This window comes from Panthera leo, chromosome B3, assembly GCF_018350215.1.
Source record: "Panthera leo isolate Ple1 chromosome B3, P.leo_Ple1_pat1.1, whole genome shotgun sequence".
Lineage (NCBI taxonomy): Eukaryota > Metazoa > Chordata > Mammalia > Carnivora > Felidae > Panthera > Panthera leo.
In genome coordinates this window covers 9,473,148-9,543,997 of record NC_056684.1, presented here as the reverse complement: position 1 = coordinate 9,543,997, position 70,850 = coordinate 9,473,148, and the positions used below count along the sequence as shown (strand labels likewise).

Below are 70,850 nucleotides of genomic sequence, written 5' to 3'. Positions count from 1 at the left end.
AAAATATAAGTACCCTACGATCCTGTAATAGCACTATTGGGTATTTATCAAATAAACAAACAAATAAGTAAAACACTAATTCAAAGGGATACCCGCAACCCTATGTTTATTGCAGCATTATTTACAACAGCCAAACTAAGGAAGCAGCCCAAGTGTCCATTGAGAGATGAATGGATAAGGAAAATGTGGTACAGGGGCTCCTGGCTGGCTCAGTCAGTAGAGCATGTGACTCATGATCTCAGGGTTATGAGTTTGAGCCCCACATTGGGGGGAGAGTTCACTTAAAAAAATTAAAGAGGTGGGGGCAAACCAAGAAACAGACTCTCACTATACAGAACACACTGCTAGTTACCAGAGGGGTGGTGGGTCGGGAAATGGGCCTAATGGAATGGAGATTAAGGAGGGCACTTATTGTGATGAAAAAAATGTATAAAACTGCACAATTTATGTACTTTTGTAAACCAAGGAAATTCAAGGTGTTTTTTTTTTTTTTTTTTAGTTTATTTATTTATTTTAGAGAGGCAGAGGGCAAGAGCAGGAGGGGAAGAAAGAGGGAGGGAGAGAGAGAGGATCCCAAGCAGGCTCCACACTATCAGCACAGAGCCCAATGAGGGGCTTGAACTCACGAACAATGAGATAATGACCTGAGCCAAAACCAAGAGTCAGATGCTTAACTGACTGGGCCACACAGGTGCCCCTAAAACTGTACAATTAAAAAAAATTTTTTTTTAACGTTTTTTTTTTAAAATTTTTTTTTAACGTTTATTTATTTTTGAGACAGGGAGAGACAGAGCATGAACAGGGGAGGGTCAGAGAGAGGGAGACACAGAATCCGAAGTGAGCTCCAGGCTCCGAGCTGTCAGCACAGAGCCTGACGCGGGGCTTGAACTCACGGACCGTGAGATCATGACCTGAGCCGAAGTCAGACGCTTAACCGACTCAGCCACCCAGGCGCCCCTAACGTTTATTTATTTTTGAGAGACAGAGACAGAGCACAGATGGGCAGAGAGAGACACAGAATCTGAAGCAGGCTCTAGGCTCCGAGCTGTCAGCTCAGAGACCGACACGAGGCTTGAACCCACAAACTGTGAGATCACGACCTGAGCTAAAGTCAGACACTTAACCGACTGAGCCAACCAGGCGCCCCTAAAACTGTACAATTTAAATATGTGCAATTTGTTATACATCGATCACACCTCCATAAAGCTGTTTCTAAAAATCACCTATAGCGAGCATCTAGAAATAAATCCCATTCACAACATGGTATGTCCCTCCAATCTCTCCTTTATGAACACACACGGTTTACTTTACGAATCAGGATGATCCTTCCTTTTTTCCACATGGTGATATAGCATGAGCAACTTTCCAAGTCATTAAATTACTCTGTTTAATGGCCACATAACAGTTTACGTTCAGGAATGTAGTTAATGTGTTCCTGTGGGCTTCAGGGCTCCCCTTTCTAACCTGAGCTGGGACAGACTTCCATGCTACCCCACCCCCAACCCCCGGCCTGGCCTCCTCTGGAAGGAGCCTGCAGCACTCAGCAGGCCAGTCTTCCGCCTGGCAGGGAGCCCGTGGGAACCAGCCCCGGCCAGCTGCTTGTTGCTGGCCTTCCTGCCTCCTCTTACCGCCCCGGGGTGGCACCCAGTACCGAGTAGGTCTTGTGTCGTGGTGGGCCTGTATACACCCCCTTCCCCGCCCCCCCCCCCCCCCCCCCCCCCCCAGTGTGGTGTGGGCCTCACACAGGCCCCGAGGGACAGAAGAAATCGCCTGAGTCCCAGCCTAGCGCTGGCCAGGGCCTGGTAGTGATCATCAGACTTCTTAGTCACATGTCCCACTAAAATAATTTTACATGCTCAGCATGTTTTTGTTTTTAAGTAAGCTCTATGCCCCCAAGATCAAGAGTCACATGCTCCACAGACTGAGCCAGCCAGGTGTCCCCCCCACTCAAAATAATCTAGAGCACTCCTCTACCTCTTGCATTAAAACAATTTTTTTTAATGTTTTATTTATTTTTGAGAGAGAGCAAGTGGCGAGGGGCAGAGAGAGAGGGAGGGAGACACAGAATCGGAAGCAGGCTCCAGGCTCTGAGCTGTCAGCACAGACTCCGACACGGGGCTCAAACTCATAAACCATGAGATCATGACCTGACCTGAAGTCAGACGCTTAACCGACTGAGCCACCCAGGCGCCTCTACGTCTTGCATTTTTAAGCTGATCCCAGGGCACCTGGGGTGGTTCAGCTGGTTGGGCATCTGACTCTTGGTTTCGGTCAGGATCTCATGGTGTGTGAGTTTGAGGCCTGCATCAGGCTCTGTGCTGAGGGTGTGGAGTCTGGTCGGGATTCTCCCTCTCCCTCTCTCTCTGCCCCTCCTCTTGCTCACTCTTTCTCAAAACAAATTAATGAACTAAAAAAAAAAAAAAAAAAAAAAAAGCTGATCTCTAAAGTAGTATCGCAAGCTTAACAGATACAAAGTGTATGATTTGGGACAAACTGTTTACCTGCCTTAAACAGATTTAAGGATGAAGCTCTAACTTGTTCAATGTACACAAAATGCCTACTGTGTAACCTAATTAGCCAAGCCAGCCCTTGTTGGCAAATTGGCCAATTCAGAATTCATCTCCACCAGAAAATATACATATCTTTTTTGTTTTTTAAGTTTAAATCCAATTGTCAGCACAGGGACAACTGTTGGTTTTGAATTGTGATTCAAGCTGAGAACTGGACAGATTGGTAGGTAGGGAGGTAAGCGGGACGGATGGATGGATGGATGTCTGCACAGGAGGACACACAGATGTGGAGCCCTGCTCTGCATCGGTCAGTGCAATACTCTTGGGTCACCCTATACTTTGCTGTCAACCTCCCCCACGGTGCTGCCTGTTCTCAGCACATGCCTTCGTTGGCCCTGAGGTTTCTGCACTGTGGGTGCCACGGCAGAATGGTCCCAGGAGCGGACAGGTGTTTCTCTCTTGTGCAGTGAACGGACAGCCCATCGGGGAGGGTGGTAAAGGAGGTCCAGCAAGGCTGAGTCTTGGGGAGAGAGTGTGTGCACAGGGGTCCTGCCACTGTCCCAGCTTGTGTCCACTGTGATGCCTCCCCCAGCGTTGGGGACCTTGCAGCAGGCACTGCTCCCAAGGGGGATGGGAGACTTCTGCCCTTTCTCCCTCACCTGGAGAGGGAAAAACGCCTCCTCGGTTGCCTGCCGGGGCTCCTGCTCTGACAGGCCTGGGGGAGCTGTGCTCGCACCCAGAGATGGCCTAGGTCTCCTGGGGGAAGATCCCCCCCGAGTGAGCTGCTGGCCCCTCGATGCTTGGCGGACTCTGGGCAAAGCTGTGTCGGACCAGAGCCCTCTTCTACTAGCCACCAGACACAGGCCTGGACCTGGAGGGGGGCCGTCCCTGCGGACAGCACAGGGAATCACTCTTTCCGGATGCAGCCAGCTTCCCAGGGAGGAAGGTCTCAAGATGAAGAAGCCCCAGCAAGTTTCTTATGACTCCGTGCACTTTGCATTCAGAAGCTGAGGTCCTGTGGTTGCACTGACCATTTCCACAGGGGGCTCATGAAATGAATATCTGGGCAGAAGGAAGAGGATGCGCCCAGAGTGCCCGGAGGAGGGAAATCCTAGCCTCTGTGCTGACACGTGCAGTCAGCCCTGGGTTTCCTGGCAGCCAGGGCTAAAAGGGAAATGGGTATTGCTAATGGAGTTTCCTGTGACTCTTCAGGGAATCCGGAATACTTTCTCTTTCTAGTTAATTTCTCTTCTAACATGCACAAATTACTCAGTTTCAACCTTATATGAGCAAAGGAAAGGGACGTTGTTGAAGGAAGCCTAGTAACTTCTTTATCTACCAGATTCAGCTTAATCCTTTAGACAATCAATATTCTGCCCCTCCCCCACTTTCATAGCCAATGAGGAACTGAGCTAGAGGAGCAAAGCGACGTTCCCGAGGACGGTCACTGGGTACAAGGAGGGCTGGATCCCAGCTGGCCTGACTCCCAGTGTGTCCCCACCACCCTGCCCTGTGCAACCTGGGGGCTCAGCTCCTGGGGACAAGGCATGCTGACCTGAGCACAGCTCAGACCTCTGGGAAGGCACAGATGCGGCAAGAACGGTGCTGGCCTACAGGGAGCAACAGTGTGAGTTAGAAAACAGCAGCCAATGGCGTGCCACCCACCAGCGTGGAGGGCAGAATGAAGCCGACAGCCCGAGCGGGTCCCTCCGCCAGGGCACAGCCTCACAGCCCAACCTCAGCAGCTGCGTTTCTTGGTAACATTTCACCTGTCAGGTTCACATGTCGCTTCTTTCCCTGAGAAGCGGGGAGGTGGACAGCAAGAGAGACCACAGTGTCCTGCCCCCAGTCTGTGACAAGGCCATAGGAGGAGCCCAGAGATGTGACACAGAGCACCAGCATCCACTCTCCAAAGCAGACAGAGGGCAGAGTTACCTTCTCAAGTTCTTATGGAGTTGGGGGCACCTGGGAGAGTCAGTCGGTTAAGCATCTGACTCCTGACTTTGGCTCAGGTCATGATCTGACAGTTCATGAGTTCGAGCCCCCCATTGGTGCTGTCAGCACGGACCCTGCCTTGGATCCTCTGTCCCTCTCTTTCTCTGCCCCTCCCTTGCTTGTGCTTAATCTCTCTCTGTCAAAAATAAACATAAGCAAACAAACAAACAAATTTAAAAAACCCATAAAGTTCTTACGGAGTTGAAATGAGCTGTCGTACTGTGCGAAATCTCAGAGCATGCTTTGTCTTCAGAGCCAGTGTCTGGATGAGGGTCTGTTGTCCCAGCAGAGCTCATCCCAGCGGACAGGGTGGGGGAGTGAGGGGGGAGCCTGTCTCTTGCTCCCACCTTCCCTGTTCCCCTGCCCAGGCTGCACTGCTTGGGAGGCAGCCCTGGGTGCTCATGGGGCTGAGGGGTGGGGGGGGTTGGGTACAGCGATGAGTCTGTCTGCAGACCACCCTGACTGGGGCAGCAGAGATGGGGTGAGAGCTTGTGGGGCCTTGTCACCCACCGGGAGGGCTGGGTTGCTGGACCCTGGGGGGACGGCAGCCACCAGCATGGAGCCCTGTGCCTGGCACAAAGCTGCTGGGCCATAAATTAGATGAAGTAATTGGCCGGGAAGGCAGTCCAATCCTCCCCAATTCAACTCAATGAAGCAGGGACTGAGTGCCCTTCTGCAGGGGCCTGTCACCCTGGGAGCTTTTGCAAATACCAGCCTGTGTCATTAACCCCGTGAGGGCATGGCCGGCCCTCTTTATAGGTGTGAGATCTGAAAGGTTCTGGGGTTTGCCCATGACATGCTGCCGGTATGTACTGGGGGGGGGGGGGCATGGGAGGTGAGGCCTAGTCATGCTCCCCTGAATCGCTGCCAGCCTCCAGCCGCGACGTCCAGGCCAGCTCCAGAGCCAGGCCCCCTCAGCCCAGGGGGCCAGCAGAGGGGACACAGGTGGGGTGAGCCCCTGTCCTGGTCTGTATGTCACTTTCCCACATCCTGGGAGCCCCTCAGCCCCAGGCAAACCAGGGTACAAACTCGCCAGGCTCTCCATCAAACCCCAGATTCTCCCGGTGGACGTCTGCACCCGGCCCTCCGTGCAGAGGCCTCCACTCTGTCCCACTCAGCTTCCATCTGCAGGCAATGACCTCTGCGGGCCTACACGGGAAAACACGTCCTGGAGAGCTTGGGGACCAGGGACAAGCGCGCTCCCCCATGGCTGCATCCCACGTCCCCCTCGGAGCCCGAGGCGGAGACCGTTCTGGAGGGGGAGCGGCTGGCTCACTCCTTCCTCCTCACTCGCAGATCTCTCCCATAAGGCAAGAAAGAAATCCCCGTGTTTCTGTTTAAGCCCCCCAACTGTGCTTCCAGGTGGGTGGCTCAGGTGAGCCAAGTCCGAGAATACCTTGCACAAGGCAGGTTGTAATCGGGATCTGCTTGGCTCTGAAACCAGAGTGTCAGCTGGCGAAGACCCTGCCCTTTGACCTTAAGCCTGTGTCTTTTCCATTAAAACTACACTGCACCCTGACCTTAAAAGTCATTTGGGGGGCGCCCAGGTGGCTCAGTCGGTTGAGCATCTGACTTTGGCTCTGGTCACGGTCTTGTGGTTCGTGGGTTCGAGCCCCATGTCGGGCTCTGTTGCTGACGGCTCAGAGCCTGGAGCCTGCTTCAGATTCTCTGTCTCCCGCTCTCTCTGCCCCTTCCCTGCTCGCACTCTGTCTCCGTCTCTCAAAAATGAATAAACATTAACACAAAAATAATGAAAGAAAAACATTTGGGGGGTGGGGGGCGCCTGGGTGGCTCAGGTGGCTAAGCGTCTGACTCTTGATTTTGGCTCAGGTCATGATCTCATGGTGTGTGAGTTCGAGTCCTGAGTCGGGCTCTGGGCTGACAGCTTGGCTCCCTCCCGGATCTGGACACCAGGAAGGCATGAGGTTACTGTGCTAAGCGTGGGTCCTGGGCTGAGGGCACCCCGCAGGACTGCAGTCCTTGCTGGGGTACCTCCAGTGAGCAGAGAGGCATGGCAGCCTGTCTGGACAGGACCCAGCACCCCTCGGCTCACCCTAGGTCAGGGCTTCCAACCCTAACCTTGTCGGTGCTCCAGCCCCGCGTCAGCGGGTGAAGCCTGTGGACTCCTCAGAGGAATGGTGGTAAGTAGGTAAGTGGTAACATGCAAGCTAAGGGGGAAACCTATTGCATTAGTTTGCAAGGACTGCTTGAGCCACAGAAATGTGCGGCCTTGAAGTTCTGGAGGCAAGTCCAGGATCAAGGTGTCGGCAGGCCCGTGCTGTTGTCACACTAGGGAAGAGTCCGTCCTGGGCCCCTCTCCTATGTTTTTTCGTTTTTTTGATTTTGTTGTTGTTGTTGATTTATTTTTGAGGGAGAGAGACAGAGACAGAGCATGAGCGGGGGAAGGCAGAGAGAGAGGGAGACACAGAATCCGAAGCAGGCTCCAGGCTCCGAGCTGTCAGGACAGAGTCCGACGCGGGGCTTGAACCCACGAACTGCGAGATCATGACCTGAGCAGAAGTTGGAGGCTTAACCGACTGAGTTGCCCGGGTGCCCCTCTGCTGTCTTCTGATAGTGCCCTGGCCTGTGGGGTATAGCTTCAACATTCCCCATGTGTGGGTCTGTGTCCACATCTGCCCTCTAAGGACACCAGTCAGATTGGGGTAGGGGCCCACCCTACTCTGCTATGACCTCACCTTAACTGATCACATCTGCAAAGACCCTCTTTCCAAAATGGCTACTATCTAAGGCACTGGGGGTTGGTGAGGACTTCAACATAGGAGCTGGGGACACGGTTCTGCCTGGAACACCTATGAAATATTTTAGAAACCAAATTTATAATCTGTACTTTTACGTCCATGCTTCTCTACTCACACATTAGTAACGTGATCTGGTGGCCAAAGAATTACTATAATTTGGACACACAGTCATGAGTGTGTGTAACTTCAAGGTATTTATGACTGTAATGCCATGAAAACATCCAGAGAGAGTCATGGAGGCTGCTGATACCAGTGGGGTGTTTCCCTACGTTCCCAGTTGAAGAAAGTGTTGTCATTAAGAGATTCTTAAAGTTAAGGGTGTTAATTTTTTCCCCATTCAAGCGTGCAGACCCAAATTCGATCCTGAATCCCAGGTTGACAGCTTCTGTCCAAACCCAAGCCCACAGCCCAAGGTGGCAACCAAGCACATGAAAAGCCAGAGCAGCTTGCTGTCCCCGCTGGAAATCGGCCCCGGGCACACCTGCCTCTGGGGCAGGGCACAAGGCCAGCAGGTGCTGTGTGGCCAGAGGCTGGAAGGTCAGGTGGGGCACCACGCTGGGGAAGCCGGCCACCTCCAAGGCCACCTGTGTTGTTGCAGAAGACTGTTCCCCCTCCTGTGGGGCAGGGGCTGGGACGATGGACTTTGTTTCTTACTGCACAAAATACCCACCTACTGACAACCCAGAAGAGCTCTTTCTGAGCTGCCTCATTAAAGATAATTGCTGCTTGCAAGGCTCCTTCTTTCCCCAGCAGGATTTACATACAGCCTTGGGTGTTGAACAGGGATGGTCTCCACATGGCGTTGGGGTTGGTGGTCTGGGCTTGCCCCTCATCGGCTCCCGCTCTGGGAGGAGGGATAATTGGCCACCATTCCTGGCCCCGGGGAGGCTGACAGTGCTTCCCGTGGCCTTCCTGTCCACTTTTCCACATCAGGAACTACAACATAAATGCTCTGACAGTCACCTTGAGACGAGGTTCCCAAGGACTTCTTACTCCATCACTGATGGGCTCCCCTCCCCAAAGCTCCCTCCCAGACACGGTCTGGCCCCTGGGTGTCCAAGGAACCAATGCAATTGGGTGTGCTGGCCAGAGACTGGGTGCAAATCCCACATCCACCACTGGGAGGATGGCAGCCATTCTCACTGCAGCCAGGCTCTCCGGGTGCCCAGTGTGGTATTTAGTGCTTTACAGAACCTGACCTCAATTCCATTAGCCCTGCCATCACTGAATTGGGGACACACACACACACAGACCCACAGCCAGCTGGTTCTGCCCCCTGCCGCTACCGGTGTGAGCCCGTGGGGAGGAGCTTCAACCTCTTGCCTGGTTCCTCACCAGCAGGAAGCGGACAAGAATGCCCATCTCTGGGGTCACTGTGCGAATTAAAGGAGGCAATTATGCAAAGCGCTGGTCAGCGGCAACACAGAGGCTGGCACGCACATGGGGCCAGGCTCTGGAAAAGGCCCGCATGTCCCACGTCCGCAGCTCCAGAGAACGGGAGGCAGGTCGGCTTAGGCAGGCTCCTTCCTTCCTTGGCCTTCAGTATCCACCGCTCCTTGATTTAGACACCCGCTGGAGTTGTAGCTGGCGTGTCCCGCCTCCCTTGGGAATGCGCAAAGGTTATGTGTGCAAGTTTTGGGGCGTGCCCTTAAAGAGGCTTGCTGGTCCAACGTCCTCTTCTTCCCTTCCTACCAGCTGGAATGCAGAGGAGATGGCAGGAACCGGGTAGCCATGTTGGGCCAGGAGATGGAAGCCTTGCACGCAAGCTGCCAGAGCAACAGGATAGGAGACGGCTGGGGACCAACCCTGTGGAGCTACCCTGGCCTGGGCTCGCTTACACTCACACGGAGGCTGCATAAATGCGAAATACACCTTTACTTACCATCTGTGCGGGCTGTCCTGCGGCCCATTAGGAGGCCGTCCCACCCCCTTCTGATGGCCACTGTCTGGGTCTCATGCCTGCAAGGTGGCTGGCTGTCATTGCACCACCGGGGCAGGAGTGGGCAGTATGAGGGCTGGGTGGCCCTCCCAGGGCTGTGCCTGGGGGCCGTGGAGGCAGCAGGGAGGGCGTCTCTGCTCAGCTGTTCTAAGTGTGCCATCTTTTTGAGATCGACTCACTAGTTCAAGTGATGCTCGTTGAACCTGGTGAGAAATGAGTTGTGACACTCCTGGGGCATCTGAATCAGCTCTTCATGCCATTAAAGGTCAGTTTGGGTTCTGGGGGCCTGCACACCGCCGAGGTTCCGAGCACCCACTGCCCTGTCCCTTCGTTCACATGTGCCGTGAAGGCTCATAAAGGGACATCAGGGGACGGGAGCGTCAGAGAAGCCACCTTGGGCTAAGTAATGCTGGTCCCTGGGGCGATGACACCACCCTACCCCTCGACCGGGGCTCACAGAGATGAGTGCATTTAGAGTTCCCCTCACAGGGGCTTTTCAGGAAAGCAATCTGGATTCTGCTGCTGAAATAATCCGAGGAAAGGAACCTCTCATCTGGGTGCCGGAGGGTCCCTGGGGAGGGGGTCTCCGCACCCCCCAACTCACCAGAGGGGGAGACGCCAGTGAGTGGGGGGTAACTTCGAGCCCCGGCTAGTGGGGCAAAATCCAAGTCTGCCCGCGCCTTGGGTCCGAAGACTGGTCCCAGCACCCAGGGGAAGAAGCAAGATTTCAAGATTTTTCTCAGCTCTTTTATTAAGTTAGAAACAGAAGGAACACAACTCGGGGGACACACCACTGCAAGGCCCGCTGTGCTGTGCGCGAAGTGTGGTCACTCCACCTTGGCCGTCCTGCAGCCCGGGGCCTCCGGCGGGCGGCTTCCCCGCCACCCGCCTTCCCGGCCTCCCTGGTGGAGCTGCCTCCCGGAGCAAAGGAGGCCAGCCTCTGCTGTGGAAGGGTCTGCGGCCTCCAAGGGACCCGGGAACACACTCCGCTTCCAGCTTTTCCCCAGGTGGCAGCCGATCGATGATGCCCAGTGCCCGGTGCTCCGGGGTGGGGGGCAACCTAGCCCCCGAGGTCCCTCCCCGAGAGATGCCCACAGGCCCAGCGGCAGCACAGAGGTCCTGTGAGGGGGCAGGGCGAGACCACACACAGCAAGTGCTTTGTGATGTGGCCCCACCACCAGTTCAGCCCGCTCCGGGGCCCCAGTCCTGAACCGGCCAAGTAGCACCGAGTGAACAGCAGGCAGCTGGCAGGCGGCCGGGGAAGCCACAGGTTGGTGCAGGCCCCTTCCCCCTCCGGTGGTGCCCCGGGGACCGGCAAGGGATGAGCCAGAAGCCCGAACACCAGGTGCAAGCTGACCCCTCCAGAACCCCAGATACTGGGGATGTGCCGGTGAGGGACCCAGTGGCTGGGGAGGTGGAGAAATGAGCGAAGGACTGGCAGTTCTCTCGGGGACCACACTTGCCTTTTGCAGCTCAGGGAGCAAACCGGCCAGCTGGACGCTGAGGGTCACGGGCCTTGCTGCTGTCCTCCATGCTGGTGGGCTCCACAGTGGGTGCCCTAAGGTGACCCTGGGGTCCCCAGCTCACACCTGCTCCTGGTCTAAGGGCCCGCACAGTCGTGCTGGGAGATGATGGGGTCATTGCCACCTCTTGGGACCGGGAGGCTCTGAGGGGGGCAGCCCCTGAGGGCACCCTCGTCCAACAGAACACGGGGCCCAGAGTCCCACTGCGATGGGGCACGAGTGTCCCTCTGCACCTGGCACAGCTGCCCTGACTGGGAGGAAGGTGGGGAGGTCACAGAGAGCACAGCCCCACCCTGGGGAGGGGCGCACAAGGGTTTCTGCTTTAACGCTGGGGGGGGGTCTCGGGGCCATTTGCTAACGAAGTCCTGCAGGTGCCATGAGGTCACCCTATGGGTTTCTGCCCCCTACACAGTGTGTCTTCATTTCTCCCAGGTAGCTCTGCTCTCAGTCCTGGTGGACCCGGCTTCCATGAGGCCCGACACACCCCGTGCTGGGTGACATTACGGTCACAGCAGGGCGACGAGGCAAAGGCTGTTTGGTCGGTGCTGTGTGACCGCCTGGTGCCACCCACCCCAGCCCACCCAGGGCTCCCCTCAGCCCCCCGAGCGGGGTTTGCGGCCACAGGACACGACTCTGCGGATGTGTCTCTGCCCCAAGGCCGAGGGAGTCCTGGGGTCGGTCCACGCCCCTCTGGAAGGTCCTCTCCTCTGCAAACCACCTCACAGAGGCCAAGGCCTCGGGCAGACACACAGGGCTCTCGAGACAGCTTCTCTTCCCTTGTCTAAAGCTCACAACAGCCCCGAGAATGCTGCTCCCAGAGCCGGTGGGGCCAGCTTCCGGCCACTTCAAGTGCTGGTGTGGGGCCGGGCCGGGCTTCCTGCAGTGGCAGACAGGGTCAGGGCCACTCTGGCGGTGAGGGCTGCGGCCGCGGGGTGGGGACAGACACACGGAGTCTGCAGAGGAAGAGAGGGAGGGAGGGAGACAGAGTATGAATCATGCCCACATGGTTCTGTCCTACCCTGGAACAGAGTGATAATCAAGAGGCCACTGTGAGGGGCTAGAGCCTGGGGCCCGACAACAGAAGGCCTGGGTGTGAGAAGGCAGCTCTCTCGTTTACCAGCACTGCGGCCCCGAGCCCTGGTCTCCCCCCCTGGAACAGGGGAACTACCCACCTGTCCATTCAGCCACTCCAACCACATGCCCGGCACACCCACGAGCCAGCAGGTGCCACACTAGGCCCTGGGGGACAGGAGGGCAAAGAAATACAGCTGCCGTCTCCTGGATCATCCCCCAGGTGGGAGACACTGCACGCTTGTACCAATAAGTGCATACAGTAATCACAAGTTGACGGAAGTGCTATGCATGAAAAACAAAAAATTATGGATAAGAACCAGGACTTTATTTTGGTGGAGGGTATGGGAAGGTGGCAATAATCTAACCTGAGACGTGAAGGATGGACAGGAGTTTGCCAGAGGGGGAAACAGCAGTCCAGGCAGGAGGGACGGCATGTGCAAAGGTCCTGAGGTAGGAATCTGGCACATTTGAAAATCGAAATAAAGTAGGCCAGTGAGGTGGAAACAGCGAGGGGGTAGACCTGGTCAGAGAGTAGGGGGCAGGCAGGGGTGGACCGGCCATGTGGTTAGAAGAACGGGCCAGCTGTGGGCGGCAGCCAGCACATTCATTCACGCCCTCGACAGACATTCACTGTGCAGCCCATCGACCTGGGCCGTGATACAGGCTGTGGTGGCTGACGGTGGTGAATGAGGGGTGACCCTGCGCCCACCGAGCTCACACTCCAGCGCCAGCTTCCCAATCAATGCAGCGCCTGCTCTCTCTGAGCTTCAGCTTTTCCTGGGGAATACGAGGGGATGGATCTCAGCCTCCTGGAGAGGATGATGTGGTCTAATGCACGTGGAAGGCTTTGTGCAGAACCTCCTTGGAGCAGGTAAGATAACCCAGCAGCTGGCCAGCGCGGTCATCTTCAAAGCATAACCCATTGCGACAGCTCAGCATGACCCTGCGCGAGTTCGCATGGAGATGTGGCTGTGGACGTGTGTCAGGAAGGGACACCCTCGGCTGGAGCCAGCAGGCAGAGGAAGAGGAAGCCCTTGGGACAGCGGTGGGGCCGTAGTCTACGAGCAGGTTCTCTGGAGTCCTGTGTGGAGGGGGCCGGGAGTTCTTTGGAGGATTTTCGGGCGTCCTGCTCGTCCATGCACCATTTCAACACCAGATGCCCCTTCCTCTGGCCAGCGCCGTAAGGGCCGTGGGCTCAGAGGTGGCCCTAACCAAGCAGGCCCTTTGTGCCCGGGACACGGATGATGTCTGGCCAGCATGATGAGCTGCCCGAAGCAGGTGTCACGGTGGCTCCGGAGAGGCACAGATAAGCCAGCCCTTGGCACGGGCAGGGGGAGCCCTCCAGAAAGCCTGCGTGTCCTTGCAGCCAACGGGCAAAGAGGCAAGACGCTCTCTGAAGAACATCAACGAATGATGACGCCATTCTTGGTTTTAGAGCTTTGGTTCTATTTAGCCAGCATGCTTGTGTCCACTGCACAGCCGTGTAAGAACTACACACATAAGGGGCTTTTACCTACTTGTCAGTCTGCACGTACTCAAGTAACATTTAAAAATTCAAGCCAGCACTGGAATCCGTGGGGCTTTCTTCTTTCAAGTGGGGTACACCTTCCCTCCCTCCCTGCCAAGGCTTCTAGAAGGTTGACTTGAGCTCTGTGGGGTCAGCACTCCCCAGGTGGTAGGCAGAGCAGCGACTGCTCCCTCAGCGGGGCTGGCGAAGGCCCGTCACAAGCGACAAGCTGGGTCATGAGGCTTCTAGGACCCCGAGATACTCTTAAGGTGGCAAACCTAAACCTTGGGCCTGTCTGCCCCACACCCTCCGGACGCATGAGGCAGATGGGGCAGGGTGCTGTTCCCCTCTAGGCAGGGCCCCACTGCTGCCCCAAACCAAACCTCTGAGCCACCCACACCATGAGACTCTGACCTGGGGAACGGGGGCCCCTCTGGGCTGTCCCTTGTTGCTGAAGACAAGACTGCACCTAGGGGCACCCTGAAAGGCTGAGGAACTGGGGAGCCACACTGGCTGGCTCCTGAATTCCCTCCCAGCCCACACAGCTGCCCCCAGACTGGGACAGCCATGGGCCACCCCAAATTTTGGCAGGTGCTTCTCTGAGGCCTAGTCTCCTCATCTGTGAGAGGGGACACTCCTCCACCTTGCAGAGACAGGGCGTCAATGGTCACCCTGCCCGCACACAACAGGTTTGCCCTGCCGGACTGCAGCAAGGGAGGGCGCTGGTGTGCTGATCCCAGGCCTGGCATGGGGCCAACCCTGGTAAACACAAGCCCAATGAAGACTCCAGGTGCATGGATGGATGCATGGACAGACAGACGGAGCTGATGTGTTTCAAGAGGCCTGAACTCTTGCCTGGGTACCTTTCTCAATATACCAGGCCTGTCCGTGTAGGTCTGCGCTCTGGGATTTCCTCTCGGTGGTGATTTCTTTGAAGGCAGGACAGAATGTGCTGAATTGCCCTCTGGTGGCAGTGACTGAGCCCCTTGTGGGGCCCCGAGGGGGACTAACCGGCTCAGCCTTTCCCAGAGCTGGGATTGGAGGCCCCTCCGCCCCCACACCCCAAGTGGCTGGGGCCTAACAATGCCTGTGCAGAGATGAGCTCCTGGTGGCCTGGATGCCTGCACGACATGCTGGGTGGGGGTCAGGGGAGGAGACATGAGGGCAAGGATTGTGCCTTTAAAGGGCTTGCTGGGGGCAGGGGGACTCAGTGGGAGAGAAAAAGAACTTTCGCGGCTGATCTACACTCGGTGAGTAACCCAGGGTAACCCAGCCCGGGCTCCGGGGGCCTGCCATCACCCACATATGTAGATCTGGCTGGGACACTGGGGCTGGTCCTGGAGGTCCGCCCTGCCTTTGACGAGGGCAGGCGAGGCTGAACTGAAGCAGGGCAGTGCAGGGCACGGGAACCACCCAGGGTCAACTTGGAGGGCAGAGCCTCGGGAGGGGCCGTCTCTCAGGCCCCAGAGGCACTGCGGGGAGGCTGGCTGGTGGGCTGCTGGGCCACGTAAAAAGGAGATGGCTGGGATGCGGGACAAGAGCTGAAGCCTAAAAAGGCCCTCTGCCTCTGATGCAGATGTTGCTCGTGCAGGAGTTCGGGAAACGTGCAGGCTGGAGCTGCTCAGTCTCACCAGGCAGCGTGGCTCTGGGAGGGTAGGGCCCAGGCGTGGCGTTCCGGTCCCGTCCAGGACCGGCTCCATCTTGGGCAATCAGCCTCTTTGCACCTGCTTCCTCGTCCCGGAGATGGGGCTGACGACAGCACCCCCGCCACGGACTGGGCCGGACTGGAGGGACAAGGCCCCTGTTGCACTCAGATGTGCACATACAACGTGCCTCGTGACTATGGGCGATGGACCCTTCTAGAAGAAGGGGCTAGCCCAGGGACGTGGAGAGGGCCCCCACCGCCCAAAGCATCCCCAAACCATCACGGCCACCATCCTTCTGCATCACTGACTCGCATAAGCGCCAACTCTCAACCCGCCCCTCACTTGGCCTCTTCAAATACTCTGAGTAACACGATTTTCACTCCTGTGTTTGAGATGGCAACACTGAGCTCAGGGGAGTTAGGTAACCGGGGTCAAGCAGCCAGTAAGAGCCAGAACCAAGGAATGATGTGTCCCTGGAACGGGGGAAACTCCTGGAGAGGTAAAGGGCTCACTATGTCCCCTGGCCTGCCCCCACCTCCTCCCGCACGGGGATGAACCACTGGTCAGGTCCGTGGGGAGGGGTGAGCACCAGTGGGAGGAGCCCTCAGGCTCCACAGGTGAGCACCCCAGAGTGCAGGAACTGGGGGGGGGGGGGTGACAGGAGGCACCACCATTCTCTTAAAGCTTATGCCCCAGGGGACCAACAACTTGGGCCGCTCAGATTTTTCTCTCCAACAGAGGGGGAGTAGATTAGAACAAAACTGGACAACTCGGAAGCCCCCATCTATCTAGGCTGGCTTTTGGGGGTCCGAACACCCTGGACGTAGGAGGCGATGCGACCTGGGCCTGCCTGGCTTGTCCCCGTCAAGGCCTTGAAGGCCCAGCCATGCTGGTCTGGCTGGAGCATCCGCTCGCCTGGAGAAGCAGTCCCAGCGAAGTCGAAACCGCTCTGCTGTGGACAGCCTTCGGCACGCAGGCCAGCAGCCGCCATGTCACAGAGCAAATTAGGTTTTCGGTCCGGGCTGGCTCCTGAGGGGGTTTCTGTGATCTGCACTGAAGGGGGCACCTGGCCTGAGGGCCGATTTCTCAGAGCTGCCAGAGAGCTGCCCGGGGGGTGCAGAGGCTTCCGGGTCAGCCTCAGAGCTGGGACTGGTCACCAGCCCTCCTGGGTAAGGAGAGCTGGCCTGTGCCGGAGGCAGAGCCTGGGATCTCCCACCCCAGGCCCCAGCCTCTCAGAGCCCCTGGGACCCATGCCTCCCTGCCTCCCATCCCAGAACCTGCTGCTCCTGTCCCAGGTGTGAGGGATCCAGGAGGAGGACTAAGGGCCGGGACACACAGCCTGGCTTCCCCAGGGCCTGACCAAAGAGGATGGAACCAGAACTCAAACCTTTCCCTTGTGTCTACAAATCCACCAGCCCCTATTCCTGAGCTCCCTGACAGGCTGGCTCGGGACACCCTGATCCAACCTCAGGACTGGCACTGACCCTGCCCCTCAAAGAGGCCGGTCTGGATAAGCTGGTCCTTCCCTCCACTTGACTCTGCACCTGCCCTCAGGCCTTGGGCAAGTCCCTCCCCCCAAAGAGCACCTGTGCCCCTTAGCCCCCTGCATCCAGTGTCTCCTCCCCCTTGGGTGAGGATCTCCTGTAATAATGGCACTGAGAACAAGGGTAGGAGCAGTACCTTGGGCAGTGCTCTGCAGCCGTCCTGCCCGGCCACGGTTCCCTCCTTCGGCATGCCGCCCGCGCTGAGGCGGCCTCTCACCACCTCGCGGGACAGGAGCGCCCTGCTGCCTCCACCGGGGGCCTGGCCCCACAGCTCCGGCACCCCCCTGGCCCCTTGAGCGCTCTGCCCATCATCCATGTTCCTCACAGGTCCCCGGGGTGCTGCTCACGTGTTGGACACACGCTAGAGTCGCCTGGTCTGGGGTGTGGTGTGGGCTTTAGCATTCGTGTTGTAAGGAGGTCTGGTCTTTGCCCCTGGCTTCTGGGAGATGATCGGTCATACCCATTAGACTGTCTCCACCTAGGGCAGGATTTGGGGTGGGCACATCTGTGTGACTTAGGGAAGGGGCTCTGGGTCACGCTGTATCAGCTGACCTGGAGGCAGAGTAACCACGTGGGCCATCAGTCGAGCCTACGTGATGGGGCCCTGGTAAAAACCCCGGACACCTGAGCCTGTGTGAGCCTTCCGGCTGGGGAATATTCTGTATGTACGGTCAGTCACTGATGTGGGCACAGTGACACCATCCTGACCGCGTGGGGAGAGGACCCTGCCCTGTTCATCTCTGTCCTTGGCTGATCTCAATCTGCATCCCTTCCCTGTACTTGACCGTGACCGTGAAGAGGATGCCCTTATGTGGAGACTGCCCTCGCACTTGGCCGGCTGGCCTCAACTCCACGTGGTGTTGTCTGAGGACCCCAGTGACTCTGACGTGCAGCCGTGTCTGGGAAGCACCACACCTGTCTGAGGGGGCTGTCTCCACGTGGCAGGGAGCTGAGATGCTTTGCTCAAGGTCAACTGCAAGCAAGGGGCAGAGCTAGGCTGTAGCTCCAGACCCGGAAAAGGGTCCCGGAGCACCCGGCCACCTGCTGCCCCATCCACCCTCCCCTGGAAGGACACAGTGACCCTGACCCAGGTGGAAGGACACAGTGACCCTGACCCAGAGCGGGCCCGGGCCCCGGGGTGCTGGCGGCTCACCTGGCTGGGTCCTGCATCGCTCCTCACGAAGGCAGGTGTTTCCAGGTGCTGACAAAGGCAGTGGGGATGAGCGAGTAGGGCACCGTGGTGATGCAGTTCCACGTGTCCGACGTGGGGTCATAGCAGTCCAGGGTCTTACACCTCTGGGTCCCGAAGTAGCCCCCCACAACGTAGAGCTTGTTGCCCGAGGCCAGGGCGTGGCAGGACATGCGTTTGGCGGTCATGTCTCCGATCCGCGTCCACTGGTTGGTCTCACAGTCGAAGCGGTAGGCGGAGGCGGCCGTGAACTCGGTGTCACCGCCCATGATGAAGATCTGGCTGCCCAGCACGGCGGCCGCCGTGTACCGCCAAGGCTGGGGGCACTCGGCCTTGATGCTCCACCGGTTCTCCGAGGGGTCGTAGCACTGGACTTTGGACACCATGTCTCGGTGGATGCTGGTCCCCCCGAAAACAAACAGCTTCAGCTTGGCGCTCACCACCGCGGCATTGCTGACGCCGTCCCTCAACGGGGCCACCATGGTCCACTTGTTAGCCCCGGGGTCGTACTTCTCCACCTGCTTCAGGGAGACAGACGGGGAGGCCGGGAAGACGCCTGCCAGGGACGTGTGTCCCCCGACCACGTACAGGCAGTTCTCCAGCTCGGCAGAGCCGTGGCCGAAGCGGGCGATCAGCATGGGCGCCGCCTTGGACCACTCCTCGTGGACGGTGTCATACACCCACACGTCCTTGGAGACCCCATTCTCGGAGCCCCGGCCCCCGGTCACGTAGACCTTGCAGCCGATGGCTGAGGCGCTGAACTCCTTGCGGGGGCTGGGCAGGTCCGCCTTGGGGATGATCTCCTTGGCCTTGTGGTCCACCTGGTAGATCTTGTCGCACATGAAGGTCTGGCCCCCCAGGATCAGCAGCGTGTGGCCTGCCTTGCGCGGCCGGGCGCAAGGGCTGGTGACCACCCCGTCGTTCTGCAGGATCTTGGTCTTGCAGCGGAGCGCCTCGTCCACGATGAGCCTGGTACGCTCGTCGGCCATGAGGAGGGCCTCGCCGGAGACGGCCTCCTTGAGGCAGTCGGACGGCAGCAGGGCCAGCCGCACGCTGCGGAGCAGCTCGGGCAGGTGCACCTTCCGCCGCTCGAGGTCGTGCTTCACCCACTGCAGGATGGCCTCGAAGACCACGCGCTCGTCCTCCGTCTCCAGCTCGTCGCTGGAGATGAGGTCCAGCAGGGTGTCCTTGGACAGGCTGTTGAAGTCCTCGCTCTGCCGCACCGCCTCGAAGTGCACCAGGCACATGCGCCACGAGAACTCGTACAGCCGGCGGCACTGGTGAGCGTCCGACAGGAGCATCATGCCCAGGCAGTTGGAGGGGAAGAGGTTCTTCTCCAGGAACTCGGCGGCGGCGTCCCGCACGTCGTGGAACTGCAGCATGTCACCGGCCTCCAGCAGAGACTCGGCGTTCTCCTCGTTGATGACGATGCGGGACGAGTAGGCGAAGTCCAGCAGCAGCTCCAGCACCTCGGGGTGCAGGTTGTCCTGGAAGTTGACCGTGTCGTCCCGGCTCTCCCGCAGGCCGTGGCTGAACATGGCCTCGAAGTAGCGGCTGGAGGCGGCCAGCACGGCGCGGTGGCAGGGGAAGGCACGGTCGCCTGCCCACAGCGTGACGTCCGTGAACATGCAGTGCTTGCGCAGGGTGTTGAGGTGGGCCAGCACGCAGTCGGGGTGGGAGGCTTTGTGGAAGAGGGTGATGTTCATGGACCCCGTGCTGCTCCGCGACTTTCGGGTCTCATGGACGCTGACCGACATGCTGAGCCGACCTGCCAGGGGACAAGGCCACACGAGGTGAGAGGGGCTGGCCCTGTGCTGGCTCACCCTTCAGCCCCTCCTCTCTCAGCTCCGCCCCTCCCCTTGACCACGTGGCCAGGGAACGTGCGGGTGGCAGTGGCTGGTCTGACCTCTGCCCTTCAGAAATTGCTTTTGTTGATTTTGGACCAGCTGCGGAACCGAACGTCTCTGGCCTGGAGATGAGCCACGTCTGGGTGGCTGTGAGCTGTGGCTGCCCACCCCGGGACAAGAGAACATGCAATATGGTGTCCCTGGGCCACTAAGCAGATAGCAGGTCGGGGCGGTGCTAAGTAGCCTGTGCCCTGGGCCACATCCCACCCTCGAGCTGCCCTCTGGGGCCGAGGCTCCCGTGGCCCGTTTCTACAGCTGGGGAAGCCAAGGCTCAGAGAAGCAGAGTGGCTGGCTGCCCAAAGTGCCGGAGCCAGGATCCCCATGTGGGCCCTCCAGCTCCAAGCCCAATCTCCACTCTCCACAGGCCCAAGGAGGCTGATTCTTTCCGGGTTTTCTGTGGCAGACTGGAAACAAGGAGCCCAGGGAGCCATGGAGCCCGAGCAGGGCCTCACATGCCACCACCCCCTCCCCCACCCCCCTGCTCCCAGCCAGACCTGGGCTGAGCTGGGCTCCTAGCAGCACCGGCCAGAGTCCCTCACCAACCCTGCCCTTGGGAAGTTCCCAAGAGCCACCACTACAGCCTAAGGGCTGTGTAGACACGTTCTCCAAATCCAGGGTCTTCAGAGGCCAACTGACCCAGTGGGGATGAGCAAGGGTTTGAAGGCAAAGCTGGGCCGACCAGCGGCTCACCTGAAAGACACCGGCTCAATTCTGAGGTCCCAAAAAGCAAGCCACGAGAAAGGTCCAGGTGACAGTAGGGCATGCTGACCACTAACGCAATCCAGATTTGCCTCAGCAACTGAGTTTCCAAATGAGCTTCCCTAGGCCCTACAGGCGACTCCAGGATCTTGGGCCATAGTGAGTGTCTCACCTGCCTCCCTCCTGTGTCCTCCTCTGCCCCGCCCAGGACTTGGCCCTCAGAAGGCTGCTCTGTGTGGGCAGACACGGGCTCGTCACACACTTGAACGTGCGGGATTCCAAGGCATCTCCATTAAAGTCCAGTAGACAGGAGCACCTGGGTGGCTCAGTCGGTTAAGTGTCTGAATCTTGATTTTGGCTCAGGTCATGATCTCATGGTTTGGTGAGTTCGAGCCCCACGTTGGGCTCTGTGCTGACTATACAGAAACTGCTTGGGATTTTTTTTTTTCTCCTTCTATCTGTCCCTCCCCTGATCATGCTCTCTTGGTCTTTCTCAAAATAAATAAACAAAACTTAAAAAATATTAAAAATTTTTTTTTAATGTTTATTCATTTGTGAGAGACAGAGTGAGCAGGGGAGGGGCAGAGAGAGAGGGAGACACAGAATCAGAAGCAGGCTCCAGGCTCTGAGCTGTCGGCACAGAGCCTGACATGGGGCTCGAACCCATGAATTGTGAGATCACGACCTAAGCCGAAGCTGGACGCTTAACCAACTGAGCCACCCAGGTGCCCCAAAACTTTAAAAAATGTTAAAAAAAAAACCCCAAACCTAGCCTTTTTTCCTTTTTAATTTTCAAAAGTATATAATTCTCCCAACCCCCACTCCAAGTCAATTTTCTGCTTAAGTAATAATCTGGTAAGGGAAGGAAGCGATTTCATGCTTCAGTGAAATTGTAAATTAGTGTCCAAGTACAGTGCTGTCTCTCTGCCTCACTCCTCCCCTGGCAAAGAACCAAGGAAACCACAAACTGACGTGATCCGAGCTGCCTGGGCAAGGCCCCTGCTCCCTGGGCCCAGGCTGGGTCTGGCCCTGCTGCTCTGGCCCCCAAGCTCCAGGCAGACCTCGAGTCGATGATGCACCAGAGACACCGCTGTGCACACCAGCCACTGGGCTCTGGGGTCATGAGGTGAGCCCACGGGGATGGGGGGTGCAGCCAGCACAAGAGTAAGAGAGGTGGGCCAAGGCTGGACAGGATAGTTCCTGTTCGATCGTCATCCTGGGGCACCCCTTCCCTGCAGCTCGGTGTTCTCTTCTGTAAAACGAAGTCCTGTCCTGCTCAGGCCTCAGGGGCACTCAGCTGTTGGCAAGTATTTACGGAGCGTGACCTCTCAGCCTGGCCCTGGGGCTGGGTGGCACGGGGATCGGGAGGCCTCAGTGGCTTAGCCCCCCGAGGCTTTCCTGGCAGCTTGGCACGTACCCCAGATCTGAATTCCAGACCCTGCACCACGTTTCCCCGAATCTTGTTCACAGACATGTTCCCAAACATGGACGTTCATTGAGTTGACTCTATCCACCCCGTCCCCACTGTGTCTGGGCTGAACAGGAGCGATGGCCTTTGACCTGTGCGCCACGCTGGGGGTGCGGCCCCAAGGACTCCAACTCAGGGGTCCAGGTGGAGACTCCCTACGGAGGGGGTTAAGGACGGGACAAAGCAGGACTCAAAGAATGAGAAAGCATCAAAAGGCAGGGCAAACCCACACAGAGCAGCCACGTTTGCCCTGGGAATGAGGTCAAGTGGTGGCAAGGCCAGTGCTGAGTGGGCAGCCCAGGGCCCCAGAGCTGACTGATGTCTTGCTTAGCACCAAGATGCCTGCCCGCTGACGCAAATTCCCCGCACAGGCAAAGAGCCAGGGATGGGCGTATACACCCAAGCAGGTTCCCACCCCCAGATGGCTGCCTGTCTGGGCACCTCCGTGCCGAGGGCAGAGGCACCTGCCCGGCTGTTTCCTCAGATTGTCCCACCTCCTTGTGAGCAGTGCCTGCATCTGAGCCAACCTCCCAGAGACAGCAGCCATCAGTCATGCACGGACTTGCCCCGGTCCGTGAGGTGATGTCCCAGAAGCATCGTGATTCCAGAAGGTGGAGGGTCTCATCACCCCAGTTTACAGATGAGGATGCTGAGGCCCAGACACAGGAACGGAATCATGTGAGCTGCAAACCTGTACCCAGGTCCCTGAGGATCCCCAGGGCTGTGCCTCTGCTCTGGGCTGGCCGGCGTGGGAGGACCGGCCTAAGAGCCAGAGGCCCTGGGTGCTACTCACCCTGTGTCGGGCCCCTCACCTCAACCACAGGACATCTGGAAGCGGCTCCCCTTGACCGTCACGCGTCCAGGAGAGCCCTCAGCATTTCCTCCAGACCCGCTGCTCCCCAGGCCAGGCAAACGGGAAACGGCACCAGCATGCTCCTTCTTATTCAGGCCAAATGCCCAGGCTCCCTTCGTCCTTCCCCGGCACCAGCACCCGGCCCCCACCAAGTCCTGTGGCTCCTAAGTGAGCCCCGAGTCTGATCCTTATCCCCACCTCTGTCCCTCCCTTGACCGCTGGAAACCCCTGACTGGCTTCTGCTTCTTTCTCCACAATCTGTGCTCCATCCAGAGACCAGAGTGATGATCCCATCACGCCCAGCTTGAAACCCTCCAGGGGTGTCCCAGCGCCCTCAGTGAAATCCTAAGTTCTCACCGTGGCAGCCAGGTCCCACATGAGTTGACCCCTCCTCACTGGCTACCCCTCTGTCATCACATCCTGCCACTTCCCAACTCGCTCGCCCCCTCAGGCCACAACGGACTTCTTACTGGGCCTCAGGACCTTTTCACAGGCTCCTCCTCGGACTGGAATGCTCCCCTGACTGTCTACATGGCTCACTCTGTCACCTCCTCAGAGAGTGACCTGACCACCTTTTGGGGTCACCTCCTCTCCACACCTCACCCAATTCTGCCTTCCTCACAGCACCCACTGCTATGTAACACGCGTTCGTCCCCAGTCTCCCCAACGTGCTGAAGGTGGACATCACGGGTAGGGGTAACTGATGCGACCCCAACACCCAGTGGGACCTGGCACAGAGCGGCCACTCGCCTCGACTGAACGAACCCCGCCTTTGCTCGTGACGAAGCCTGGAGATGCATACAGTGCACGGAATCCCTTCACCTTGAGCGCTCGTCCAGCCGCCCCAGAGAAGACAAGGGCTGGGCTGGAGAAGGCACTCGAGGGGGCCGCCACGATGGACGCGTGCGGTGGACACTCACAGCCTCACTCGGGTCAGCGCTGGCAGAACCCGAGGCTGGGCATTTGGGCCCGGCTGGCCAAAGCGGCAGATCACCGGGCCCTGGCCCTGAGCGTGGAGCCCGATCCATGTGCAATCCTACCGGCCACCGCGATGGGCCAAGCAGACTCCTGTCTGCGACGTTTCCTGAACTGCAGGGGAAGGTAGAGGTGCCAAGAGCACTGGGGCAGGGCAGGGGTGGGAGTGGTCGGTGGCCGTGCCACCCAGGACGGGAGCTGCACGGAGGAGGCAGAGCCCACGGCCAGGCTGCCCTTCTGCTCCGAGAGGGCTTTCCGTCCCTTGTCGCCTAGAGCCGCAAGCAGTACGAGCACTCACTGCACATCAGTTCCTGGGGGTCAGTGACCAGGGGCTGCTCTCCTTGCTAAGGGGTCTTCTACCTTCTCCACCTGCAGGGAGGGCACCCCCCTGCACACCGAAAACGGGTTGTATGAGATGGTTTTCCGTGTTCACTACCAGTCACACAGGCAGCCCCACGCAGGGCGGAGGATACGCAGGGTGCAGGACACAGGCTCCCGGCCAGTGGAGGCAAGGGTGAACGTGCCAGAGTGTGTGTGCCCAAAAGCGTGTCTGCCCAGAGCCTCCTTGGCTCCCTGCCTCGGGGGCCACGATAAATCAGACGCTCTCATGCTGTGTGTATCACAGAACTACTCTGACTACCTAAGCGTTGTCCTGGGCTTTGATGGATTTAAGGCACATGAAGTAATAGCCATGCTCCAAATGAGCAATTTCTCATCCTGCTAAGAGGTATTGACCCACGTCAGACCACACTTCTGCTCACACTGCGATCCTCACCTGCACAGAAGCAGTTAAAGTGCACCCAACAACAATGTGCCCGGCTCATTTCTCCCATCACCCTTGGAAAGTTAAAGAAACACACAAGGAAACAAAGTAGCCAGTGGTGAGACCTCCAGAAGAAACTTGCCGTGTTCTCCAAAGACCCCAGCCACAGGAAGCTGAAGGCCCCCACTCCCAGGGAGAAATGCGCCACAGGATCAAACTGCTGCCACTGTCCAGAAAGCCCGACTCCATCTGGCCGCAGCACCGACCCCCTCCCTGCCTCCCTCCACCTGCCAGGGGCCCGAGTTCCTCAAAATCAGGATGTCAACGCTACTGCTCCTTGCGGGGGGCCAGAGGGAGGGGGAAAGCCCAGGGCCCCGCCGGGGGGTTGCAGGTAATGTGGTTCTGACTTACTCATCAACCATAAGCTTCCCGGACAATCCCCACGTGCTACGTACCAGGCGTGGGAGACAAGGACGGACAGAGACAGGTTCCTGTCCCCGTGGGCCTGCGGTGTGGGAGGCAGAGACAGACTAGCAGTGAGGAAACAAAACAGCAGTAGGTCACGGTGACAAGAAGATGGTGGGGTCACTTAGGCTTCTGTGAAGAGGGGACACGTGAGCTGAAGCTTAACCAATGAGCCAGGCTATGACGACAGGGGAAAGGACGCTTCCAGGTGGCAGGGCTGCGGACACAAAGGCAGGGCAGAAACAAGGTTGGCCCGTTGAGGGGAGAGAAAGGCCAGGCCGACAGGTAGGGGCACAGTCACATGGGGCTGGGGGACGACTAAAGATGCCCACAAACTGTGACACGGCTTCCACTGACAGGCGGGGTCTACGTCCCCTCCCTTTGAGCAGGTTCTGTGACCGACCAAAGGGAGCCGGAGAGACGCTGTACCCATTTCCGGGCCCAGACCTTCAGACACTGGCAGCTTCCACTCTTGCAGTGCCCCCTCCAGGGGAAGCCAGACAACGGGAGGCCTGACCACACCGCGAGGAGACGGCAGCCTGCCACGTGGAGGAGGGCAGCCCGGCCGTTCCCCCTGCCCTTCTGGCCACGGGAGCCCAGGCACCACACACGAGAGTGAGGAAGTCGCCTTGGACGGCCCAGCTGCAGCAGGTGGGCCCCCGCCAGCAAGTCGGAACCAGGGCCCCAGACACTGGCCCCAGTGACTGCAAAGGTCACGCATCACCCAACCTCAAACCCTGAGACAGATCCTGACTGAGCAACTGCTGGAGGCCAGGCTACGTTGAGGGCCCACACCAAATCAAGATGGCGGCTCTCACTCTTGATCTCGGGGTCGAGATCAAGACACACTAACAGAAAGGCCAAGGTGTGAGCGAGGTGGGAGGGGACCTGGGGGTGGGGAGAGAAGGCAAGTATTCTGCAGATGCCTCTCTGGTGGCGGCATTCTGACGGCTGTGACAAAGTGGCCTGGAGGGAAGATCAGGGTACCTCAGGGACGGCAGACAGAACGGGGTCCCCGAAGGCCACAGCCATGACCGTGTGGCACTGGGAAAGTTCACTGGTCTCCCTGGGTCTGTTTCAACCACAGAGTGACACTAAAAGCAAGTGACAAACCAGACAGTACACGACACGCGCTTCCAGTGGCCTGGGCCTCTCGCATATGCTCACACGGCCAGCTGTTCCAGTATTGTTGCTGTTACTACCACGTCCGCTGAACAAAGAACGGAGCAGACACTCCGGATCCTGACTCCATCCCTACCCTCCGCTTTCTGGTTTTATTTTGTTTGTAAGTAAGCTCTACGCCCAACGTGGAGTTTGAATTGATGACCCCGAGATCTAGAGGCACCCGCTCCACTGACAGCCAGCCGGGCGTCCCTCTGTTTTGCTCTGAATAAGGCAGTGCTCACGGTCTATTCGTGTTTAGGTTGTTCGGATTTTTTAAATGATTATATGACATTGTTGCGATCAGAAAAAAAACACTAAAGGTTTCTGTCAAGCCTGTGAGATCTGTGAAAAAGGAAGGAGTTAAATGCTATTAAACACCACATAAGCACAGGGCTGTGTGATTCAACACCCGTTCCCAGGCAGGGATCTCGGGACTGACGCGTGACGCTGCGGCCCAGATGCCTGCCCCACCCCACCCCCACGTCTGGGGATCCAAGCACCTCAGGGAGCCTGCAGGGTGCAGGGGTATCCTTCTTCCCCTTGCCAAGTGGAAAGCAGACTAAGCACCCTTGTAGAGCACACAAATCTGATTGTTAATTGAAAGCAAATCAGTATGACCAGGGTAACTGAATCAGAGGCGCAGATCATTCTAGATACGAGTGCACTATCACACAAAGGGCCCTTTCCCTAAAAGCCTCTGCCTTTAAATGGTCCTTTCTTTAAGAAAGTAATAACACTTTATGTACATTCAAAAAATTGTAGGTACCTTTTTATTATTTTTATTTAAAATTTTATTTTTTTGACAGAGAGAGCTAGCATGCACTCAAACGGGGGAGGGGCAGAGAGAAGGGGAGAGAAATCCCAAGCAGGCTCCGTGCTGTCAGCACAGATCTCACGAACTGTGAGATCATGACCTGAGCTGAAATCAAGAGCCAGACACTTCACTGACTGAGGCACCCAGGCGCCCCGTAGGTACCCTGTTTTTAATTTAAAATGCAAAGGATTAGAATTATTTGTATTTTTGTGTGTGTATTTATTTTGATTTTGTTTTCCATCTCTTTATTGTGCAAGACTCCAATCCTGCAGTAAGGTCGTGATAATTGTGTAACACACGCCTTGTGTCGGCTGGATGCAACTTTGCCCCACGCCAGCCCACAGCCTCACCCCATCCCTCCTGCAGGGGAAATGGGGTGGCTGTAACGGCGGTTCGAGAACGGAGCCTGGCTCAGGGAAGGGGTGAGGGTGTTGCTTCACCCAGCACTTAGTAACAAATGAGGTTCCTCTTTTGGTGGTACCCAAATGACTCTGCGTCGGATGGCTCCCCATGAAAGGCAGAGAGCAGATCGGTTCGCCGCTGAGCTCATCTCACGGGGCAGATTTCCAACTGCCTTCCACACCTCTGACACACCACACTGCGGGACAACCCGCTTCTCGCCTGCTATCTGAGGTCTCGATCACCAGTGCCACAGTGCCTCCCCTACAGTGCCCCGTGGTGGGCGGTTAGTCCTAAGGCCCACCTGTCCACCTGCAACCAAAGCCTGGAAGGGGATGGGGATCCCAGGAGACCCCGAGGGTGGGCAATGGCTTCAGCACCTTCTCCACGTGCTCTTGCCTTTTCCCTCGGTGCTCCCGCAGGTTAAGCACACTTGAGGAAGGACAGCTTCTTTGGCTTCCAAGATTGAGCCGGGATCCAGGCTGCTGCAGCCTCTGCTAGCCAGGAGGCCGTGCTCTTATTACAAGCTGATAGACCTACCGGAGTGGAAGCCAACTCTGCTAGTGTGCAAACGCTGCTCTGGGGAAGGGCTTGGGGGGTTGCTCTGCGCTCGTTTACCCAGGGGAATAGGCCCCTCCCAGAGGAGGCACAGGACAGGAGGTGAGGGGTCAAGGCTGTGCAACCCTCCTGGACGATGAAGCAACACTTGTTGCAAACGGTAGAGAGTTCTGGTCAGGAAGGGAGCCAGGCGAAACGCATGACCACCAGGGGCCTCTGCCGTGCTGGGCGTCGCACGCAGAAGGGGTGGTCCCCCAACCACTCCCGGCCCGCTCAGGCCTGTCCGCTTTAATCAGGATGGGCCAGGTTCTGCAGCATCAACAAACACCCCCGTATCTCAGAGGCTTCGGGAGGACGGCGATTTCTCTCTGGCTCATACCACTTGCATCATGGTTCGGGGGTAGTGGGGGGGTGAGTGTGACAAGTGTCCTTGTCATCACTATCAGCCCCAGGGACCCAGATGACACAGCAGCACCCTGTCACCGGTCAGTAAGCCACAGGGAAGAGAGAGGGCGCTTGGGAACCCCGCACACGGCCTGGAAGACACACGCCTCTTCCGCTCCCATCTCCCTGGCCCAAACCAGGCACATGGCTTCACTCACCCACGAGGGCCAGAGGCGCAATCCTGCCACCTGCCCCACTGTTTCGGTAACCTGCACGTGGGAACGGGAGCTCCGAGATTAACGGCAGTGACAGTTCCACCAGCACTAAGTTACAGTCACCAAGGACTCGCTCCATCGCGGGCGCTGCTTCAAGTGCTTTCTGTGTGAACGTGTGCAACCCTCACCACGGCCTTATGTCCAACCCTCACCTGCACCTCACGGGAGGGACGCTGGGCAAAGAGCTCCCACCTCTGCGCTCTGTGAGCCCAACATCACAAGCTGCTTGCGACCCAGATCTGTATCGTTCTTTCCCACACACCAAAGGGACAGAAGAGAGGCTCTGGGGGCCACAGCCCGGGGCTCCACCCACCGGACACCCTTCTCCGTACCCCCCTTGGAGCAACCCTTGTCAACCCTTCTGCACACCTGGAACAGCGCCATCTCGAGGAGAATGAAGCCTCCGTGCTCCGAGACCCCCAACGCGGGTAACGAATCAACTTTTCTCCTGTGCGTGGCAAAGGGTCCTAGTGCGAAAGCGGCCTCTAGGGTCATTTTCTGGGTCCTGTTCAGATGAGGACACCCGGCTAAGCAAGGCCACCTCAGGGAAAGGATCTGATGGTCCCCCACGCCGTGTCTAGCTGCTCAAAGACAAGGTCAGGATTCTGTCAGCTCCGCACCGGCCAGGTTTTGTTCTTTCAGAGAAGCCATCTTGCTAAGGAGAGAAGTGAACCCTCAGGAGGGGCTGTGTGGGCCACGTACCCAGCCCACAGCAGCCACGGCCACGGTGCTCAGCACCCTATTCTCTGCTCACAGCCCTGCCTTCTCAGTGTGAGCTCCACGGACCAAGCTAGACAGGCCAAGGGGCATACCCAGGAGCTCAATCATTTTTACTGACAAGACAATGTAGGATTGAAAAGCACAAGATACAAAAGACGCAAATCCCCTGGAATGTCAAGCCGGAACACAGGCATTTTCATGAGGGGGAGGGGGGGAGGGGGATGATGGCTGGGGACACTGCCCTGCGGGGGCAAAACCTCATTCTTGGCGGGTGGGGGGGGGGTGGGGGGGGGTGGAAAAGATCTTGTTGTTTTTATATACAAAGCATAGTTATGTACACAGCACACAGACTTATATCTGGTATTAACATTTATGGGAGGGTAAGGAGAATCGGGGGGGGGGGGGAAGTTCTAAGAAAGTTTTGGGGGAAGGTGATAAGGTTAAGCCAGTCTCCGAACAGAGTAACTATTTTCGTGTTGGCTCATTTTTGCCTTTTATCCCCAAACGTTTTACATTGTTGCAGTTACAGAACGTTATTTTACATTGTTTTTACCTATTTACACAGTTTCCATATTCCTATCCTTCACTCACTACTGAACAAAGGTGGATTGAGCGCCCGTGGGGTGCAGGCCCTGGCATCCAGTCTTCCAGGCTCCCTCATGAAATGGCCCAGCGTCTGTGTGGTTGTCACATGTAACTTTTGGTGTCTGTGAAATGCAGAACAGCTATGACTTAGGAAGTCATTCATCATTCATCCACAGTTCTAAAAGTTTCTATCAAACAAATCACATCTCTGCTTATGCTGAATTACTGGTATTCTCTTGAGATACAATCTTGGGAGAAGAATTCTAGATGTTTGATGTCACAAAGTCCTAAAAGTTCTGTTTGCCATGCTTAAACCACCCGTGCAACAAAGCAACTTCTTTCAGCTAAGGGGGAGGGGGGGTGGGTAGTGCAGACACCTCCAAACTCATCAGGGCAGGGCAGACAGAAGCTACCACTCAGCTTCTTCTGCCATATCCTGTCCCCCCTCAGCTCGGTGGGGCCTCCTGGACCATCTCTGGCCCCCAAAGCCGGGAGTCTGCAGGTCTGGCTGTTGGCTCCAGCTGGGATCAGGGCCAATGTAATGGATACCACTGCTCTAATCAGAGAGGGGACAGAGAACTCGGCACTCAGGCTCACCCATCTGTTGAAATAACTTGTTTCCTTTCACTTATCCAGAGTGACACAGGGAGAAACAAAGGGGGCAGAGAGAACAGTCCCCTCCAAAGCAAACATTGCATCATGACCCCGGGCTCCTCCCTTTTCAGAAGGATTAGCCTGGCCCTCAGCAAACAGAGCAGGGGCTGGGGACCCAGAGGGAGGCAGTCTCTCTTCCTGTCTGGTCCCTTGAAAGGTTCAGGGTCCCACAGATGGAGCCGCTGAAAGCACTCTCGCCTAGATATCACTTTCAACGAGCCACCTGGAGTCTTGGCGGCAAATGAAGAAGGATACAACAGGAAAATAAAAAAACACCAAGAGTAAAGCGCTAGCCATTTCCTGGTGTGGGTCCTTCTCCCTGTTCATTCTTCTCCAGGCTGTCAGTGCCGCTGTGCAACTGCAATCTGAGTGCTGTTCAACTCCCAAGGCCCAGGATGCAGCTCTGTCTTCTCCGTGGAGCCGGAGAGCGATTCGGAGTATCTTTCAAACTGACAGCTGCAGGTGCCCTCGGCCCGGCATTTCCACTCCAAGGAACCTCACCTTCAGTCCTACTTGCACATGGGCCTTTGGCTGCAAGCAAAAGGCTGGAAACAACTCAATATTCATAAATAAGAGCCCTAGTCAAATACACCTTGTTTCATTCATCGAGTGGAACACTGTGCAACCAAATATATACACATATATATTTTTTTAGAAAATTTTTTTTATTATTTTTTTCAATGTTTATTTTAGAGAGAGAGAGAGAGAGAGAGAGAGAGAGAGAGAGCATGAGCGGGGGAGGAGCAGAGAGAGAGGGAGACACAGAATCCGAAGCAGGCTCAGGCTCTGAGCTGTCAGCACAGAGCCCAACACGGGGCTCAAACTCACAAACTGCAAGACCATGACCTGAGCCAAAGTCAGACACTCAACTGACTGAGCCACCCAGGCGCCCCCAAATACATACATACGTACATACATATACATACATATATATATTTACATAAGAAACCAGACTGCCTATGCTCACACAGAGACATGCTATACACACACCCGTATATACGTACAAGGACTATCTCCGGCAGGCTGTGTAAGAAACCGGTTGACATTAGTGCGCTGGGGAGAACAGTGGAAACCCCGTACCCCTCTGAACCTGCTGAATTCCATGCCAGATACAGTATCACTTTTTCAAAACCCTGTCATGTGTGAGCCTTTGTGCTGGGTGCTTTAAATGCATCCTTTTACTTAATCCTTAAGACACGTCTTCAAGGTCCCAATTGTAAAGATGGGCAAACTGAGGCTCACAGAAGATAAAAACAAAAAATGCACACACATCTTCAGTATTCAAAGCTGTTTTGCTCCCAAGTCCCTGCTCAAATGGCACAATGGGGGCTATTTACGAAGACAAAGAACCTTCCTGGCCACAAATACTGGGTACATACAGCAGAATGGAAAAGCATATTTTAAATGAAAACCCCTGATTTCTCAAGCACCCCTGCTGCACTTAGCAGACCTGCATCCTCCCTCCTGGGCTTCAGGAAAGGAGAGAGCGTGTGGGCTTAGTAAAGCCAGAAGAGTGCCAGCTGCAGAGGACAGTGGATGACCCGGGGACACACCAGGTCTGTGTCACAGGCTTTGTCTCAGGCACCTGCCTTCCCCCTTGCCTGGAGAACAGCCACATAGGTCTGGGGCCTCCCCTCTAGCTGGCACTGCCACGACTGTGCTGTAAGACCCGTGCCTGGTATTCAAATGCTCTGGGCCTTTGTTTCCACATTTGTAAAATGGGGATGAGAATAATCACACAACCTCACAGGATTGCTGAGGGGGCTAAAGGCTGAGAGCCTTTAGTACTGAGAGCTGGGCTCAGGGTCTGGTACTCAGCTCCCCGTTTACAGGTGCATGGGGCAGCACAGTGCTTTCAAACGTTTGGTCTCAGGATCTTTCTACAAGTTAAAAATGACTGAGGACCCTAAGGGGCTTTTCTTTATGTGGTTTTGCCTATTGATAGTTATCAAAATTAAATTTTAAATGTTTTAAAATTAAAACTGGGAAAAAACTTAAAATGTGTATTAGTTAACAACAGGGGCGCCTGGGTGGCTCGGTGGGTTCGACGTCTGACTTCGGCTCAGGTCATGATCTCCTAGTTCATGAGTTCAAGTCCCGCGTCGGGCTCTGTGCTGACAGCTCGGAGCCTGGAGCCTGCTTCACATTCTGTGTCTCCCTCTCTCTGCTCCTCCCCCACTCATGCTCTGTCTCTCCCCCTCTCAAAAATAAACATTAAAAAAAATTAGAAAAAAACAATAAACCATTATATGTTAACATAAATAACAACTGTATTTCATAAATCTATTTTCAAAAAAAAACTTTTTAAAAAAATTAAAAAAAAATTTTTTTTCAACGTTTATTTATTTATTTTTGGGACAGAGAGAGACAGAGCATGAACGGGGGAGGGGCAGAGAGAGAGGGAGACACAGAATCGGAAACAGGCTCCAGGCTCCGAGCCATCAGCCCAGAGCCTGACGTGGGGCTCGAACCCACGGACCGCGAGATCGTGACCCGGCTGAAGTCGGACGCTTAACCGACTGCGCCACCCAGGCACCCCTAAAAAATTTTTTTAAATTGAGAATACTGACTGGATCCCCATATCTGCTTCTGCATTGTTTGCTGTGAAACGTTTCCACTGAAGAATGTGCAGAGAACCCAGCCTCACGGGGACAGGTTGTTAGAAGAGGGAGACTGCAAGAGCCTTTTCAGATAATTTAGGATATTCTTCTTGGATACCACACCAAGACCTGACAAGTGGTAGTTTCCTAGAGATTCACTGCGGTGTGGAACCTGAGCCTGAGTCAGTGAACTTTTGTACTCTGTGACATTCCGACCTCCTGGTCTACCCTACACTTTGAATGGACTGTTCCACATTGTTCGGTAATACCGTGCAATGGTCACTGGGAAAACATCAGCTCACTAAGCTATGTGCTCTGAATCAGTGGAAAAGGCAAGTAACACTTTGGCATTGCCATGGAAACAGTTTTGACCTTGTGGACCCAAAAAGAGACTCCGGGATCCTCCCGACCACGCTTCGAGAACACCGGGTTAGCAGAATTCCCTTACCCTCCACATTAGCCATGCTTTTTGGGAAGAACTCAGAGGAAAATTTCTGCGGAGAGCAGGGGGTGACTGACAGCTGGATCGCCTGCCCCTGCTGGTCTTGGTCCCCTGCCTGCTTGCACAGAGCAGTCACATGGGCCAGTGCCCTCTAACCCACGGCTGGCTGGCCTCCCCACCTGCCCTGCTCCTCCCTTTACTACCAGCCACTTTTTTCTTACCACAGGACCCCCTCCTTTTCCCCCAAAATAACAGATTTGGGCACCTTGTACTGGGCAGGGCCTCAGATAGCAAAGTACAGGGGCCACGCATGGGCTGCTGCCCTTGGGCTTTGCAGCTGATAGTTCTTGGTCTCCTGAAATTACATATGTGTGTATATTTATAGCCAAATGCACGGGTGCCCAGAAATCACGACTCACTCATATACATTTTTAGCACATCGTTTGGCCACCAAGTTCTATTAAATCTTCCTTCCCGGTCCATCGTGTCACTGGTTCTATGCTGGAGATAAGGTGAGGCCTTCACCTCTGCAGGCTGGGCTACCAGAGGCCCCGGCCTCTCCCACGCCCAGCAATCTGAGGCCAAATGCTTTGCTCCTGACCACCAATCTCTCCTGCTCAAAAACCTTCAGTGAGGGTTGGACATCCAAGCCTTGGCCAGCCTGTCTCCCCCTCCAGCTTCGTGGCCCACCCCAGCCCCTCTCCCTGCCTCATGCAGATACAGGCTGGCCTTTCCAGCTCTCCTGCCAAGTCTCAACTCCTCCATGAAACCTCATGTCACCGTCACACCTTTCTCTGGCTGATATGTAGGGGGATTGCATGTACATGATGCTCAAATTCACGGGACAAGTAATCTGAGTACCCACCATGTGCAGGGCCCTGTACTATGTACCAGGGATGTGGCCGTGGTAAATACACATTTTTGTCTTGTTTCCTGCAGCTGACATTCTGATACCCGTTGACCCTTTCCTACAGCACTGTGATGTTTCTTGTCCGGCACTCTTACTCCTTCAGGTCATTGTGTGTTGTGCCCTTATTTTAATTTCCAGCTCTTCCAGGACAGTATTCTGTGTCATCTCTGCTGCCTAGAATGTATGCGATGCTCAATAAATACTGCTCAACGGAAAGTGGATAAGCCACGATACCCACTGAATAAGAATCAGAAAGGTCCAGACATCTGTCAAACCCAGGTGAGATGTTCCTGATGTCTGCTGTATTAACTTGCAGTATGGTTGACAGCTTTCATATTTAAATATTTTAAGTGCTACATGGGAAAGCGCTCTGCCCTGCCCTCAACCCTGCCCTGGACGGTGTCTCATAAATTGTAGGAATCAAACTGGAGAGGCCAATGAGGTGGCTAGGCTGGCTCTAAGCCTCTGGTTGCAAAGCCCAGTATTGCTGTCTGTACCCCAGATATTTATATTCCATGATCCTCGGCTTTCTCATCTGGAAAATGGGGGTGAAAGGAACTGTCCCTCTGTGAACATACTATCCTGGGATTAAAGGAGAGAATCCATCTGTCTCTGTCTCTCAAAAATGAATAAACGTTTAAAAGAAAAAAGGGGGGTGGGGTGGGGAATGCCTGGGTGGCTCAGTCGGTTAAGCGTCCGACTTCGGCTCAGGTCATGATCTTGCAGTTTGTGGGTTCCAGCCCCGCGTCGGGCTCTGTGCTGACAGCTCGGAGCCTGGAGCCTGCTTCGGATTCCGTGTCTCCCTCTCTCTCTCTGCCCCTCCCCCGCTCACGCTCTGTCATTCTCTTTCTTGCTCTCGCAAAACCATTGAGTTTTTTGTTTTTTTTTTTTTAAAGGAGAGAATCCAGGTAAAGAGCTTAGCACAACAGGGCACACAACATTTACTCAGCTCATGAGAACTGCTGTTCTTAATACTGTCCGTGTGGCCCCTGGTGGCATGAGCCCTGTGGCAAAGATGGCTGGCCCCCTGATCTCCACCCCTGGCTTTGCTCCTGCGACCTACATGGCATGCGTGCCTCTGTCACCCATGTGGCAGAGGAATCTGTAGATATAATTAATGATGTTACTAACTAATCAGGTGACCTAGAAACAGAGAGCTTATCGGGGTGGGCCTGACCTAATCACAGGAGCCCTTTACGGCAGAGTTTTCTCCAGGTGATCACAGACGTGGATGCCAGAGATTTGAAGCAGGAAAGGATCTGATGCCCCACTTTGGGTTTGGAGATGGAGGGGGCCATGTGGCACAAAACGTGGCAGCCTCTAGGAGCCAAGATCAGCATCCAGCTGACAGCCAGAGAAGACAGGGGACGTTAGTCCTACAACCAACCACCAGGAACTCGATTGTGCCAAAAACCTGAATGGCCAGGAAGTAGATTCTACCCCAGGGCCTCAGGGTAAGAGCTCAATACCTTGACCTTGGACTTATGGTCCAAGACCCTAAGCAGAAAACCCAGTCCAGCCAGCTTAGGCTTCTGCCCTACAAAGCTATGAGCTAATAAATAAGTACAGCCTAAGCCACTAAGTTTGTGGTGATCTGTTGTTATGCAGCAAGAGAACCTAATATAAGGCCAGCTTGGCCTTTAGCCATAATGCACATAGAGGAAAAGCATACCAGGTGCTTGTCCAAAGGGTTTGGGGACCATTCGCACCTTCTGTCTCCTTAATTGCTGCCATATGTGATGCTTCAGAGTCAGGACTGTCTTACTCATTTCCACCCCTCGCACTTAGCACTGCGGGAATCGTGTATCAGGCTGTCAATTTCACTGAACAAAACTTCAGCTTCTAGGGCAGTCAGGAAGAGAATGGCTTAGCTGGTTAGCTTCAGTCCCACGACCAGCCAATTATAAGGTGATGGGGTGCAATTATCTGGGCAAAACCCAGCAAAGGCCACTTTTTTGCCGAGAGGAGAAGTCCAGACCCTGCAAAGAGTTCAGAGGAAGCCACTCCCAGCAACTAGGGGAGGTATGTGTCCACGTGCAAAGTGTCTTGCTTTACACACCAACCGACCATGCCGTGGTTCCTGCCTCAGCCTGCGGCAGCCTCCCAGGGCTCAGCTGGCCAACCAAACCCTGACATTTTGCTTGTAATTGTACCTTCCAGTAAAAAGTCCTAGTTGCAGTGGTAAAAATAGCAACTACAACTTCCTGCAGCACCGATATACCAGTCCATCTCGGTGCTGGAAAGGAAACCTGGGGTCTGAGCTCACTCCAGCTCCATGAAACGCCCACAAGCTGGGCTCAGGATGGCAGTGGGGGGGCCCAGCAAGGGCAGCTCACTGGTGCCCCTGACCCTGTGAACCACCCTCAGATCAGCTCCCGAGATGCTCCCCTCACTCCCTTCCTGAAAAACCCAACCCTCAGAATCAGAGGATATCTGAGAAAGGTAAAAAGTTGCCAGCAGCCAGGCTTCCCACCCTCTCCTCCTCCTACTCACTAGCTGCCAAGGTACAAAGAGGGGAGGCCTTCCACCAAAGCCCTTTGGGGATTCCAAGGTGCCCTTGTTCATCTGCTCTTTATTACCCTCCCCCATGTGTGTCTACCTTCCTGTCTGTGGCCCACTGTCCCCTCCAGCTGTCTTAACCAGGTCGAGATGGTGGGGATAACAGAAGCCTCCACCAGGACTTACGTCTGAGTCATCCCCAGGCGGCAGGGCTCAGCCCAGCCTGGATGCTGTCCCCCAAGAAGTGGAGGGGAGCTGTTAGAGCTGACTTAGGGAATGACAGGAGAGCCTGGTTAAAATGCCACCAGGCACCAGCATCCCAGCAGTCAGGTTGCCTGCCCCCTGAGGGCCCAATGCCACCCAGGAAACACATGGGTGAGGTTCTCCCTGGCCCCAGATTCCTCCTTTCCTCATCTACCAGTCTCCAGAGCTTCCCATCCTTCTGTCTCTGAATCAAGTGCAAGGGCCCTTTTGTCAGTCTTTTACTTGTTTTAAAGCCTCCTGTTACAGGAAAACTGACCAGGACCCCCAAAGTAATAGAATCAATAAAGTTCTAAGGGCCCCAGCCTTCGGTCTCCACCAACAGGTAAACACAGGGATCAGCCTGTGGTGGCCAATGCCCCTTTCTGAGTCTTTTTATGGACAGGCTAGAGAACTTTCTCTACCTTCCTGGCTCATTTCTCCATTCCTGCAGGTGAGACAGGGAGGAACACACCTACTCAGCTAGCCCTCTGACTTCTCTCTCAGGCCACGTGGTGGATGCCAGGCAGGTGTCCCACCTAAAGCCACCCCAGCCCTTCCTCTAGACACACTGGCTGTTTAGAAACACTCAGATTCACTCACATGTTCTAGGCTTCAGATATTTCGCTCTCACTGCTAAACCCCATGATGTTTGTAGAACTTTTCAGCATAAAATGAACTTTCAGGAATGTTTTCCCAAGCGCAATGCACAGCAGCCTGGCTGGGGCAGGACGGGGATTAAAAGGGCCTCATTTCACAGATGAAGCTTCGCTGGAGGTCAGGAGACCAGGCACAGGCAGAGCCAGCAATCACTAAACCTTGATATTCTGGAAAAACAAAGATGGATGAAAACAAAAAGAGAAAGCCTGGATAAACTGGATCACTTTTGTTTTGTTTGCTTGTTTTAAAGGAATAATGACATCATTCCCTCCCCCATCACATGAGCTAAAAGTGAAAACGTGGATAATATCAAGTATGGGTGAGGACGTGGGCAACCGGGCTCCCAAACACTATCAGTGGGCGAGTGATGTGCCTAAGTCTTCGGGAAAGGTATTCGGCTTTGACGACGAAAATTAAAAATCAGAAACATGCACGATCAAGGACGCCCAAGACTTCATGGACTGTATGAAGGGAAAAAGAAAAAAATATCAGACATGACCTAACATCTCCTGGGGGACAGGGTAAGATGAAAGATGGTGGCTTGTGTGGCTGTGCCATGAGGAGGGGTGCCACCACACACAGAGTGACATAAACACAAAATCTGTACAGGAAAAGGGGGACCAGAACGGTATGCACCAAACCACCGATGGATACCAAGGACGAGGTGGACCTCCACACCAGGCTGCATTTTTTTCCTACGGGGTTATTCATTTATGAAGGAAATCTACTGATGTATTACCGAAATGAAAGAAAACAAACAACTTTACATGTTTTCTGTAGCCTCCGTAGGGATCAGAAGATTCCAGAATGTGATGGCTGTCGCCTATCTCTGGCTGCATCCCCCTCCGCGGCCCACGATGGTCCCGGCCTACACACTCACCTGCTCCCTGGCTGGCAGGCCCTTCTGCAGACCTTCCCATGGGCACCTCGGTCCAGTCTTGCAGGTCTTGGCTCAAATGTCACCAGCCCAGAGAGGCCTTCTCTAGGCCCCCTTGAGCTCCCACCTTGACCTTTTCCTCCCCACCCACCTCCAGCAGCCCTAATGGCAGCTGTATTTATTTTGTCCATGTGGTGTCTGCCTCCCTCGGTTGAATAAGGCCTCCAGGATGGTGGGGACCTTGCCCTGTTTTCTGCTGCATCCCAGAGCGTGGTAGAGAACAGGTGGCAAAAAATACTCACTGGATACACTGGGAATGGGGATGCTAAAAATAGTCTACTTCCTCACCTCTCAGTGGGGAAACTGAGGCAGGCTCTTGCCATGCCACTCACACCCTAGCAGTGTGCTACAACCACCTGACTACGTGTCTGCCTCACATGCCAGGGGCCGAACTTGCTAGAAGGGATCCTCTGAACTCCACTTCTTTTTCCCAGTTTCTAGTTCAGGATGAGCCATTCAGAAAGTGCTAAACACCTACTTGTTGCATGAACGCAGCTGTATGGGTTTCTCCTTTGCATTTTCACAGCTGTGAACAACAGAGGCATTCACAGGTTAAGGGACCTGCTGCCCAGGGTCTCACAAGCCCCACTAGGATGCCGCAGAACTTGAACTCTGGATGCTGGATGTAATTGCTACAGCTTTCTAGAAAAAGAACTCCTGCATCTCTTGGCCCTCACTCCTGCCCAGACAAATCTGGCCTGGCCAACTGCAAACCTGGCAGGCAGCACATCCTGGAATTGAGTGAGCAAAGCTCCTCTTAATTAGGAAATTAATTCCATTCACCCTAGATTGATCTGTGGTCAGCCTCTCCTTGGGGGCCCAACGGGAACAGGTAGATAATAAGCAAGGCTTGTTTTTCCATCCTATGCCTGCATCCTACCCTGATGGATCAGCTGATGGTCCAAGGTTTCTTCTTGGCACATAGAGGTGGGTGGGAAGTGACACCCCAGGCTAATGTGGTCCTCCCTCTGGCAAGAGACAGTTCTCCCACGGCCCTGCTCAGCGCCTGCCTTCTTGCAGGAGGAGCTATCCCACAGGTCTTGCAGGCACCTCCTGGGCAAAGCCCGGTGTGTCGGGCGCCTCAGATCCTCCTGCACCCCTGGGCTCCCTCCTGATCCCTCCTGATCTCGGGAGATCTGTGCCTATCTTTCTTCTTCAAAATGGCCCTGGGGACACCTGCAGGCGAGGTCCTACCCCATCCATTTCAGGATTTGGGGGGTGGGGTAGGTGTCAGTCTAAGTGCTCCCACACCTGCCGCCTGGCTCCCCGCCTGGGACCAGCCAGAGCAACCTTGAGAAGTAAGTCACCCACGTGCCACCTTCCTTTGGGCCCAGCTTGGTTCTTCTCTGGCCCAGTCCTCTGGCTTCACCAGTCCCTCATCTGTGGGCACCAGTGCCTGTAGGCCCTTCACACCTGGGCCCTGGGCTCCTAGCCAGTGGGCAGAGGCAGGGAGCCCAGGGAGGCCTGAGAAACTGGGAGAGTCAGACTTGGTTTCCACTCACCAAGAAAGGAAAGAACACTGGGAGCTTGCCTACTGTATACCCTTCTCATTCTCCAGGAGGAATAATTAGGACCCAGAGAGGGAAACTGACTTACCTGGAGCCCCACAGCACACACCAGAGGCAGAGCTGGAACCAGAAGCCCAGACTCCTAACTTCTCATTTGCTCCTCAGCACTCTACTGGCTGCCTATCTCTTCCTGCCCATGAGGGCTAGGCAAATAACTCAAGCCTATAAAATTTCATGAGGCTGCAAGAACTTCTGGGAGTTTACAGCAAAACATTAAATAGAAGCACTGTACACAACAGCATCCACCCATTTTAGAGAAGAGCAAGTTGAGGCCCATAAAGGTATGGGGACCTCCATGAAATCACACAGCCAGGGAGAGGCAGAGTAGGACTTCCAGACACCCCACTTAAGTGGTCTTTCTGTCAACAGGCTCTAGGTGTGAAAGGTCCAACTGTGGGATGGTGAAGAGGGGGAGCTGGCCCTGAGCCTTGGTCACACATTGAAATGAGGTGTGGCCCAGAGAGCCTGGTCCAGACTCCGTACACATCCCAAGGGTGCAGACCACCATGGGAGAAAGAACATCTGAGTAGATTTTTATGTTTTTGCAGAAAATACAGTGAAACTTCCCAACTAAACTGGATTTCTCAGATCACAGAGCCAGCACTTAAAAAAAAATTTTTTTTTTAATGTTTTTTTACTTTTGAGAGAGAGAAAGAGCGTGAGTTGGGGAGGGGCAGAGAGAGAGGGAGACACAGAATCCGAAGCAGGCTCCAGGCTCTGAGCTGTCAGCACAGAGCCTGACGCGGGGCTCGAACCCACAAACCATGAGATCATGACCTGAGCTGAAGTCAGACGCTTAACGGACTGAGCCACCCAGGCGCCCCCAGAGCCAGCACTTTTAAAAACAGGCCGGTGAGCCACACGTGCCTACCTTTTTTCATCCAAAGGGCATGGTCTGGGCTTGGAAGGAAAGGTTCAGCAGTAATAAAGCAGAGTCTACTGGCTCCAGAGGGAGGGGATGAGGGTGGGTGGAGGTGGCCGGGGGCCCAAGAGATGGCTGATTACAGACACACAGGCAGTATCTGAACCCAAGTCTTGTTCCTGAGCCTGTGCTCTTTCCCCTGACCTGGTGTTGAGAAGTCTTAACAGGAGGCCCTCCCATCTTTGAGCTCTCTCTCGGCTCCCACCATCTCAACCCCAACAGCTGAGGGGTCTGGAGTCAGTCCTGCAAGGCAAGTGCCTGAAGGTGACAGGTCACAGCTTTAACTGCTATCCACTGGGATAGTGGCAGTGATGCTCAGGGGCCAGGTGGTCCTCCAAAGAGGCTGGCACCTTCTGTGGAACCAGGGCTGGATTGCATCACCTGGGGACAGACCCAGATTGCTAAGGGGGGAGCCCTGCTGGGATGAGAGGAGTAAAGGCTGTGGAGGCACATATGCCCCCCCACCTCCACCCCCAGCTGTCCCAACTAAGTGCTTTCTGGCTGGGAAAACGCTTCAATGGCTCTGGCTGCCTGAGGCAATTCAATTATGAAATTTACCACTTTAGATGAAAACCGGCATCTCAGTCAGCCAATTCATTTGCATCTGGCCACTCTGTTTTCTCCTGCCAGCTCTGTTCACCCCTCCCTGGCCAGGCCGCACTGTAGGCTGGTCCAGATGGATTAGGGCTCAGGTGATGGGCAGGTCTTTGGAGCTCCTGGGGCTGCTATTCCCAGGACCCCCTGAGCAGAGAGGCTGCATCCAGAAGCCACCTATCTTCCCAGAGACTCTCAGGACTGCTGACTCCACAAGCCAAAGCACCACGGTCTCAGGTGAACCTTTCTATCACACCCACACTCTTCTAACCTCAACCTGCACCTGCCCTGAGGTTGCACGGGTGGTGGGAGAAGGAGGCCACCCAGAGCCTGGAATCTGGGCTGTGTCATGCCTTTCTCATCTTTATTTTGTCAAGGCATCATCTCCCCAGAAAGCTTTGCCATCCATGCCCCTCAGCTCCCCTTGCTGCCTTTATCACTGGGGTATTGTGCACACCTAGGTGTGTCTGTGTATCCAGGTCCCAATCCACGTGCCCACACACCCTGGTCTAGAAGCTCCCAGAATACAGGGTCAAGACCCTTCAAACAATGACTCATTCGTCAATTAACAAAAGAATGAACTAATGAATGAACAAACCACTCACAGAATAACACTCCCACCCCCGCCCCCACCCCCTGGCGCATCACAGTGGTAGATGAGAAGCCTGCTTTTACTGCAGACCACGAAGTCCCAGGCCTGGGTAATCTTCCCCTCCTTCCGGCTCTCCTCCCCCACACTGGGTGCCCAGAGGTTTGAGAGGCCATTAAGGGGCATCGGGCTGCAGAGGCTGTCTCCGATACCGGGGGTGCAGCTCGCCCACAGCCCCTCTTTCTCTGCACCACAACCATAAATCCAGCTGCAGCCCGAGCCCCAGGATGAAGGTTTCTACCATTTCTCTCTACCTTCCTTTTAAGAGCCTCCCTGGAGTCACTTCCTGACAAACGGAATGACTCCAGACCAAGAGAGCTGCCAGGCCCAGAAGACTGACTCCATCAAACTCCTCAGGCACAGCTTGGGGACCTAAGGACCCCTGGTCTCAGAAGGATACCAAATCTGCCTGCAGTGGGGCGGACCTTGTGTCCTGCTCCACCCCCACCCCCAGCCCCCAAATGCAAGCCTTTACCAACAACCCCTAGGAAACTGAACAGCACACTGGGGGCCATAGAGCACCAGTCCTACCTACGAAGGGGAAGACTGAGGTCCAGGATCCCAAAGGGAGTGACTGCACATCGCTGCCACCACAGCCCAGTCCATGATAAGAATGGGGGGGGGGGGGGGTTCCCGCCTCCTCCCCCCAGTGCCACATGGCCAGAGTGAAACCAGAGGCCCAGACACATGGTGTTCTCTGCCCTGCCTACCAGGGAGGGCCAAAGCTCAGGGAGCCTGTCTCCTGCTCAGAGGAAGTCAGCAGGACCAGAGTGCCCAGATTAAACCTGCAGGGGCCTGGAACGGCCTTTACCCCAATCCCTTTGATCAGATCTCTATAAAGATTTTTCTTTGCTCAAAGAGAGCTATAATGCACCTTGGGGACTTTGAAGCAGCAGCACCAAAAACGTGTAAGGTGCCCCCTGGGGGCGGGGGGAGGGGTCCAATCTCTCAAAGGAAAAGCTTCCCAAGCAACTAGAGGAAGAAAAGGAGCAGTGGGGGGCGTGCCCGAATGGGGTCCCGTGCCAGGCAAGGGGACAGCCGGGCTAGCTGTCTAGAGAAGACTTGCTCTGGACCTGCGTGGGTGGCGCCACCTCGGTGGGCAGGTGGGTGGGACTTAACCATTCCTCCGCTGTTCTCCAGCTCTCTAAACCCAGAGAAGGGACCCCCGTCAGGCGGGACGTGAACGGCCCAGGGCACCGGGGGCGCCGGACCCGGTCCCGGCTCGCGTGGACAACCGCCCCTGGCTCGACCCCGGGCCCTCGCTCCGCACGAGGCAGGCGGCCATCTGGCCCTCGGCGTCAAGTGCGCGGGGACTTCTCCGGGCCCGGGCGCAGAGCCCGGCCGCTCACATCCTCAAAGCCGAGCAGCCTCCTCTTTCCAGGATCGATAGTAATTTTTTAAAAAGAGAGTCTGCGGACTCAATGAATCAACCACTCCCAAGGGAAAGAGTTGTAGCTCCCGCGCGCTACATCCATTTGCAAAAACAATTCATTCCCTCGCCCGGAGCTCTCTGCAAATACCCTCGCAGGGTCCCCAGGCACGCGCGGGGCGGGAGCAGCCGCGGGGGCTGAGGAGGCGGCGGCGGACTGCGGCCACCCCTCTCTCCACCATTGTCCCCGACTCCGCCGGTCCCCGAGACCCTGCGGCGGCCCGGGAGCTCCGGGGACCCGAGCAGCGCTGGGCTGCTCCCGGGACGCGCAGCTCCGCGGGGGCTCTCTCGGCCGGGGGGTGGGGGGGGAGCTCAGACGGTGAGGCGCACAAATCCCCGCACCCTCCGGCCCCGTCGGGGGCGGGGAGGTGACAAGTGTCGAGCCGGCGGCCGGGCGCGCAGCCAGAACAGCCCGAGGCGGGAGCCCCCAGCCCGGCCCAGCCCCGCCACTCACCGCTCGGGGCGCCGCCGCCCGCCGCACTCAGAGGCTCCTGGTCGCCCGCGCGAGGCTCCACAGCCCCGGCCGCCGCCGCCGCCGCCGCCGCCGCCGCCGCTCCCCTCCCCCGGCTCGCCACAGCCGGAGCGCGCTGCCGCCGCGGTACAGCCCGGGCGCCGCCAACAAACTAGTTTCTCAGGCCTTCCCGCCCCGCCTCCCGGCGCGAAGCCAATCAGAAGCGGCGCCTCTGTGACGGATGGGCGGCCGAACCAGTAGTTCAGTCGGCGGTGGGAGAAAGGGGTGGGCGCCCGGGCCCCCGCCGGCAAGGCGAGGGGGCGGGGCGGGGAGAGGAAAACGACTTAGACCAGATTCTTAAAGGCACAGGCGCCTGCCCGCCCCCGCCGCCGAAGTTGGGGGACAAAACCCGACGGTGTTCTAGAGCTTTCCGAAGGAGGCAACTTTATAGATTGCAAATGCCTCTTCTGCACCGGGTGTGCGGAGCCACGCTTTTCGTTGTGAAAGTGTTAGGGAAACCCTTTCATTTTGATCTGGGCTTGTTTCAAAGTTGGGGATTTTCTGCAGCCACGAAACCCCATTAGTACTTGGAATACGTACTTTTCAGGGTACTTCAGCTCTCCCTCTCCTGCCATTGCTAAGTTTTTTATGTAAGCCAGTCTTCAAATATTCACATATTCATCCATTCATTAATTCCTTGCACAAACGTTTACCGGACGCCTGCGCGATGTGCTAGTTTCTGAGATGATCTATAATTTCTATTTCTTAACTTCTGGTTTTGTATCTCGTTCCACCACTTCAGGTTCCTGTGTATACAATTTCTTCATCTGTAACGCGGCAGGTAGAAAGTCCTAATGGGATCATTTGCGGTGTGAAAGGAGACAAACTTCTATGACAAGGTAAGTGTGCAATAAATGTGTTTTCTTTTCTCTCTTCCCCTGAAAATTGATAATAGGGTAGGTTACTTAAGGATACAAAAAGCTCTGGTAAAGTTTATAAAGTCCTAAGTGTTGTAGGAGCCAATTATGGGGCGGGGAGAATTCCCAGGAAGCAGAGGTCACCGGGATGGGAGGTGCCAGGAAGGTTTATAAAGGGGGAGGGGAGCGCACAAAAGATTTGCAAGAGGGTGGGATTTTAACTAGTGGAAAGTGGAACGAAGAACCCATGCCTAGAAAGCTGCTTAGACTGGACAAAAGAGATTCCAGGCTTAAAAGGGTGTGAGATGGCAGGGGAGGCGTGTCTGGGAAGCAGCATGGTGCACAGGAGAGCGGAGGAAACCCGATCTGGGTTTGGATTCTGGTTCTACCCCCTCAGGAGCTGTGGAGGACTGGAGGCAGATTGCTCAGGCTCTCTGGGTGTCAAACTCTTACTGGCAAAAGAAGGATTCTAGAACCTATGGCAGGGTTGCTGTAAAGATTAGGTAAGAGAATGGACGTAATAGACCTGGCACTTAGTAAGTGCTCAATATAGTTTTGTGTCTCCCTTTGGCCTAGATCTGGAGAGAGGGTTCTGGTATTTAAGAGCAGTCTTGGCCAGCGGTAAGCAGTTGGCCAAGTGTGCTGTTCAGGTGCCTTCCAGGGGGAAAAGGCGGCATCAAAATAATTGGCGCATTAGAGAAATGGCACAGATCACATTTGTAGTTTTAGCGTCCTGCCAATTTTGCGGAGCTGGAGTATTTATATAATTGTTGGTTGGATGAAGCTCCACATACAAAATTGATTCTTAGCAAGCTCATACCATTGCTTAGTATTCCATTCAGGTTCTCTGAGAGATTATAAGTGCCAAGCATCTAAAATCTAGCTTGCGTGATCATTTCTCCCCTCTTCAACTCCACGGCTTAAATTAGCTACTGGAATATATTAAAATCAAATGCCGGCAACGGAACCAAACCAGACCAAGAACACGTGTTGAGTTATTGAATTTAGATGTGATTTGAGAGGAAAAGAGGAGATGAAGCTTGCTTTGCTCGGTCCTCACTTTAGACCCTGGGGCATAACCACCGTCATAGCCCCTACCCCTGTGCTGTAATGAACCACTTACGACCTGTTAGCCCACCCCACTGCACAGGGAGTTCTGAGAAAGTGGGGATCATGACATCTCTGAATCCTTGCTTCCTCTTACAAGTCGTCTGCACAATTTTGAAATCCTATGAACAAATCTCCTATCAGTTAGATTTCGCTTTTGCTACATGTGACAGAAATAACTATGAATTTTAAAAAGGTAGAAGTTTGTTTCTTGCCCGTGCGAAATAAAGCTGACATTAAGTAATCTGGAACTGGTTGGCAACTCCACAGTTACCAAGTGCATAGGCTATATTTCCACTCTGCCACCCTTAATGCTTGATTTTCCTTTCCAGTTGCCTCATGTTCCAAAATGGCTGCTGGAACTCCAGCAATAGCACCCGCATTTCAGAGGCAGCATGGGATAGAGTAGAAGAGCAGATATGTGCCTCCCAACTGTGTTCGCTCCATTTAAGCAGAAGTCCCACACATACTTCCATTTACGTTTGTGAGTGTATAGCCTCTCCAAACAGAGTCAGGGGTCTTTTACCAAGAAAGAAAAGAGGGAATGGGTTCTCCATGTCAACCAACAGTTCTGGCCCACACCTTTTTCTTTTCCTCCTGTCTCTGGCGTCTTTCCAGTGTTCTGGTGGCTCAGAATCTAAAGTCTTAAAACTTCTCAGATGATGTGCAGAATGCAATGCAAATTTGTTAATAGATGATTGAACTCTTGGTTCGTCTGCCTTCTGGAATGTTCCTTTTCAGTTTCGTCTGCTGATTCCCACTCCCTTCCCAGAGGACCAGATACTGGGGTGCCTAGCAAGTGAGTGCAGGGAGGTAAGACCTCTTCTCTACCCATATTCACACTCCAGGTGATTTCACTAAGGCCCGTGCCTTATGTGTGCAAAAACTCTGGCAACTTCCTGATCTGTTCTCCCCCCCCCCCCCCATTCTGCATAGCTCCTGGCCCACAGGTACAACTGCTTACGCCATGTCTCAGCTTGAATGTCTAAGGGCACCTCTCCCTCACATACCCCCCTGAGCCCCTGATGAACTACGCTGCAAAAGATATGTTGTTCTCCCTGTCAGTGACGAGTGTTGTGGGTATAAAAAAAATTTTTTTAATGTTTATTTTTGAGAGAGAGAGAGAAGAGAGACAGAGTATGAGCAGGGGAGGGTCAGAGAGAGAGCGAGACACAGAATCCTAAGCAGGCTCCAGGCCTCGAGCTGTCAGCACAGAGCCCTATACGGGGTGCGAGCCTCAAACCCACCAACCGTGAGATTGTGACCCTGAGCCATACACGGAAGCTTAACTGACTGAGCCTCCTAGGCGCCCTTTGTCGCACTTAGGATTTCAAGACACCCTTCAGCAACAACCATCAGAAATTTTGAAAAAATAATATTACTTACAAAACCTGGAAATTACACAGCACCCTTCGGGCCAAACAGCAAGGTTGCAGGTAAAGAGAGAGAGAGAGCACGCAAGTGAGCATGGGCCTGGGGTTCTGTGTTTACTGAGATAACACAGTAACACAGCACCTTGGGTTCAGGGTTGGGGTCTAGGGTTTCATGGGCTGACCCTTTCTTGGTAAGTTCAAAACGTAAGAGCTGGAATTTCAAGAGCAGGAATAGAAAAAAATGTAAGTAGCCCAAATGGTCAGTTATTGAAATCAAACAAGATTTCCAAAACAAAGGAGCCTCAGTTGGGGGCTGGGGGTAGCCTGGGTCTGATCTCCAGCCAGTGTGTGGCCGGCCATGTATTTATTCCTGATAGCCATCTTTGAAGTCTATGCCCTTATGGTCAAAGAGAAAAAAAGAGAAAACCCAACTGTCAGGCTCACACTACAACAACTCGGTCTTTTGCTCAAATGAAGTCTTGGCCCCGCCCTCCCTTACCGACCTCTAATCCTTGTCAAGTCTGAGCGAATGGGTCTCACCAAGTTCACCGCTACCACCAGACTGCTCCAAACCACCATCATCTTTCCCCGGGTCATCAGAGCAGACACCCAGCTCACCTCCCTCCTTTCCCTCTTGTCCCCTAGAGTCTGTTCTCAACACAGCGGCCAGAGGGATCTTACCACATGATGTGTCGTCCTTCCCTCAGGATCCTCTCATCTCAGAGTTGAGGCCAGAGTCCCTCTGTTGGCCTGACCTGATCTGGCCTGGACCATCTCTCACACATCATCATCCACTCCCCTGTCCTCACCCGCTCTGCTCCAGAATCCCTGACCCCTTTGCCAGGCCTCAAACAAGCCAAACGCATTCATACTTCGAGGCCTCTGCCTTTGCTGGCTGGCTCTACCCAGAAAGTTCTTCCGCTCCGATGGCCACACAGGAACACTCCCTTGCTTCTCTAGGTCTGCTCAAATGTTACATGACCACATAGGTCTCCCTGACCGCCTCTCTAAAGTAACCACATTCCCCATCCTGGGAATCCCTATCCTTACTCCACAGCACTTTTTTCTGCCTGAAATTATATTTATATATGCATATATTTTGGGGGGTGGGAGAAAAGTGGGAAGCAGTCCTGACATCTAGAAACTGGACCTGCATGTATTGCATGATGTTCTCCTGCTGAAAATAAAGAATCTCACAGAGGGACACCTGGGTGGCTCAGTCGGTTGAGCGTCCGACTTCGGCTCAGGTCATGATCTCGCGGTTTGTGGGTTCGAGCCCCGTCTCAGGCTCTGTGCTGAGAGCTCACAGCCTGGAGCCTGCTTTGGTTTCTGTGTCTCCTTCTCTCTCTGCCCCTCCCCCGCTCACACTCTGTCTCTCTCTCTCTCTCAAAAAGTAAACATTAAGAAAAAAAAGAATCTCACAGAACATCAGCATCAGACAAGGCTTCTCTTGGCCGTGACAGGTCAAGACAAAAAACAAGACTGCTTCCTAATCGTGTCTGAACACAGCAAATGTAAGCATTGTCCAGGTCACAAAATACCAAACATCCACCTCTCCTAGTTAGTGTAAGTACTGTTTATTAATTACAGCTGTGACCTTGATCTGGTCTCCTGTTTTTCAGATAGGGTTTATTGAGCAACACTATAATAGACTCATCCCTGCTTTCTGACAGCACCCAATCCAGAGAAAGCCCTGCTTCCTTGGGCCCTCTGCCAAACCACCCACCCAAAGCCTAGATCCTAGGCAGGCTCTTCTAACACCTTTGGACCATGGTGCATGGTCTCCGTGGTGGCAACAAGTGCTAAACCCAAGTCACTCATCTGCACACGTTCCTGGTGGGCAATACAGGCCCAACACATCGACGGTATAAATACACACGTGCAGGGGCGCCTGGGTGGCGCAGTCAGTTAAGCCTCCGACTTCAGCCAGGTCACGATCTCGCGGTCCGTGAGTTCGAGCCCCGCGTCGGGCTCTGGGCTGATGGCTCGGAGCCTGGAGCCTGTTTCCGATTCTGTGTCTCCCTCTCTCTCTGCCCCTCCCCCGTTCATGCTCTGTCTCTCTCTGTCCCAAAAATAAATAAAAAACATTGAAAAAAAAAATTTAATACACACGTGCATACATTCGTACATTTTATTTGGTATGGGGATTTAATTGGCTGGCTGCTCTCCAAGAATGTAAGTTCTACAAGGGCAAAGACTTTGTCTTGCTGCTCTGTTTACAGACCTAGAAAGTGTGTGGCACATAGTGGGCTCTCAACAAATATTTATTCAATGATTTCAGTGTGTTAGCCACCATTAAGTCAGTGGTTTCTTTTTATTTTTTTTAAGTTTATTTACTTTTGGCAGAGAGAGAGGCAGAGAGAGAGAGAGAGAGGGAGGGACGGAGGGAGACAGAGAATCCCAAGCAGGCTCCTCCCCGCTGTCTGCACAGAGCCTGATGTGGGGTTTGAACCCACAAACTGTGAGATCATGACCTGAGTGGAACTCAAGAGTCAGACACGCACTCAACTGACTGAGCCACCCAGCTGCCCCGTGCCAGCGGTTTCTGATCTCAGTGTTGGATACGTTCAGCCAGCTCTTCAATTTTGGGTCAAGCTCCCTAAAGATGGAACCCCTGGTCAGATGGGGCCTGCCCAGGGCAGGGCTGGGGATGGCTTTGTCAGCTTCAGTTCCCAAGGGAGGGGCCAGGTGTCAGTGATTGCTCCTCTGGGGGAGCAGCTGGGATCAAGGTCACCGATGAGTCACCGAGTCGGCTGTGGGTGCATAAAGGAGCAGGGCAGGGCTGGGTCTGGCAGGAACAAAAGCTGTGGAAAACAGACCGTGTCCTGCCTTCACCTGGTGGCGGTGTGGGCACTGCGTGAGGAAGCAGCCTTTCGGACCTGGCGGCTGCCTCCACCCCAGGAAGCAGCAGCCACGTGGCAGCGGTCCCCCTTCAGCGGTGCCCATGAAGCCCCTTCCCCAAATGCACTCTCCCTATACCACCCGGAAGGCCATAACTTAGACCTTTATTGGCTAGCAAAAGCATACTCACGGGGCTCCTGGGTGGCTCAGTCAGTTAAGTGTCTGACTCTTGATTTCGGCTCAGGCCATGATCTCACGGCTCAGGGGTTTGAGCCCCACGTCAGGCTCCGCACTGACACTGTGATGCCTGCTTGGAATTCTCTCTCTCCCTCTCTCTCTGTCCCTCCCCTGTGCACCTGCATTTTCTCTCTCTCTCTCTCTTCTCTCTCAAAGAAGTAAACATTAGGGGTGCCTGGGTGGTTCAGTCGGGTAAGCATCCGACTTCGGCTCAGGTCATGATCTCACGGTCCGTGAGTTCGAGCCCCGCGTTGGGCTCTGCGCTGACAGCTTAAAGGCTGGAGCCTGCTTCAGATTCTGTGTCTCCTTCTGTCTCTGCCCCTTCCCCGCTCGTGCTCTGTCTTTCTCTCTCTCTCTCACAAAAATAAACATTAAAAACAAAATTAAAAGAAAAAAGAAGTAAGCATTTAAAAAAAGCAAACTCCTGTTTCTGTGCCATACAGTCCAAACTAGCGGTATGGTAAGGCCAAAGGGGGTGACAGTTTCAGCCTGTGGGTCGGGGCACCTGCAGAGACACCGGGAAGGAGATTTAGATGTCCAGAGCCCAGCCTGTGATGCCAGCAGTGGGGGAGCTGGACCCAGGGGGTGGGAGTGAGCTGTAGGAAGATAAGAGAACATCACGGAACAAACGCCTCCTTTTAGAAATGTAGGCTGGGGCCTGCCCTGCTCCCTTGCTTCCCAGAAACCAGAAGGCAACACACAGTATGGAACAATGGTTAATGAACAACTGTTGAAATGCAAAACAGTGTGTGTACTGTGCTATCTTTGGAGCCCGAAGTGGGAAAAATCAGCAAGTTCGCTTGTAAAGGCGTGTATGTAAATGAAGATGCTCTGTGAGGGCGATCAGAGAATGGACCCAGTGGTCCCTGTTGAGTGAGGACAGGCGGTGGGGCCACTGAGGGACCGAGGTCGAAACAGCGCAGGAAAGTCAGACGGTTTGAGTTCTGAGCTGTGGGAATCTATTGCTTTTTTCTTTTTTCTTTTTTTTTGCCGCGGGGGGTGGGGGGGCGCGTAGAATCTATCACCTAAGCAAAAACGAATTTAATTTTTTTAAGTCTATTTATTTTGAGAGACAGAGAGGGAGGCAGGCAAGGAGAGAGAGAGAATCCCAAGCAGTCTCTGTGCTGCCCGCACAGAGCTTGACGCGGGGCTCAAGCTCACGAACCGCAAGATCATGACCTGAGCTGAAACCGAATCAGACGCTTAACAGACTGAGCCACCCAGGTGCCCCTCAGAAGAGAATTTAAAAACAAAGTCAGAAGCTTAAATCCCCTCCAGTTGGTTGTGAGGGGATGGCCTCCACCCCCAAGGCCCTCTCCCTGGCATTCAGGAAAGCTGTGAGGGGCACAGGCAGGGCAGGACTCCTGGGCCTGGCTCCAGAAGAGCTTCTCTGGGAAAATAGACACTGTGCCCCATGCAATTTAGATCCATGCTCTTATGGGTCCCTGCATAGCTGAGTGGCAGTGAGACCGAGGAGTTGTTTAAAGGCCAGAGGCTTTGTTCATTGACATGTTGATTTCAAAACGTTCAGTGTGTTCTAGGCACGAGGCTGCCAGATGAATAGTTCCTGAGGGAGATGGGGCTCTGAGGTGAATAAATCATCGTTCTTTATCCTTAAAAAGAAATCGTGCCCCATAGAGCAGAAAATACACGAACCACAAAATAAAACTAAGAATGTTGCTGAGATTCAGATATAATGCTGCGACAGGGCGGGAGAGGGAAGGATCAGTCTTAGAGGCATTTGGACCGTGCTGGGTGAGTAGCATTTAACAGGGGGCAGAGAAGGCATTCATTCCAAGGCAGAAACAAAGAGCCGGCATGGGGAAATTGCAGGGACAGATTCTAGAAAAGAAGAGATGGCCCTGGGAAGACTATTGTGTGTGTGTGTGTGTGGGGGGGGGGGGGGTCTTGGGGTGCTGGGAGAGATGAGAAGACCAGAAGGAAGAGGAAAGCCGGGACTGACTCCTGGTTACTGTCCTGCTGTAGACCCTACGAAGGCCTATAATAGAACCGGCTTTCCTACCACACAAAGAGTCACTGGAACGGATAAAGTGTTCGTGTTTATTCACACAAAGGGTTACAGCACAGCCTGTTGAGAGCAATGAAGTATCCTTATGTGTCAACACGGATATCTTGAAAACTGAAATGTTGAGTGAGAAAAAAAAAAGCGATTTGCAAATGGACACAAAGAGACCGTCACATTTAGGAACATTATGAAATCTTACAAAGCAATGCAGGTGAAGTCTATGCTGTTTGCAGATAGTTGTTCATATCGTATAAACGTTCAAACACCACGTAGGCCTACACCCACAATGCGCTGAGGTGAAACAGAACACTTTGGGAACCCCAATGATACTGAAGATTTTCTGGGAAAATACAAGTGTTAAAACTACCTCAAAGATGTGCGGGGGGCGGGGACGCATATCAGTTGCTCAGTTGGTTAAGTGTCTGACTTCGGCTCAGGTCACGACCACATGGTTTGTGGGGGCTCTGTGCTGACAGCTCAGAGCCTGAAGTCTGCTTCAGATTCGGTCTCCCTCTCTCTCTGTCCCTCCCTCACTCATGCTCTTTTTCTCTCTCTCAAAAATGAATAAACATTTAAAAAATTAAAAAAAAAAACATTAGAAAAAGATATGTGGAAACCGTGAAAGGCTCGATGCCAATAAAAGAATTTTAAGGGCGCCCAGGAGGCTCAGTCGGTTGAGCGTCTGACTCTTGGTTTTGTCTCAGGTCATGATCTTGCAGTTCGTGAGTTCAAGCCCCTCATTGGGCTCTGTGCTCAGTATGAAACCTGCTTGGGATTCTCTCTCTCTCCCTCTCTCTGCCCCTTCCCCGCTTGCTCTCTCTGTCTCTCTCTCAAGATAAAAAAAACGTTAAAAAAAGGAATTTTAAAAGCTATTGATAAAAAGGGTCAATCCACCAGGAAGATGGACAATATCATGGCTCTAAATATGTGTGCACCACACATCAGAGCCTCAAAATATGTAACATAAAAATGGAGAGATAAGTCCACCACTGTGGTTAGGGACTTCAACACTCCACTCTCCTCTGATAGAGCAACTGATGAACCACCAGACACAAAATCAGCAAGGATGTAGAAGATCTAAAAAGGACAATTACATTTACAGAACACCCTGGCAACAGCATAGACATTCTCTTTCAGGTGCCTATGAGACATTCCCTAGCATTAGGTCTTGGACCACGAGAGGAACGTCAACTAAAAAAAGAAATTGAAATCATACAGAGTGTGTTCTCTGACCATAATGGAATCAAAGTAGAAATCAATAACAGAAAGACAAATAAAGTCTCTAAACATGTAGGAATTAAACAAGACGCTTTTCAATAATCCATGGGTCGAAGGGAAGTCTCAAAAGAAATTTAAAAAACAAAACAAACCAACACAGTCAATCTCAGCAAGACATCTGTCAAGATGATACCATATTAAAAGCCACAGAGGTCCAATTCCCTATAAAACCTGTTGTAAGCAGAGACATGAAGGTCTTCACATGATGCTGTTTGGCAGACTTAGAAGAAGACTGATTTGTCATGCACCAGCAAGAATGTGACCTGAATTTTCCCCCTCGCAGAAGAAAACTTACACATAGCTGGCCAACAGCATTCCCTACACCCCCTTCTTCCAATATAATTAGAATATAATTTAATACAATATAATTTCTTACTGACTTTCCTCCAAGATTGGTATGATGTCTCAGATGTGCACCTGAGTTTGAAAGCATTTATCTGTGTTTTTATTTTCCTTTTTTTTTTTTTTTTAAACACAAGATGTGGTTGAGAACTCTCTGTTCATTGAAGTTCATCGTTTGTATAAGAGTGGGTCATGGGCAACGAATCACGTACACTTCTGACTATTAATGATGACACAACTGAATATGAATAAAAATACAACATATCCCAGTATGTGGGATGCATTGAGGCAGTACTAGGGGGAAGAAAGGTATCACTAACTGCTTCCATTAGAAGAGTCGCAAGTTAATAACCCAAGTTCCCGCCTCAAGGGACTAGAAAAAGAAGAGCAAAATAAATCCAAAGCAAGGAGAAGGAAGGAAGGAATAGAGACAGGAGAAGTAATCAATGACATGGAAACTAGGGAAACAACAGAGAAAATCAATGGAGCAAAAATCTGGTTCTTAAAAAAAAATCAATAAAATTGATACGCCTCTAGTAAGAATGACAAGCAAAAAGAGAGAAGACACAAACTATTAATAGCAAGAATGAAACGGGATATCACTATAGATTCGGTCCCTCTGTTAACACACAATATGGAAAAAAACTCATTTTTTTTCTTTAAAAAAAAATAAAGATCAGTGTGGCATGTTCCAGAAATAATTAAAGGAAAGAAATAATAATCAGAGAAGTTATAATGCTTGTTTGAGGCTCCAGAATTATAATTAAAAAAAATCACTGCTTCCGTGTTCACAGGGTATACACCTTGATGTATCCTGTGAACACAAATTTTTAATACTAAACAACCCCAAAATAAAAACGAATTTGAATTATGGCAGTGATATATTACATAAGCCAGTTGTTGGTATATGTCGTCTTTAAACTGCATTCCAGACTCTAGTTCTTTTGTAACATACAATACAGTAACAAATTTTTTCTCTTTTTTAAAAATAAGGGGCATTGTAGGGGTGCCTGGGTGGCTCAGTCGGTTGAGCATCTTGACTTCGGCTCAGGTCATGATCTCACTTTTCGTGGCTTTGAGCTCCACGTTGGGCTCTGTGCTGACGGCTCAGAGCCTGGCGTCTGCTTTGGATTCTGTGTCTCCCTTTCTGTCTGCCCCTCCCCCGCTCGTGCTCTGTCTCTCTTTGTCAAAAATAAATAAACATTAAAAAAAATAAGGGGGGCTGTAGATCTTCTACTACAAAGAGAATAGCAGTATACTATAAACAACTTTACAGTGATAAATTTGACCATTTCCTCAAAAACTACAAACTGTCAGACTCAACCAAGACGAAATAGTCAATCTGATTCTTCCTATAACCATGAGAAAAACTGAGTTAGTAATTTTAAAACTCCCAGAAAAAAAAATCTCCAGGCACAGATAGTTTCACTGGAGAATTCTACCAAACATTTAAAGAACTAATGCCAATTCCACATATTTTCTTCAGAAAATAGAAGAGAAAGGAACACTTCACAGTTTATTTCATGAAGTTAGTATTACCCTGATGCCAAAAGCAGTAAAAAAAAAAAAAAAAGGAAGCTATAGAATGATCTCTCTCATGAATTCAGACACAAAACTCTCCAACAAAATATTAGCAACTAGAATTTAGCGATGTATAAAAAGAATTAATTGAGGTGCCTGGGTGTTTCAGTTGGTTGGACGTCTGACTTTGGTTCAGGTCATGATCTCACAGTTTGTGAGTTTGAACCCCACATCAGTTCGCTGCTGTCAGCACAGAGCCTGCTTCGGATCCTCTGTCCCCTTCTCTCTCTGCTCCTCCCCTACATGCACTCTCTCTCCCTCAAAAATTAAAAAAAAAAAAAAAGGCATTAAAAATTAATTATATGCCATGACCAACTGGGATTTATTCCAGGTATTCAAGGCTGGTTCAACATTTAAAAGTCAAACAGTGAAATCTATCATACCAATAGGCTAAAACACAAAAATTGTATGATCATATCAATTAATTGATCCATAAAAAGCGTTTGAATCCAACACCCACTTGTGATCAAAACTTCCAACAAGTTTGGAATTGAGGGGAATTATCACAACTTGATAAAGAGCATCTACAAAAATCATACACTAAACATTAAACTTAATGATGAGAGACTGATGTCCCTCTCAAATGGGGAAAGAAGCAAGGATGTCCACTCATCACTGTTACTCAGTCTAGTACTGGAAGTGCTAGGCACTGCAGAAATGTAAGAAAAGGTAAATTAAAAGCATACGGATGAGGAAGGAAGAGATAAAACTATCTTTATTTGCAGATGACGTGATTATTTACATAGAAAATTCCAAAGAATCCATGCAAAAAATCCTCAGAGACTAATAAATATTTTTTTCAGGATCACAGCATACGGGATCAACACAAGGCAATCAATTGAATTTACATACAATCACAATGAACATGCAAGAAAGGAAAATAGAAACACAATGTTTACAGTGGCTCTAGTGAAAATGAAATCATTGGATTATACATGTAACAAAACAGGTACTTTATGTGTACAAAATTGATGAAAGATATCAAAGAGGAAATAGGTAAATGGAGATATACTGTGTTTATAGATTGTGAAACAACCTAGTAAGATGCCAGTTCTCCCCACATTGATTGATAGGTTTAATACAATTCTTATTACTACATCAGCAGGGTTTTTAGAGACATAAACAAGCTTATACTAAAATTCATATGAACCCCACATGGGGCTCTGTGCTGACAGCTCAGAGCCTGGAGCCTGCTTTGAGTTCTATGTCCCCCTCTCTCTCTGCCCCTCCCCTGCTCATGCTCTGTCTCTCAAAAATAAATAAACATGTGGGGCACCTGGGTGGCGCAGTCGGTTAAGCGTCCGACTTCAGCCAGGTCACGATCTCGCGGTCCGTGAGTTCGAGCCCCGCGTCAGGCTCTGGGCTGATGGCTCAGAGCCTGGAGCCTGTTTCCGATTCTGTGTCTCCCTCTCTCTCTGCCCCTCCCCCGTTCATGCTCTGTCTCTCTCTGTCCCAAAAATAAATAAAAAAATGTTGAAAAAAAAAAATTAAAAAAAAAAAAATAAATAAACATGAAAAAAATTTTAAGTAAAAAAAAAGAATGTATAGAGACATTTAGACACTGGGGAAAAAACATATTTGCAAACCCACATCCAACAAAGCACTAGTTTCTGGAATATAAAAAGAAGTCTCAAACTCAACAATCAAAGCATTAGCAAATAATCCAATAAGAAAACAGGCAAAAGACATGAATATTGGATTTTATTGAAAAGAGTATGAGATGACAAATAGGCACATGAAAAGATGCTCAACCTTATTAGCCATCAGGGAAATGTAAATTAAAACCGCAATGGGGTGCCTGGATGGCTCAGTCAGTTGAGCGGCCAACTTCCTCTCAGGTCATGATCTCACAGCTCGTGAGTTCAAGCCCTGCGTAGGGCTCTGTGCTGACAGCTCAGAGCCTGGAGCCTGCTTCGGATTCTATGTCTCCCTCTCTCTCTGCCCCTAACCCACTCGCATTCTGTCTCTGTCTCTCTCAAAAATAAACAAACATTTAAAAAAAATTAAAAAAAAACCCTCAATGAACTTGGAAACTTACTATAATGTCATATGTCCATTATATCTCAAAAACAAAAACAAAAACCCCACCCACCCCACAATGAGCTCTCACCACCTACCTATCAGAATGGCTACAATAAAAAATAGTGACAACACCAAATGCTGGGGAGGAAACACAGAAACATGGATCCCTTATACATTTGCTAGTGGGGATACAAAATGGCATCGCCACCCTGGAGAACAAGTTTGGCAGTTTCTTATAAAACGGAATACGCACTTACCATCTAACCCAGCAATTGAGCATTATCCCAGAGAAATGAGAACTTATGTTCTCACAAAAACGCATATGCAGATGTTCATAGCAGTTTCATTTGTAATAGCCCCAAACTGAAAATAACCCAGGTGTCATTCAGCAGATGAACAGTTAAACCATGGGTCATTCATGTCATGGAATAGCACTCAGCAATGAAAAGGGAAAAAACTATTGGTTCAGGCAACAACTTGAATGAATAGCCAAGGACTTTGTTTTATTTTATTATTTTTTTAAAGTAAACGCCTTCAGCTCAGGTCATGATCTCACAGTTTGTGGGTTCGAGCCCTGCATCGGGCTCTGTGCTGATGGCTCAGAGCCTGGAGCCTGCTTCGAATTCTGTGTTTCCCACTCTCTCTGCTCCTCCCCCGCTCATGCTCTGTCTCTCTCTCTCCCTCAAAAATAAAAACATTAAAAACAATTTTTTTAAAAGTAAACTCTACACCCAACATGGGGCATGAACTTACAACCCTGAGGTCAAGTGTCACATGCCCCACTGACTGAGCTGGCCAGGTGCCCTGCCAGGGACTTAGGCTGAGTGACAAAAGCCAATCCCAATAGGTCACACACTGGATGGTTCCATTCAGATAGCATTTTTATTTTTTGTTAACAATTTTTTTAAGACATTAACATCTTTTTAAAAAAATAAATGTCTTTTTTATTAAAGTTTATTTATTTATTTTGAGAGAGAGAGAGAGAGAGAGAGAGAGAATCCCAAGCAAGCTTCACTTCACACTATCCATGCAGGGCTTGAACTGACGAACCGCGAGATCATGACCTGAGCCTAAATCAAGAGTTGGATGCTTAACTGATTGAGCCACATCCAGGTACCCCAATATCTTTTTTATAAAATGTTTCTTATTTTGTTTTGAGAGAGAGAGCGAGAGAGAGAGAGAGAGCGAGCGTGAGCATGGGCAGGGGGAAGGACAGAGAAAGGGTGACAGAGAGAATCCCAAGCAGGCTTGTGCTGTCAGCCCAGAGCCTGACACAGGGCTGGAACTCATGACCCGAGCTGAAATGAAAAGTGCAATAGCCCAACCAACTGAGCCACCCAGGTGTCCCCATATAACATTTTTTAAATGAAAACATTTTGAAATGGAGGACATAGTAGTGATTTTCAGGGATGAGAAGTGGGTAGGGGAAGGGGTGCCAGGAGGGGTGTGGGTGTGACTATACAAGGGCAGCATGACGCATCCCTGTGATGTAGGGGCTGTTGACTGTTGAGTAGCTTAACTGTGGTGGTCGATACCTGAACCCACAAAATTGTATATTTCTTACACACACGCACACACAAGTACAACTAAAACTGGGGAAATCCAAATAAGACTGATAAATTATATCAATGCCAATATCCTGTCAGCTTACCATAGTTATGTTTTTTTTTTTTTTAGTTTTGTTTTTAATGTTTATTGTTGACAGAGAGAGACACAGAGCATGAGTGGGGGAGGAACAGAAAGAGAGAGAGACACAGAATCCAAAGCAGGCTCCAAACTCTGAGCTGTGAGCACAGAGCCCGACGTAGGGCTGGAACCCACAAACCATGAGATCATGACCTGAGCTGAAGTCGGACGCCCAACCGACTGAGCCGCCCAGGCGGCCCATACCGTAGTTTTGAAAACATCAGCATTGGGGAAAATTGGGCAGAGTGTACAAGGAACCTGTCTGTATTATTTCTTACAATTGCATGGGCATCTACAATGATCTCAATACAAATTTCAATCCAAAAAGTCTTCAGAGTTACTGACCCTCTTACTACACCCCCCCGCCCCCCAATCAAGAGGACCCAAGTCCAAATGATTTTAAGGAACAGACTATTTCCCGTGCCTATTTCAAGTGTGTCAGGATATATGAAGAGATGGAAAACGACCAATCCCTTTCACTCCAACGTGAATACTAAAACCACATGTAGAAGCCCCATGTGTGAAGGAGGTTTCGAAGAATGAAGCATCTCCAGCTGAGGCAGAGCCAAGAGCATGAAGCCTCTTACCTGCGTTCACCGCCCTCCCCGCTGGCCTCCTCCCCACCCCCAGCTACACTTAGGGCTTCTGTGGAAACCAAGGGCCCTACAGCTGACTGTTGGAAAATCACTGTTTTGCAAACCCCTAATTATTGAAAATCATAGCTGTGAAAATCCCAAACAAAACACTACCAAACTGAATTCAATGGAAAACAATTATCTGCTATCACAAGGAAGTAACGTTTATCTCAGGAGGGTTAAAATGGCATAAAAGGGGGGAATATGTTAATATGATACAGCATATCAGTAGATTCAGTAAGAATTCTACCTGCTGAGTTTTAGAGAGGCAAGAAAAAGAAACTTAGTAAAATTAATACTTCTCGTTAAAAAAAGAAAAGAAGCCTAATTTGCTAATATAAGGCAATTTCCTTAACCCCTTAACCCCGACTATCAGGGGTAGGGGAATCTCTGTGGCTCTTAACGATATGGTCTGCAGCGTAGGAAGCCTCAGTTTGTGGAGGGTATGTGGGTAGAGGCTCCAGGTGGGGAGACCAATCAGATGCCAGTTGGGGAGTCAGGATAACAGGCTGGATGGAACAACAGTGCTCGCCAGGTAGAGACGGGGCACCGTCGATGAGGCACCTGACAGTGCCTGGAACGCTGAGGGTAAAAGAGAAATCGAAAATGCCTCCAAGGTTCAGAGAGTGACTCAATGAACAATGTCAGACTCAGAAATGGAGCAGAGATGGTGGAGAAGCAGGTTTGGTGAGCAGTGAAGGAAATTTCTATTTCTGTCTGTACCTCTGTAACTGCACAGAAGGTGATGTGAAGTGTGAGGAAATATTAGCTCCTCCGAGAACACCTGTTGCTTTCTTCCTGACTTGAGGTCTTTTAACACTCCAGTGAAATTTTTGAAAATATGTTTTGTGAGAAAGAGAGACAGAGACAGAGCATGAGCGGGGGAGGGGCAGAGAAAGAGGGAGACACAGAATCCGAAGCAGGCTCCAGGCTCTGGGCTGTCAGCACAGAACCTGACGCGGGGCTCGAACTCACAGACCGTGAGATCATGACCTGAGCCGAAGTCGGATGCTCAACCGACTGAGCCACCCAGGCGCCCTGGACATTTTTTACCATAAACGAAATTTTGATTAATCACATTGTTCTCTAGTAAATGCTAGAGATCATGAATATGGTTTTTAACATCCAAACTCAGCTGGAGAAACCCCAGATAGAAGTATGGTCTTGCAGTGCACTGCTTCTCATGGCTGCACTGTCAGCAGACTGGAGGAAGTTGGGTCAATAATTAGTGTCATAATTATCATTACCATCCTCTGCCCATGAATTAACAGTAATGAGAGAATATCCTGCTTTGGATGAAAGGAGCTTTCAAACTAAAAAGATAGGGAGGAAGACAGGAAGAAACACCCCTCTTCCTGGATCATGGAGAAAACTAAGAGCTAAATATTCCAGGAACATTTTAAGGGGTATGGGGAAGGGTTCCAAGCAGGACAGATGACAATGGAGAGGGGACATTGGGGACACTTACTCATCCCGAGATTTGCCCCTGGAAATCCAGGTCCCAAAGCCTTCCTCAACTGGTGCTTCCCTTGGCAAATAGTGTAACACCATGTGTGAGACTTAGAAAAACCAAGTTTCCGTGGGGCACAAGAAATGACGGAGAATTTCCCTTTGCTTGCGTTTTGTCTGGGCCCGGGTGGCAGATTTAGAGTGGGATTGAGTGAGCAGAGAAACCGGAGTAGGAGGTGGGGGTAGGAGTGTCTCCAGGGAGCCATGACTCATTCTCTGATCTTGAAAAAGGAGAGGATAAAGAATGACAGAAGAGGTCCTCAAAGAACCTTAAAAAATTTATTGGCATTTGTGCAGACACTTCTTTCAAAGCACTTGAATTTCTATGCTCTCATTTAATCTTCACCCTGTGAAACTCCTGAAAGGTGTCTTAGTCTGCAGATCCACCTTGGGAGTTCTGGGGGGGCCATGTAAGACTTCGGAAGGGCAGGGGCGCTGCTCAATTTAGAGACTGCACCGCCCAAAACACATGGAAATGAACCCTGGAGCCAGACTGAATGTAATTCATGCAAAACCAACGAATAGCTGACTGGAGTTGCAATCGATTAGCTGCCTCGTGTTACATTTGATAGACGTTTAAATATGTATTTATATTGATTTTTTTTTTTTAATATTTAGAGCGCATGTGTTTCCCCTGGTTCCTAACACTACAGTAGGTCCTCTAAAAGCTTGTCAACCTTAGTCACCTCCGCCGAAGTGCCCTGTGGGTAAAAGGTCCTGGAGTCTAACATATCAGGCAAGACAGGCTTCTAAAGTCCCAAAAGAATGTCCTGGCAGAATGTGACAAAGTGTGGGACGTATGGTTGCAACATCACACTTTGAAGACTTATTTTAGACAAACAAACAAAATGGGGCAGTTGGTGAAATGAGTGGAGGCTGGGAGGCGAGGTGCCAGGGCTCTGGGTACGGTAGTGGGTGAAAGTGTTCGAAGAGCTTCCAACCAACCCCTAGGGAACTTCTCCAGAATCCCTTGGAAGTGACACAGCTTCCTTCTCCCGAAGGTGAGAAAAAAGTCGTCTCCCTTTTGACTCAGAGAGATGTGGAGCAGATCCGATTACCACCGTGTTGATGTCGAAGGACAGAGGGGCCGGAGGCTCTCAGTCTCCTGCTCCATCATTAGGTTTGTGACATTTGTTCACTCTGCTTTCAGATCCTGGCTGCTGTGTGTAGTTGCCGTGCTGGATCCCCGAGCGTGCTTGGCTTTTCCTCAGGAGCCCTCCAGAAGCAGTCTTGCAGCATTATTTCTACCATTAATTATTTTTCTTTCAATCCACATGGCAGGTCTCACCCTATGAGAGAGAGAGAGACTCTCACATAGATGGGATCTGGACCCTGCCGGGGAGAAATATGCAACATGAACAAAGTGAAATGGAAATGGAAATCTACAGCTCCAGAACCCTGAGTATTTTTGTTTTGTTTTCTCTTTTTAAAAATAATCATTTTTGAGCTATATGTTCTACATCCATAGGCTCCAAAGCCAGGCAATGTTTGATGATTTTGATGCTGTCCTAAAAGGAATTTATTTTAACATTTTTAATGTTTATTTTTGAGAGACAGAGAGAGACAGAGAGACAGAGACAGGGGGGAGTAGGAGAGGGGCAAAGAGACAGGAAGACACAGAATCTGAGTCAGGCCCCAGGGTCTGAGCTGTCAGCACAAACTGTGAGATCATGATCTGAGCCGAAGTTGGACACTTAACCGACTGAGCCACCCAGGTGTCCCTAAGTGGCATTTATTTTGAAATTTCGTTTTGAAAGTGTTTATTTATTTATTTTGAGAGAGAGAGAGAATGCGCACTTGTGCAGGAGGGACAGAGAGAGGGAGAGAGAGAATCTCAAGCAGGCTCTGTACTGTCAGCACAGAGCCCATGAGATCATGACCTGAGCCAAAATCAAGAGTCAGACGCTTAACCGACTGAGCCTCCCAGACATCCCTAAAATTTCATTTTTTATTAGCGTGTTGCTCCTATGTGGAAATACAATTGATTTTTTTTCAGTTTTATTTATTTATTTTGAGAGAGAGAGACAGCATAAGTGGGGAAGGGGCAAAGAGAGAGGGGGACAGAGAATCCCAAGCAGGCTCCTCGCTGACAGCAGAGAGCCTGATGTGGGGCTCGAACTCATGAACAGTGAGGTCATGACCTGAGTCATAGTCAGATGCTCAACCAACTGAGCCACCCAGGTGCCCCAAAATACAATTGATTTTTATTTTTTATTTAAAAAAAAATTTTTTTTTTAACATTTATTTATTTTTGAGACAGAGAGAGACAGAGCATGAACAGGGGAGGGGCAGAGAGAGAGGGAGACACAGAATCGGAAGCAGGCTCCAGGCTCTGAGCTGTCAGCACAGAGCCTGACGCGGGGCTCGAACTCACGGACCGTGAGATCATGACCTGAGCCCAAGTCGGACGCTTAACCGACCAAGCCACCCAGGCGCCCCTACAATTGATTTTTAAACGGACTTTTTTCTCATGGTTTCGAATAAATTCATTATTAATAGTTAATGTATAGATTCTTCTGAATTTTCTAAGCACACAATCATATTCTCCATGAATAATAACAGCTTTATTTTTTCCTTTCCAATCCTTATAGTTCCTACTTCCTTCTCCTTTACCAAACTCCCTTTGACCCCAGGTTCATTTTTGATACAAACGGAGCTCCTAGGCAACTTTGTTTTCTCTGCAACTTGAGGGAAAAGCATCCAACGTTTCACATTTGAATGTACTGTTTGGTGTAGGTTTTGTACATATTCTGTATCAGAGCCCTCCTATGTACCATCTGGATTCTTTGCCTCAGATGTCCTGTTGGAGCTGTTGCCTCTAGAAGCATCTTTCCATGGACTCTGATCACCATCGTGTGTGCCTGGACAGCACCTCCTTTGTGCCCATGCTATGTGATTCTTCCCCCATGCCCAGAGGCTTTCCTGCTAATGCTGAAGTGGCAGACAATGGGGGTCCCCACTGGGTGCATCCCCAGGGCCACGCTTTGACAGTGGACATGGGAGCCAGTTGATCAGATCTCATCCCCCCCTTCTCCCCTCCTAGACAGATTGTGCTGAGAAACAGATGGTCTCACAGGACCGTGCACATTAAGGCAATGGCCAGCTGGCATCCTCCTAATGGCCATCCTCCTAATGGCTCTCCCACTTCCCTGTCTCATTCCCTCTTCTCCAAACTCTAGCTCTTTGGGATTGTCTCAGGCTCTGCTGTCTGGGAGACTCGGAGAGAGTTGAGAACAGGTGTGACCCCAGAAAACAGACAGAATGTCAGAGCCGGATCACAGACCAACTGAAGTCTTTAAGGACCCCACTATTTGTGACAAGGGAGTGATCACACCTGGCATGCAATGGCATCACCGTTGACGCTCTCTGCCTGTGGTTAATTTGGATAAGGTGTAAGATGGGGAGGGGAAAGTGAGGCATTTGTTGATGCAGTGGCTGGGGGACTTGGACGCTTAGGGGCAATGATTAGCACAGGCTGTGGATCGTGCTGGCTTTCGGTAACGGCATGGGGAGCCTTAAAAAAGTTAACTCAGGGCAAGCAGCTGGCTGTCAACTCCAGGCATGCTCTGAAAGTGACAAGCGAGAGACTTAGCCTCTTCAAGTACAGGGAACTCTTGGGAAAATCACTTCTGTCAAATTTTGTTTCATGTATCTGGGAGCTGTGTTATGAAGCGCACTCAAGATTGTTATGTTTTATTTTTTTTTTCTGTTTTCTTTTTTTCATTAAAAAAATTCTTTTAATGTTTATTTTTGAAAGAGAGAGAGACAGAGTGCGAGCAGGGGAGAGGCAGAGGTAGAGGGAGACACAGAATCCGAAGCAGGCTCCAGGCTCTGAACTGTCAGCGCAGAGCCCGACTCAGGGCTGGAACCCAGGAGCCGTGAGATCACGACTTGAGCCGAAGTCAGCCGCCTAACCGACTGTGCCACCCAAGTGCCCCAGATTGTTATGTTTTCTTGATGAACTGACCTCTTACTGGAATGAAATGCCCTGCTTGACTTCTTGTAAGTACACTGTCTCTTGAAGTTTACTTTGCCTGTTATTCTTAGGGTCATACCGGCTTGCTGATGCTTGGCTTCTTTGTAGGTCTTTCCTCAACCTTTTTCTTTCGACTTGTTTTCATCTTTATGTTTACAGTGTGTTTTTTGTAAAGGACATATCGTTACGTCTTGCTTTTTTATTGAGTCTGCTAGTCTCTGTTTTTAAAGTGGGCATTTCAGGGACGCCTGGGTGACTCAGTCCCTTAAGCGTCCAACTCTTGGTTTCGACTCAGGTCATGATCTTTCGGTTTGTGAGTTGGAGCCCTGCATCAGGCACTTTGCTGGCAATGCGGAGCAAAGTGCATTGGGATTCTCTGTCTCCCTCTCTCAGCCTTTAACCCACTCGTTCTTTCTCTCTCACAAAATAAATAAATAAAAAAAATTAGGTGAGCATTTTAAAGATTTGGTTTCAAGTAAGCATTTAGGTAAGGGTTTTTAAAAATTGGTTTTGTTTTATTCTTCCATTATGTAAAAAGTATAAATACATATTTTTACATTCATATTTCCTCCCTTCTTACATAAAATGTAACATAGTCTGTAAACATTGTTCGATGCTTTGATTTTTCCTCCTCTGTTAACAATGTATCATGAACACAGACTCAGCAATTTATAGGCGGCTTCCTCATTTCTTTGTGGAGTTGCAGGGCTTTGTTTTGATGTCCCAATGTTTATTCAACCCATTCTTACTGATGACATTTGGGTCCTGTTTTTCACTATTACAAATACAGTTGCAAAAACCCAAAAGACTCCACCAAAAAACAAACAAACAAACAAACAAACAAACAAACAAACCCTGCTAGAATTGATGAATGAATTCAGTAAAGTTGAAGGATACAAAATCAGTGCACAAAAATCTGTTGCATTTCTATACACCAATAATAAAGGAGCAGAAAGAGAAATTAAAACATCAATCTCATTTACAATTGCACCGAAAATAAGATAGCTAGGAATCAACCTAACCAAAGAGGTGAAAGACCTGTGCTCTGAAAACTATAAAACACTGATGAAAGAAGTTAAAGATGACACAAAGAAATGAGAAGACATTCCATGCTTGTGGATTGGAAGGACAAATATTGTTAAAATGTCAATACTACCCAAAGCAATCTACAGGTTTAATGGAATCCCTATCAAAATACCAACCACATTTTTCACAAAGCTAGAACAAACAATTCTAAACCTTGTATGGAAGCACAAATGACCTGAATAGCCAAAGCAATCTTGAAAAACCAAAGCAAAGCTGGAAACATCATAATTCTGGACTCAAAGGTATACCAGAAAGCTGTAGTAATCAAAACACTATGGTGCTGGCATAAAAGTAGACGCATAGATCAATAGAACAGAAAAGAAAACCCAGAAATAAATGCACAACTGTATAGTCAATTAATCTTTGACAAAGCAGAAAAGAATATATAATGGGAAAAGACAGGCTCTTCAACAAGTGGTGCTGGGAACACTGGACAGCTACATGGGAAAGAATGAAACTGGACCACTGTCTTACACCATATGCAAAAATAAACTCAAAATCTGTTAAAGACCTAAATGTGAGACCCGAAACCATAAAAATCCTGGAAGAGAACACAGCCAGTAACTTCTTTGACATTGGCCATAGTAACTTCTTTCAAGATATGTCTCCTGAGACAAGGGAAACAAAAGCAAAAATAAACTATTGGGGCCTCATCAGAATAAAAAGCTTCTGCACAGTGAAGGAAACAATCAACAAAACTAAAACATAACCCACGGAATAAGAGAAGATATTTCCACATGTCATTTCCGATAAAGGGTTCATATCCAAGATCTATAAAGAACTTATATAACTCAACACATAAAAAATGAATAATCCAATTAAAAACTGAACAGAAGACATGAATAGACATTTTTCCAAAGAAGATATATATATATATATACATATATATGTATATATATATATATATATATATCCAACAGACATATGAAAAGATGCTCAATATCACTCATCATGAGGGAAGTACAAGTCAAAACTACAATGAGATGTCACCTCACACTGTCAGTATGACTAAAATCAACAACACAAGAAACACCAGGTGTTGGTGAGGATGTGAAGAAAGAGGAAACTTCTTGACTGTTGGTGGTAATGCAAACTGGCATGGCCACTCTGGAGAACAGTATGGAAGTTTCCAAAAAAGATAAAAACAGAACTACCCTATGACCTAGCAATTGCACTACAAGGTATTTACCCAAAGAATACAGAAATGCTAAGTCAAAGGGATACATGCACCCCATTATTTTATTTATAGCAGCATTGTGTACAATAGCCAAATTATGGAAACAGCCCAGGTCTTCGCTGATTGATGAATGGATAAGGAAGATGTGGTGTACATATATGTGTACATACATATACATTATATGTATATACATATACATTATATATGTATATATATAAATACACAATGGTACTACTCGGCCATAAAAAGAAGGAAATCTTGTCATTTGCAATGCAAGGATGGGACTAGAGACTATTATGCTAAGCAAAACAAATCAGTCAAAGACAAATCCATATAATTTCACTCATATGTGGAATTTATGAAACAAATGAGCAAAGGGGAAAAAAGAGAGAGCAAGAGAGAGGCAAACCAAGAAACAGATTCTTAAGTACAGAGAACAAACTGATAGTTACCAGACAGGCGGTAGGTGGGGGGATGCGTTAAATCGGTGATGGGTTTCAAGGAGTACGGTTGTGAAGAATGGAAGTGTTGAATCACTATATTGTATACCTAAAACTAATATTACCCTGTATGTTAGCGAACTGGAATTTGAATAAAAACTGAAGAAAAAACCCCACCAAATACACTCTTTTCTAGTGAGGGCTTATACCTTTTTAAAATACAGTTGTAGCGGGGCGCCTGGGTGGCTTGGTCGGTTAAGTGTCCGACTTTGGCTCAGGTCATGATCTCACGGTCCGTGAGTTCAAGCCCCGCGTCGGGCTCTGTGCTGACAGCTCAGAGCCTGGAGCCTGTTTCGGATTCTGTGTCTCCCTCTCTTTCTGCCCCTCCCCTGTTCATGCTCTGTCTCTCTCTGTCTCAAAAATAAATAAAAAAAAAAAACGTTAAAAAAAAATAAAAAATAAAATACAGTTGTAGCGAATAGCCTTATGCATAGTTTTGAGTATGTATCATTTGGTAAATTCGTGGAAGCGGACTTGATGGTCAGAGAACAGGTGCATATGTGATTTTGTTCGGTATTGCTACATTTCCCTTTAGAAGGATTACATCCTTTTGCGTCTTGTAGGTGGGGCTTCTCGAATGGAAGGCTTTGTCTCAGGGGGATCAGGAAGACTGCTCTCTATTATCTTGGGCCTCTCAATGCCAGAACACAGAGTTCTTTTCCCTGGAACATTCAATTGCTTTAAGAAGTTGTCTGATTGTTTGCCTGGAGGGAATTTGTATTGCTTCCAGGTGTCTGTGTTTCTACATGTGTGTGTGAGGTATGGTGTCAGGGGACAGTGGTGGTGAGGTCACTAGCTCCATATATACATCTTCTGAAATTCTCCGTGGCAGCCTCACATTTCACTTCTACCAAGTGCTTCTGAATCTCAAGCCTCTCTGTATGCCTTCAAGGCAGGCTGAGAGCCTTTCTGAGCGTAATGCCGGTCACGTCACTCTTGGTTGGGACTTCTGCTCGCTCAGTAGTTGTTCTTGTGTGTCCCTCCATGGGCTAACCGTCTTGCAGAATGCTGTTGAAATCTTCTATTTGTGTCCTGCCGCTTATTCTCTTTTCTAGTGAGGGCTTATACCTTTTTAAAATGAATTAAGGACTGTTTTACGGGTTGGGGGTGGGAGAGATCATTTTGTGGTGTGATTCCACCACTTTGATCCGGAAGCGTGCCGGTACTGAAGCAATGACAGGAAAGCGAGGAAAATGGTCAGGAAATGGTCAGGCCTTTCTAATAATGGCTTCTCTGGACTGTATATTAAAGTTCCACTTCATGGTTTTTGAGAAACGTAAATGAAGGAGTTAAGCTTATTTTGAAATCGCTTTTGGTTGCCAGATGGCGTATCTTTGGCTGGGCCACCCTGGTTCTTGATACATAAAGGATTAATGAATAACTGACTTAATTCTGAAAATAGAGCAGATCTTATGCTTAAAATTCGCAACATGCTAAAATATTTGATTCAGCCATTCTGCTTCCTGACATGCATATGAGGCTTTAATTTTATTATAAAGCAATAAAACAAAAAAAACCCTGCAAGGCATCTGCAGAATTCTCTTAGGCTCTGGCAATTCACTGGGGCCTCTGCATATGCCATAGGTTTTCCCAGACACCTGGCTTCCTCTAGGACTAAGGGGTGAAATGAATATTTGCCATTATAGATGGTACATACCTCGCTTGCCCAATCAATGGTCTAACTGCCATCTATCTGGGGTCAGCCTTGTATCAGGTACTGTGCTCGAGGCTGGGGATAAGACAATCGCTGTTGTCAGGGGATCTACAGTCTGGTGGAGGAGGAAGGGGAGGTGGGCCAGCAAAGAGACAGTTATAAGATGATGTGATGCGTGCCGTTATAGCAGAATGTAGAGATGAGTCCAGGATTTAATTATCATCGTTAACAATGTTCATTTTTATATATGTTCCCTTTGACAGTGCATATATTAAAGCTGAAGCAATACGGAGAAGATTGGCTAGGTTTCTGAGCAGAGATGGCTTGGAAACTCATGAGGCACTTATATTTTTGTTAGGCAACCTGTTATAGTAGAAATATGTCTGAACTTGGTCTCCGAAGGCCTGGGTTTGATTCCTTTTCCTACCTTTAATTTCTACTAAACAAGTCCCTTACCCCTCTTAGGGCCTCCATTTCCTCATGTTTAAATGCAAGGGGGAGAGAAGAAATGATTGCTGAGGCCCTTCTGTGTCAACCATCTCATGGGGTGAATTCCAGCTACTCTCTGATGTGAAACTAAGAGCCTGGTTTCAATGATTCTATTACAGAGTTGGACCAGATGTGTCTAAATAA

At 51.6% G+C, this 70,850-nt stretch overlaps 1 protein-coding gene and 1 long non-coding RNA gene across 5 annotated transcripts; one reads left to right on the top strand and one right to left on the bottom strand.

The window, feature by feature from the left end:
• Positions 1–10,785: 10,785 nt before the first annotated feature.
• On the bottom strand, positions 10,786–44,362 carry KLHL25 (kelch like family member 25). 4 transcript variants are annotated; one of them, XM_042941061.1, is made up of 3 exons: positions 44,274–44,362; positions 17,651–19,454; positions 10,786–11,679 (listed from the first exon to the last, which is right to left on the bottom strand). In XM_042941061.1, exon 2 carries the CDS (start codon positions 19,441–19,443, stop codon positions 17,674–17,676), a length of 1,770 nt encoding a protein of 589 aa, XP_042796995.1. In that variant the 5' UTR covers positions 19,444–19,454; positions 44,274–44,362; the 3' UTR covers positions 10,786–11,679; positions 17,651–17,673. The 4 variants fall into 4 exon arrangements, with proteins under 4 accessions (XP_042796995.1, XP_042796996.1, XP_042796994.1 ...); XM_042941062.1 differs by lacking the exon at positions 44,274–44,362 and adding an exon at positions 28,780–29,315; XM_042941060.1 differs by lacking the exon at positions 44,274–44,362 and adding an exon at positions 24,807–25,437.
• Positions 44,363–44,595: 233 nt separating this feature from the next.
• LOC122221122 lies at positions 44,596–46,923 on the top strand. The gene is made up of 4 exons (XR_006203083.1): positions 44,596–44,920; positions 45,073–45,169; positions 45,585–45,690; positions 46,627–46,923. It is a non-coding gene; the product is annotated as an uncharacterized LOC122221122 (long non-coding RNA).
• Positions 46,924–70,850: the final 23,927 nt, after the last annotated feature.

Coding starts and splice junctions, on each gene's coding strand:
- KLHL25 (XM_042941059.1), bottom strand. CDS start 20,356: ATGCCCTACTGTCACCTGGACCTTTCTCGTGGCTTGCTTTTTGGGACC. Junction 19,455..20,283: donor ATTGAGCCGGTGTCTTTCAG/GTGAGCCGCTGG, acceptor GTCCCCTGGCAG/GTCGGCTCAGCATGTCGGTC.